The 72,089-nt window shown below is 38.8% G+C and overlaps 2 protein-coding genes across 2 annotated transcripts; both read left to right on the forward strand.

Moving 5' to 3' along the window:
- The first annotated feature begins 11,368 nt into the window (after positions 1-11,368).
- Positions 11,369-22,497, forward strand: Cd5l (CD5 molecule like). The gene is made up of 6 exons (XM_004858770.3): positions 11,369-11,526; positions 14,055-14,081; positions 16,632-16,955; positions 17,982-18,368; positions 19,224-19,544; positions 20,970-22,497. Exons 1-6 carry the CDS (start codon positions 11,499-11,501, stop codon positions 20,972-20,974), a joined length of 1,092 nt encoding a protein of 363 aa, XP_004858827.2. The 5' UTR covers positions 11,369-11,498; the 3' UTR covers positions 20,975-22,497.
- An 8,058-nt stretch (positions 22,498-30,555) lies between these two features.
- On the forward strand, positions 30,556-45,848 carry Fcrl1 (Fc receptor like 1). Its single transcript, XM_021239790.2, has 11 exons — positions 30,556-30,618; positions 35,079-35,099; positions 37,411-37,695; positions 38,555-38,842; positions 39,002-39,280; positions 40,005-40,124; positions 41,193-41,220; positions 42,203-42,285; positions 42,497-42,568; positions 43,202-43,233; positions 44,135-45,848. The coding sequence occupies exons 1-11, from the start codon at positions 30,588-30,590 to the stop codon at positions 44,204-44,206; spliced, it is 1,311 nt and encodes a 436-aa protein (XP_021095449.2). The 5' UTR covers positions 30,556-30,587; the 3' UTR covers positions 44,207-45,848.
- Positions 45,849-72,089: the final 26,241 nt, after the last annotated feature.

Genomic DNA, 72,089 nt, shown 5'->3' on the forward strand with positions numbered 1-72,089 from the left:
TAACATTATTACCCTTTATCAGCTTAAGGAATTTTTTCATTTCTAGTTTATTAAGAGTATTCTGTTTTGTTTTAAATCATGACTATAGGTTGCGTGGAGCTAGCAAGAGGATTCTACTCTCTGGGCTTTGTTCCCCTAGAGTTTGTTAGAATAAAGAATGCTTATGTTTGATGAGCCACATGTAAGCTACCTATGTGAGAGGTCTATTTTAGTGGCAGAGAGAAGTGAACAGATCTTAGCAAATGAACCTGTGTGAGTTTCATCTTTTCAATATACCAAGTTACTATTCAAATGAGAAAAGTTGTGGTTCATCGAGATTATCTAACTGTCCAAGGTAGAATAATAAAGTAGTATTTCCATATAATAGTTGCTAATATTTGATTTCATGTCTTTAGAGGAAGCTGTATAAAAGTAATAATGTAATACACAAAGAAGATTGTCAAAAGTAGAAATCGATACCAGTGCCCTCTGGCCCAGTGCCCATACCCTCTAGATTAGAATGTAGTTATTTTTTATGTGAGGAAATCAATACGAAACTGGGCAGACACATTTAGAGTTGTGTGTTGTGTATTCCTGTAGAAGGGTCAATACCACAATATGGTAGAAAGAATCAGGACCCAGGTCTCCAGAAACAGTTCTACAACTACCCCACTATATGACCTCTTCCAAATCATTACATATCTCTGGCCCTCAGTTCTACTTGAAGAGAAACGATCTAAATTAGACTAATAGTAGTCATTAATGAATGATTGAAAGGCTAGAAGCCACCATCATGCCTACCACCACCAAAAAGGTGAAGAATGGTTATGAATGAGACATGGACAGGGCTCTTTGCCTGAAAAACAATCTCTCTCACTCTTCCCTCTCTCGTCTTCCAAATACTAATAGTACTGTTATTCATTCAAAGCTGAGCACTGGTCTTCATATAGAGAGATAAATCCCAGAACAAGTTGTTTTCTAATTTTCCTTTAAGCTCCAAAATTCTGAATATATGACAGACTCTTTCCTTTAAACCCATTGAAAGGCTTGAATTTTTCCTGTCTTGTTAAGGTCTGTTGATAATTTCAGGAGCTTTGTTTACCTTATAGTAATAAAATCATTTCCATTATTGGGTAACAGGTTGAACATCACTGATCCAAAAATCTGGAATCTGAAATGTTCCAAAATCCAAAACTGAAGACTGACATGATGCCCCAAGTGGAAAATTCCACACCTGACCTCAAGTGACGAGTTGTAGTCAAAATGCAAGGACACTTAAAATATTGTAAAAATCACTTTCAGGCTATTTGTATAATGTGTCTATGAGACAATAAGTGAATTTTTATTTATACTTGGGTTTTCCCCCAAAATATCTTATTATGTGTATGTAAATATTCCAAAATCCAAGCAAATCCAAAATTTGAAACTCCTCTGGTCCCAAGCATTTTGAATAAGGGTCACACAACCTGAATTGTGATGTCTGAATGAGTTAATTTATGCAGAGCTCTTAGGATAGTGTCTGATGTCTAGCAATGGTTCAGCAAATATTTGGTGTTTCTATTACTGTTTGTTTGGAAATGTAATTATCAAGTTCAGCTTGTTTGAGATTTAGCATACAGGAGGACAGGAGCTCAGGATGAAATCTAGTGGAATTGGGGGGCTTAGTCATTCCCTGAGGACACAGAATTCTGTATCTGTGTCTCACAGCTGGAGCTTGCCCTGGGTATGTCTCCTACGTTGCTGTGTCTCAGTCTGAATGAGATTGAGGCCTCAAGTGTACACTGGCACCTCTAGCCATTATTTTCAGAGTCTCTAAGTTTGGACAAGACTTGGTCAGATATAAAGTCAAGGTGGCCTGCTAAGTCACCCCTGGGCAGGCAGGAGAGACCCTTGCAGTGCTCTCCATACAGACGGGGAAAAGGACTGCCCAGTTGCTACCAGCACCACAAAAGCATAAATGCTCTTTACTTTGTAGCTATAATTCAAATCATCTTGCCCTAATTAGATCAAAATGTTTCTTTTTTGGAAGGACACAAATTTTCACCAAATTTTCCTTAGTAGGTAGTTGCTTTGTTTAATTGCAGCAACAGGTCAATTGTCAACTTGAATGGAAACCCAAGCAGAATTGAGTCAGCACGCTGCTGGGCGTGGAAGACCCACTTTAGGGAGGATTGTTGTCAGAACGCTATAAAAAGAACAGGAGGGAAGGAGTTCAGCTGATCTTCCTTGAAGGAGCTTCATTGTGACTGCTTTTCTTCAGAGGCGTTTTGGTGGTTTTACTTCCAAAGAGCTTTGGCTGTTTTCTTTCTTTAGAGCTTCAATGCTGCTCATCACCTTGGATATCATTTCAAAGGAGATTCCTCAGCCTTTTGATACAGACATTTCAGTTTCCAGCACTGGCCCTCGGGGCCTTTTTGGCACAGATTAATTGTTCTCCCATTGAGGATCTTTCAGCCTCCTGATACGGACTTGCATGGGACATTGCCATGGGTTCCAGACCCTCGACTGGATCCTTTGGGTCTCCAGTGCACAGAGACGTTTTGCACTCTTCTACATCTGACTCTAGAAAGCACTGACTAATACAATAGGGTTGCTATTCTCAGTTACCTGATTGAAAAGACACTGTTCCCTGTTTCCTCATCCTTTGCCTTTCAGATCAGACATCTGTAGGAATGGCAAAGATGGTGAAACTTTGGAGAGTGAGTTTACCCCATACTTTTTTTTCTTGTTAATAAATAATATGCAGCATCCTGACTGCTAGATCTGACCTGGAAAAAATAAGTTTGCAGGCATTTTTTTTTTCTCCAGATTCCCACTGTTAGGAGGTATGTCTCCCAGAAAGATATATTAAAGTCTTGCCCCACAGTACCTGGTATTATGACTTAATTTAGAAACAGTCTTTGCAAAGGTGATGAATTTAACCTGAGATCATTAGAGCATTGCCTAGTTCAATATGAATGGTGTCTATAGAGAGAGGGAAACTTTGAAGTAGGTGACAGGAGAAAACCATGTGAAGATGGAGGAAAATGTTGGAGTGGTGCATTTGTAAGCCAAGATGTCCATGTGTTGTGGCAAAGGGAGTCAAAATGATCTTTCAGAGACAGGAGAGTTGAGTAAAATAAAAAAGAAGTTTATTGCCAGGCAATAGACAGCCTCAGGAAACAAGTCCTTCTAGGCTGATCATGATTTAAGACAGTTTCTCCTTTTTATACCTTTTACAGGGTAGCTTAAATTGTGGTTATACAGAATGTAGCAAGGACGTGGCAAAGCAACATTAGTCAATTTTCCATGGTTTCAAGGTTGGGGGCTTATATAAACAAATCTCAAGCCTGGTTTCTAATCTTTCCAGGAACAGGCTGCCTCATAAGAAGGGGAAGGCCTACCCAGAGTTTCTAAACAGGGACAAGTTGACACAGATGGGGTTTCAGCAGTAGCCCATACAAAGTACATAAACAATGTATTATTCCTATATTCAGCTGACAGGAGTTCATGGACAAATGTTTTATAGTAATTATTCATTCTAAGTTATGTTTGGCAGCTCTTTCTACCTCACCTAGAGGCTACCACGAGCTGGGAGAGTCAAGAAAGGATCCTCCCATAGAGATTTTAGAGAAAGAATGGCTCTTTCAACACCTTAATTTTGGACTTCTAATCACCAGAACTGAGACAATAAATTTCTGTTATTTTAAACCACCTATTTCTGTGTATATCTGTGTCTGAATCAGTCTAAAGTGATCCATATTTTGTAGAGATTTTATCCTGCATCTCTGGTTATAGATGGAACTTGTATTAGTAAATTTTATGCCACTATCTACAACTTATTGATATTCAAATAACAAAGTTTAGTATTAAAATACTAATAGTAATTAAAATATTAAATCAATTATATTTATGTTATTTATAATGCTTAATTTTTTTTTTGAGACAGGGTTTTGCTATGTACTTCAGGCTGTCCTCAAGCTTGTGGAAATCCTTCTGCTTCAGCATCTCAAGTGCTGAGATTACAGGTGTGCACCACCATGCCCAGAAATATAATGGTTAGTTATTAATGTTATGATTATTAATTAAGATCAATTGGCTAAAATATTGATATTAACTAATTGTATTAATAGTTATAAAATACAACAGGAACTATGAATAAAATCTTTTCTTAAAATTTTAAAATTTACACTACCGCATTCAAAATATACTCTGTTTAAACATGATACTTGTATATTGAAAGAAAAGCCTGTCATTAACCCATCTCTTAGCCTTATCCTCCTCCTTCCCCAAGCCAGGGACAGTGCCTGGCACACAAGAGATAAACAATAGATAGTTATGGTTAAATTAATAATACTTGATTAAAAAATTCATTACCAGCTTTCAGGTTGAGGGTGATAGGGAATATCCCCAGTCTGATCTTCCTCTTCTTCCTCCTCCACAGTTTAACTCTCCCTCATATCACTGTCATCTCTTTATCCCATTTCCAGCCTCTTTTCAGGGATGAGTGGAACTCTCTTGTTAATAAAAGAGAGAAAGAAATACATTGCTTCCCAGGCCACATTAAACAGGAATGGTGCAGACCCAAGGAGGAGGATCAAAACCCTAAAGAACAGGAATCGGGGCTGGGTAGAACAGAGATAGTTTATTTGTCACACATACTAAGGAAAGTCATTATCTCCTTGGTGAAGAAAAACTGAGATTTCACAGTACAATATTCCAAAGGTTAGGCAGGAAGCACCCAGGAGCGAATTGTGAACAGGGTTCCTTAGGAGCTCTGGTTTTGCTGTTAGTATAACATCCTCCATGCCAAGGCAGTGTAGTGCAGTGATGTCCAGTAACCCTTGGGACATTTCCGAATCGAGGCCAGATCCTCAGACAGTTCTTTTTCCTCTCTTCTCATGGCCCTGTAGTGAGCTGTTTATTTGGGCATTATCAGAATAAGGGCTTTTGATATGGGAAAGTATCCTTCATGAGGTCTGTTTGCATCCCGAGCTATCCTATAACTCTGGCTTGGGACATAGCAAGGGGGGCCTGGGTAAGGCTAACACCTTAGCAATGGAACTGCTCTCTCTTAGTGCTTCTGATATCATCAGGTAGCCTTGCTTTGCTGTCACTTTTGATTTCCCCTTGAAAAGAGGAACATGAATGTGGATTAGGCAAGATTAAATTAAATATTTATGTAATAAAAGGCAGAAATAAAAACTGATTATCCTAGCAAAAAGAATTATAAATCTAGTTAACAAAACTCTCAAGGAACGGGCAAGGAAAGTATCTTGCTCAAGGTCACGAGGTTAGTAAGTGACTGAGTTGGAATTGGGTCTGTCTGCCTCCAAAGCCCAGGCTCTTGGCCTCTGTGCTTTATGCCTCTCTTTAAGAATGGTTCTAGGAAAGTCCAGAAAAGCTCAGTGACCCTCCAGGACAGAGCACCCTGGAGACTTAAGGACAGTTAGGGCTACTTTTGGTTGCATCAGGACATAGACAACCAGTGGGATGCACACAGGACACCCAGATGACAGGGCTTCCTTGCTGTGACTCCACTCCTTTGGCTGCCATTACCCAACCTGACTCTTGGATCCCTCCTCCTGGAGAACAGGAGAACATTATGGCTTTGGTGTGCTTGTGAGTGAGGCCACAGCCCAGATGTGCTGTGTGCTCCTCAGCATCCACAGGGCTCCCATATTGACAGAGTGACTGCTGGAATTGATGTCCTTAGGACCTCTTTCCTGTGAGTGGTTTTATTTTCCTTCAATAAACAGAGCTGAGATTTGGTGATTACCATAATTACTGGGTTATCTATTAATGGCCCATGTGACCAAACACCTACAGACATAGGTGCCTCATGGTCACAGGGCTGTTAGGGACAGCTCATTCTTTGATTTTTTTTTTCTTATGATGAGTTAAAAATGTTTCCCTGTAGTTTGCATACGTAGGTGGTGCCTTCTCCTCTTCCACAGAACAAATTTATTCTAAATGCTTGAAGACTGTGTTCACAGGTCCTGAGTCCCAAGTCGTGAAGCTATTCCTTGTGTAATGTAATTTTGAGCTCCTTCCCTTCCAGATGGAGTTCTGAGAGACAAATGAGAAATAGAAAGGAATAAATGCTGTTGTTCACAGGCATTTACAGCTGTGCACAAAAAAGAACAATAAAACCCATCATAATCCTGTATTGCAGGTCAATTACTCATAGAAAATCAGCCCAGAAGAGGCCTGGTCATTTTGGTACATATCTCAGAATGGCATTCCCAGCCCAACCATAAAAGACAATGTCAGAAGGAGTAGAGCCAAGAGATGGTATTTCTGGAGAATCTAAAGGCTCAATGATATTGTTTGTCTGACAATACATTCACTCATTCATGCATTCATGGAGCCAACAATCATTTGTCAAGTACCAAGTACTAGGAATGGAAGGGCAAACAGCTCAGATGTTCTCAACTATTCTCATGGAGTCCACTGATAAGTGTCATATTCAACTATTTATCAGGGGGATTTCACCTTGATGCCAAGCCAGCAGGATGTAGAGATGGCCTTTTGTGACAATACCCAGACAGTGCATTCTAACTTCTGATGTGTTTCAAATGTTGGTGTCTTCTGGAAAATTACCTACATCTACATGGCTAAGGGCTTCCCCAATCTGTGCCTTCTCTCCTATCTCCTTCTTCCAGGTAAGTCTTTTACTGATAATGTCTTAATTCCCTAAACTTCTCTGCACCAGAAACTCCCCCCTCCCTCTCTTCTAGTCTCCTGGCTGGTCATCCTTTAAAACGCTGAATACTTTGTTCCATTCTCTGAGCAACTTCCCATACTTTGAACTTTCTAATATTGTCTCTTCCCCTAGCCTTTCTCCCATAAGGACTTTGTTCCCAAGACTTATTTCTCTTTCCATTTCTGGCAGCCCATTTCTTGGTCTTCTCCAAGCCTTCCAGCCACTTGAGTTGTTCTCTCTGCTGAAGCTCAGGATTCCTGAGCCTTGTACACTGGTTCTCTGTTGGCATCCTGAGAGGATCTCACAACTGGGCACAGTGATGCAGCTTACAAAAGCTGCATCCTAATGCTGTAAAGTACACAGTTTTACTTGCCTTTACTGAGAATTCTTTTGCCTCTCAGTGCCTATTTCAGACCTTTGCTACATTTTAGTAGACCCCAGGCCAATACAGCTTTCTGGGCAACTCCTTCCCATTTAAACCCCATCCTCAACACTGTGACTAACAGGTACAATCTTATACTTTCTGTTCAAGTCCTCCTTCGCCTCTCTAGACTGGTGGAGCGGTTTCCTAATGGGCCTCCATGATTCACTAATGGTCCCCTCCATTCTAATTTCTCCTCCAGCTGCAGTCGGATTACCTGCTCTCAAATACATAACACCTTTCATTGGTTTCTTGTGGCTTATGGGATAATGTCTTCCTTGATGGGAAGAGCTTCCTTTTCTTTTCTTTATATTCTTGATTCGTAATAAAATATTTTATAGGGGGAAATTTTTTGTGTTTTTTCCCTCTCCCCATTTCTTTCACTCAGTTTTCCATAAGAGATGAAGAGTATACTTCCAAATCACAAGGTCTGTGCTCTCCAATGGGTTGTCTGCCTGCAGGCCACATGAAGGCCTACAGTCTCCAAGCGTGAACTCAGGTGTGCATATCAGGACCGTAAAAGATGGAGGAAATTGCATAAGATTTTGGATCCCACTTGCAGTCTAATCTAGCTCCTTCAATAGCAAAGCTACTACTTTGGGCCTTTCCTAAATTCTGTGTCCATTAGGGCACTGCTGCAAAATCTAGAGAGGATGTCAGTCATTAGCATTTACAGACTCATTCATAGTATACTCTCCATAACTCCACTGGCCAGTAACTCATGACCCCTAACCACCAAGCAGAATGTGAATTAGTCATTTCATACTACCCCCAAGCAGCTTTCCTTCAGTGGAGAGTGCTGCTTTGTCTCTGCAGATAAATACCAAAGATCTCTTCCATTCTGATTCTCCGCTCTGCTCACCTTTAACCCCTGCTCAAGTGCCATCATCTCTGTGAAGTCTTCCCTAATTAGCCCCAAGTAGAGATGGCCATTTCCTCTATATAATGTCTGCAGAGCTTCTATTTCTAATTTTTAAAAAAAATTTGTTTTAATACAAGTAGATATTAATAAAGAAAATGTAAAAGCCATTTTATGAAAAAATAATTGTTCATAACAAAAATGATTAGAGAATAACAATAGTAAATGTACTGTGTATCATTATCTAAAATTCATTTTCTAATCTCTCAGCTCATTTCCTAATAATACTATACTTTTTTTTGCTTAAAACATTTTAAGTATTCACAAAGTATCTCATCTTCTGTATAATTTTGAACAATTTCTTCCTATTTCACAATAGTTTTTATTCTTTTTGGTCTTTATTTTCGGTTTCTCACACCAGAGAGACAATGTGATATTTACATGTGTGTTCAATTTATTTCACTTAAGAGTATGTTTTCAAGGTGCATCCATTTACCTAGAAATGTCTCAAGTTAATCCTTCTTTATGGCTTCATAGTACTCTATCATATAAAAAACCCACATCTTTTTTACCCATTTATCAGTTGATGGGCATTTGGGCTGTTTCCATGATTTAGCTATTACCAACTGTGCTGCTATAAATATGGGTGTGCATATATTGCTGTGATATGATGCCTTTAATTCTTTTGGGAAGATACTTAGAAGGGAAATATCTAGGTCAAATGTGACCTCTTATCCTAGTTTTTTTGAGGTATCTCCATGCTGATTTCCTCAGTGATTATACCAGTCTACACTCCCACCAGCAGTGGAGAAGGGTTCCTTTCTCCCCACAACCCTGCCAGCATTTGTTGTTGGTTGATTTCTTGATAATAGCCATTCTTTCTGGAGTGAGATGAAATTTCAGCATTGTTTTAATTTGCATCTCTTGAATGACCAGTGATGCTGAACAATTTTTCATGTATTTATTTGCTATTTCTACTTCTTCATCTGAGAAGTGTGTATTCATCTCAGATGTCCATTTTTGAATTGTATCTTTAAATTTGGGCTGACTAATTTTTTCATTTCTTGATATATTCTACATATTAGTCCTTTGTCTCAGGAACTGCTGGCTAAAATTTCTCCCACTCTGTGGGTTGTCTTTTCGCTCTGTTGGTGATTTCTTTGGTTGTGCAAAAGCTTTTCAATAAGATGAGGTCTCAGTTGTTGATTCTTTGTAGTACTTCCTGTGTTGTCTGGGTTTTGTTCATGAAGTCTTTGCCTACTCCTATGTCCTCAAACATTCTATCTATTCTATCTTCCAGCAGATTTAGTGTTTCTGTTTTAATATTTAGACCTTTGATCCACTTTGATTTTAGTTTTGTGCATGGGGAGTGACATGGGTCTAGTTTTAGTCTTTGGCATGTAAAAAGCCAGTTTTTCCAGCACCATTTATTAAAGGGGCTATCTTTCTTCCAATGAAGATGTTTGGCCCCTTGGCCAAAGATAAAGTGGCTGCATGTGTTTAAGGTGCTTTCTGCATCTTCTAGTCTGTTCTATTGATCTTCAGGTCTTTTTTTTTTTTTTTTTTTTTTTTGCCATTACCATGCTGTTTCTATCATAGAAGCTCTGTAGTATAATTTCAAGTCAGGGTTTATAATGGCTCCTGCCTTGCTTTTGTTGCCCAGAATTGTTTTTGCCATTTTAGGTCTCTTCTGATTCCAAATGAATTTTAAGAATGATTTCTCTAGTTATGTGAGGTATACTAATGATATTTTGATTGGACCTGCATTAAATTTTAAAAACAATTTTGGTAGTATGGCATTTTTACTATGTTGGTTCTTCCTACTCATGAGTAAGGGATATCTTTCCATTTTCTGATCTCCTCTTCCATCTCCTTTTTTCTGAGTACTGTAATTTTCAATGTAAAGATCTTTTACTTCCTTTGTGATATTGATTCCTAAGTATTTAATTTTTTGATATTATGAAAGATATTTTTTCACTAATTTCTCTCTCAGTGAGTTTATTTGTTACAGAAATGCTACTGATTTTTTGAGTGTTGACTTTGTATCCAGCTACGCTACTGAATTTGGTTATTAAATCTAGGAGTCTTTTGGTGGAATTCTGCAGAGTTTCTTATACTTTCCTTTCTGTAAAGCATCTTTCTTGTTGTGAAGCAGTTTTCACATGCTATTTGCATTATTAGACCATTTGCTTGGGTGTGTTTGTGTAGTACTGGAGATTGAACCCAGGGCCTTTGCACTGAGCTACATTACCAGCCTTTTTATTTTTAAAAAATATTTTGAAGGGCTGGGGATTTAGCTCAGTGGTTCCTCTGCCTGCCTTGCAAGCTCAAGGACCTGAGTTTGATACCTTGGTACCAAAAAAAAAAATTTTGTAACATGGTGTGGTGAAGTTTCCCACACTGGGCTCAAACTTTTGATCCTTCTGGCTCAGCCTCCTAAGGTGTAGATCATGTTCTTTCATTCATCCATGCACTTTCTCCATCCATCACATTGTTTTCCATTCACAGCTGCTAAAAACTTTTTCGAACATAATAATAAATGAAAGAAAGAGAGGATTAAAAACCAGTGCTTGCAGTGGACTAAGTGTGCTAAGTGACTGATTATTACTAAGAAGCTAAGCTATACCGATGCAGAGGAAAAATTACCCTGCTTGAAATAGCAGGGGTTGTAATTGCAAAGGAAGTTGAGTGCTTGGCTAATCTAGAGTTGAGAATCTTGTGAAACACAGCCTTACTCAATACAAGAGAGCAGTCTCTGTATAACTGAGGGTCTTGCTGCTCCATCTCTGTCCATTGTCCATTGGACCTGAAGACCACTTGAGTTCTGCAGTAAGGGCATCCAGCATCACAGGGACTCATTGCCACTCAGCTCTGAACGATGGGCTCACAGCAGCACAAACACAAAAGAAGAGAAGACCTATGATTGAGCCTTTGTGTAGCCCTGGAAAATCTGGCTTGAAGGTAATAAAGCAGCTCTATAAGCAGAGATGAATACCTTGCCCCTGAACTATGACCTATAGAATGGGTCTTCAAGGGTATCTCCACATTTATGATATGACCTGTGACTTCCTTATTCTCTAAGCACCTCTTTCTGAAGTAAAGGAATTCAAATTGGCTGACTTCTTCCACAGTCCCTTCTTGGAGGCTAAGCCTTGTCTAGTCTTCTAAGAGATGGCGACTTGCCTATTCCTGTGGGAGCTGTTTCCCTTTACATAGTGAAGAAGTGAAGCAGGGATGGATGGAGCTCAGCTCACAGCAGAAGCAAATCAGAATGGCCTGTTTACTTTTATTTTGTTTTGCTTTCAGGATCTCTCTGCCAGTTCCAACTAGTTCCCTTCCTCTAGATTCTAAACATGCTGAATTCAGTAAAGTCCAACTTTATAAGTTCTGTTTCTTAGGTCCATTGGTTACCGCCCATCTGATAATGCTTCTGCTGCACACAAGGGCCAGCCTCTCTTCCTCCTCTTACCCCACTTGTAGCCAAAGCTGAACACTTCTGCTCGGGGTCCACTTCCAGCTTTAAGTTTCAGCTGTCCCCTTCAGCTGTCCATATCATGTCTCTGCTACTCACCTTGATCCTTGGTGAGTATCTCTGCTCTTCTTGATGTAGATTTCAGGGTTTTCTGAAAACTTTAGAAAAATCTTTTCTCTACTCATATTCAGATATCTTTCAAGGATATCTTCCTCATTTCTACATCTGGCAAGTCTTCTAAGCTCTAAAATGTCCCTTTATTCAATCCAATTTATAATATACTTTGATTGTAAGCTTTTTCCTATTTTTCTGTATTTGCACCAAGAAACTTATGGCAGCTTACCCCATTCTCCTTTGAAATAATTACTCCTATATGTATATTAATAAGAAGATTAGTGAGCTAGGTATAGTTGTGGATGCCTGTAATCCCAGCACTTTGGGAAGCTGAGGCAGAAGGATTGCAAGTTTGAGCCCAGCCTGGGCATCTTAGTGACATCTTGTTTCAAAATAGAAAGAAATTAGAAAAGGGCTGGTGATGTAGATCAGTGTGAAGGCCCTGGGTTTAATCCCAAGTACTTAAAAAAAGATAAATAGATGCTGGTCATTAACATGTAGTGTAAGGCAAGGAAATAGAGCTGCAAAAGTATCAGCGTTCATTGGTCATTTTGTCTGTTTTCCTCTGAAAAGTCATCCGTAGAATGTTTCTCTAATTTTCCTCTGTTTCTTTTGATAGGTTAGTCTAGAAATTAACCTAGATAATATGCAGATTTTGGAGCCCAAGAGAGCTGTTTTAGTCCTGGCTCTTTGATTTATTAGCTGTCTGAATTTGTAGGTTACTATACTTCTCTGAAATCTTGCTTTCTAATTTATGAAGTGAAAATAATATTATGTTCTTCAGAAGTTTGTTAGGAACCTTTTCATAAGATAACTAATACAGGGCATCTAACAAAGTCTGCTAAACCTATACCTTAACCAATCACACCCATTTTTATTGCCTTGATGATTTAGAGCAGTGGTGATGAACCTATGACACACATGCTGCAGTGGGCTATTTTTATCACTGAAAGCTCTACAAGCTTTGCCATCACTGATGTAGTGCATTACCAGAGCCCACATGTGTCTATCAATTTATTCCCACTGTAGGGTGTTGGCTCTATTTTAAACACCACTACATCCCCAATAGCACCTGACAGCTAGTGCTGCCCTCACAGATGTTCAACTAAGTCTCCCAGGTTCCTTCAAAATCCCAGCTCCCTCATGAAGTCTTTCTGGTCTGTGCCACCTGCAGTTGTCCACCCTGTGAGCAGCTCCAAGTCACTTACTGGCTGTCTCACTTTTGCACCTGCATACCAAGCCTGGCACATTCACTTTCTGTCTCAGGTACACAGGTTTTATGTGGGAGGTTATGCAGTGATTCACGTGTGGATGATATAACCATCACTTTTAGACAGTTGCTGGTAAGATCTCAAGGACTCTGAGGGTGGCCACATATTGAAGAGTATGGCCATGGGGTTAATGAGAAGTTATCTGCAAACCAAGAGAAGGAAATATTCCAGGATTAACCACTGAAATATTTGGATCTGCCTGACAAGTTCCAAGGTGGAGGTCTAAAGATATTTGCTGTTTCAGAAAAATCCTATAAGATAGAGATGGGGTGAGTGATATAGTTGAAAATGCCTAGGCCTCAAGCACTACTGAAGGTCACAGGACTCAGGAGTCTTTAGCATTAGGAAAGAGTCTAGAGGAGTCCAACCATACAGAGATCTTATAGAAATAAACAAACAACCAAAAAACAAACAAACGAACAAAAAAACAATATTCCTAGGATGTGCTTAGCACTTAAATCTGGGGATTTCAAACTAAATATAGTCCTGACCTGTTCTGATCTGCTTTTGAGTTGATCCTCTAAATTAGGTGCCAGCAAACTATATTCCTCAAACTGAGAATGACTTCTACATTTTTTTAATTGTGGGGAGAACGTAAGAAGAAAAATAATATTTAATGAAATGTAAATTAAAATTTGCATGCATAAATAAAGGTTTATTGAAACGTGGCCATGTCTCTTTGTCCACAAATACATGGCGGCTCATGTTAAAAGGGCAGAGCTGAGTAGTTGCCAACAGTGACTGTGAAGCCCACAAAGCCTGAAATATTTACTTTCTGGCTTTTCAAAAGAAAGACTTTGCTGTTCCTGATCTAAATGCAGTGTCAGTGAACACTGGCAAACTCGGCACTGTCCTCTAGTCTCTGCACTGTCCTGATGGTACCCTTAGGTCTCCACCAGGGCACCTTTCCAGCAGCCCAGTGCTCTTTTCTAGTGAGCAAAGAAGCTGAATCACCACACTTCTACTTCAGGCAGTTACAACCCATCATCTCATTGATTGGAAAACCATGTCTACCTTTGCCTTAATGCATGTAAAGGGAACAGGCTAGATTAGTTAGCTGTAGTAGAATTGGTCTCCGAGGTTCCTGGCCAGGGTCCCCTGAGGATCGTCATCCCAGGAAAAGAAGGTCACAGTAGACTCTGTATTTACCACTCTAACTGGTTGACAAATGCCTTCTAGAGAATTGAGTTCTTTGAATAAAAAGCCTCAGAAATTTATTTCATGACCTGACTCACTTCCATTTTTTTCCCTAGCCATTTGCCCTGGACTTGGCCTCTTAGGTAAGATATGGGATTGGTGGGATGTGGGAGGGGGATGCCAAGGGAAAGACTTCCAGGATTGGGAGAGGGAAGCTTCCTGGGCCATGGAGAGAGACTATGGTTCAAAACAGTCCCCAAACCCTCCCTTTCTAACTTTCCATTCTTTTTTTTTTTTTGGTACTGGGGATCAAACTCGGGACCTTGGACTTGTGAGGCAGGCAGCGGAACCACTGAGCTAAATCCCTGGGGCCTAACTTTCCATTCTACCCAATCAGCCTTATGTGGGTAAATTTCCACTTCCAGAACCTGGAAGAGTTAGCTGTGGTTTAAGTTACCAAGGGACCTCTTCCCACTTTTCTCTGTGACCCAAGAAGCTTGGCCAGCATTGAAATGAGAGAGAGATTTGTTTCAGGTGCAGAAGGCACTTTACCCCTGTCTTACTGACTTTCTCATCACTAGGGCAAAATAACTGGATACCTACAACTTAAAGGAGGAGAGGTCTATTTTGGCTCATGTTTTCAGTTCATGATTGGCTAACTCCAGGGCAGATATGGCTGCTCTTCCTGTGGTTGCCAGAAAGCAGAGAGAAACAAAGAGAGGAGGAAACAGGGACAAAAATATACTCTTCCAGGTCACTACTCCATTCTTGCCTTCTTCATTAAAGGCAAAAATTTTACTTACTAAAATGAAATAATAGCCAGGAATGATCTGATATTAATTATTTACTGGAATACACGATAATGTCAACTTGAACTCTAATCTTAGGTCCAATGATCCAAAAGTTATTTCTGTGTGACTATTTTGAATTACATTTTATCCAGATATATAAATTTTAAGCTCAAATATGCAACAATGGAAATTTATCTTAGGTTTTGTGGTAAAATTTTCCTCTCCTCTTCATTCTTTATATTGCCCTGTGCCAAAAAAAATGAAGAAAAAGAAACAAAAACAAATAAGTCAACCAAACATAAACTTCTCAGGGCAGTTTAAAGTCAGCCAGATTAGAGTTTTCTCAGTCAACCACTGCTCCTGGGTTGATTCCAAGTTCTGGGAAATTTGTGCTGAGCTGAGACAAGGGAACAGTGGTAAGTTAGGAGTCACATTCCATCCATGCAGGCATCTGGGTCATCCCATGTGGCTCAGCATGGCCTCTATTAAGCTGCTCATGTCCCATTAAAACACAAACCACCAGTCCAAATGCAGCCTTTCCTGGTGTACCAGATCTTTCTCAGCTAGCTGTTCCACTATAAAAAGATGGGGCAAATTCAGCTTTCTGCTACACACACAGCTGCCAGGTTCCAGATTTGCTGAGATTGTCTTAAGCTACAAACTCTTAAGCTTTTTGAGGGGATAAGTCATGTGTTTGCTCAATCACTGTTCTCTGAGTTTATGACACAATATCTGAGACAAATTGGGTGTTCAACAAATATTTATTGTCTGATGGGCTTTTTGCTGGTCTACATAGCCATCTCCACCCCACTTCTATGTCTTGGCAGGAGAGAGAGAGAATTTCTGTTAGTCTTTTCCACACCTAGAATTCGAATCAGTAAATAGAACCAAGTCTTTGATTCTTCAAAATGTATCTGTAGGATCTGTGGTAACTTTTTGTTATCTCCTAGAATGCTCTAGTGAAATTTTTCGGCTCTGAGACTCTGAATCTCTGACTCTTCCCTTGCTTTGTGCTTTTCACATTTCTTCTGAGCCAGGTGGTTGGACAAGAGGGGATGCCGTGGGAAGAAACAAGAATGGGTAGTGTTGGGTCACTGACGGTGGAAGAGAGTGAGGTTGTTTAGCCTAAATTATGTAAATGATGCTTCAATCTGGATACTGTGTGAATTATTAGATGTGACCTTTACACCTATGTTTTGTCCTGGTGCTGCCATTATTAAATAGTACAACCGCAGGGCCATCATTTCCATGAGGATCTTTTTCCTCACCTATGAAATAGTGGGTAGTTGTGATTATGATTATCTCTACATAGCCTTCTAAATCTTTATTTTTGTTTGTTTCTTTTTTTGAGACAGGGTCTCACTCTGTAGCTCAGGCTGGCCTTTAACTCACTATGTATCAAACACTGGCCTCGAATTTGTGGTGATCTTCTTGCCTCAGCCTCCCAAGTGCTGGGATTAGAGGCATGCACCACTATGCCTAGCAGGTCCTTCTAGTTCTGACCATCAGAGTCTAATGATTCTACTGAATCAATCAATCTCTTTCCCTTAATCTGAAAAAGCCAGCAGTAACATCTAGATGGCTTGAAGTGGAATTTCTTTTTTTTTCGAACCGGGGATCAAACTCGGGTCCTTGTGCTTGCGCAGCAGGCTGCAAAACCACTGAGCTAAATCTCCAGCCCCAAGTGGAATTTCTTAATAGCATATAATTAAGTGTGTGGTAGAATCAGAGCTCAGAGATGGAGTCCTGAAGCTCCTTCCTTCTCTTTTAAACTCTCCTTTCTAGTTCCTTACCTTGGCACATCCTCTGTCTGTCTGGAGGCATCCAAGATTGAGTAAGTACATCTCTGAGCACCCACTGGGCTCCTCCTGGGTCTCCAGCTGATATCCCATCTCTTTGCAGAGTCTGCACCCAGAGTACGACTGGTGGGAGGTCCCCACCGCTGTGAAGGGCGAGTGGAGGTGGAGCAGAATGGCCAGTGGGGCACCGTGTGCGATGATGGCTGGGATCTGCAGGATGTGGCTGTGGTGTGCCGGGAGCTGGGCTGTGGAATAGCCAAGAAATCCCCTAGTGGTACTCAATACAAGCCTTTGGCAGAGAAAGATCAGAGTGTCCTCATCCAAAATGTCCGTTGCAGTGGGATGGAAGACACACTGGCTCAGTGTGAACAAGATGAAGATGTTTTTAATTGTCCACATGAAGAGGATGCCGGGGCATCATGTGAGAGTAAGTACTGTGGGGCTCAAGGACCATCTACTAGCTGCCTGGTCTTCATTCCCTGTCATGGGCTTCCACACAGTGGCTAGTTGGCTCTTTATCCCTCACAGCTCACACTTCCTCAGTTGTGAGCCCTGGAATTATTACTCCTACCACTGTTTTTCTTTTAGTTTTATCTATATAAGACCATGCCTCTCTCTCATTTACACACATGAAACCAAACATACACATCCACTAAACATTTGTTGAATGATGTATCCTGTGCCTGAGGTGGAGTTAGAGGAAAGAAATGAGCTCCCAGGCATAGTGTGTACTTTTTGGGTAGTTTCAGTTCTTATAGAGTCTGTCATCTTGTCAAGTAGGCAGGAGAAGCTGACAAGAAAGCAGTGCAATCTCATGGTTAGTTTGATAGATAGTAACAGATTGATATGTACATACACAGATCTGTATTCTTTTAGCTCCCTACACATATTTTCTTTCCAAATTTAATAATAATTTCTCACTCTGTGTACTTTTCCTCTTTCATTAGACTGTGATTTGACACAGGGGCTAACCTAAGTCTCCTCCCACAGAATTTATGAGAGAAACAGTTACTTTTGCCCTGATGCTGAAGTCTCATTCTTATTTCTTAGAAAGGTTGAGGATTGGAATAGTTAGTTAATGCCAACATTGAACCAAAAAGTTTTTGATCTTTTATGTTTACATAAAAGATAGATTTATGTGCATATATAGTGTAGATTATGTTGCCTCTAATTCTGTCTCATGAAGAACTGAGCAACAATGAGATGAATGTGAAAATAATTAGACAAATTAAAATGCTGCAGAAATGATAATAATTCAGCCTGACACAGAGAAACATTCACTTCATTGATTCACTCATTTATTCTCTCAACACGCATCTATTAGGCAGTGCTCAGCTCTCTAGGATACATTGTATTGAACACAAAGAAATGAGGCTTGTGTACCTGGGATGCCTTTTTCTGAGAAGACCTTGTTCTTGCAAGCAACAGACACTCTGGCTTTCTTTCTCCACAGAGCCAGAAAGTTCTTCCTCTACAGGCCCAGAGAGCTCTTTTTCTTTGGCCCCGGAGGTTCCTTTCTTCCTAGTTCCAGACAGCGTGCGGCTGGCCAGTGGCCCTGGGCACTGTGTGGGCCGAGTGGAGGTGGAGCACAAGGGCCAGTGGAGCACTGTTTGCAAAACAGGCTGGAACCTCCAGGCTGCGAAGGTGTTATGTCGGCAGCTGGGATGCGGGAGGGCCCTGGTGGCCCAAAGACAATGCAAGGAGACTACCCAGGGTCAAGGATCCATCTGGATGAGCAAGATGACATGCTTAGGAGAAGAGGCAATGCTTCAGGATTGTGATTCTGGGCCGTTGAAGAACAGCTGTACCCATCATGACGACGCATGGGTAGAATGTGAAGGTAATGGAAGGTGAAGCTTACTTATCCAGAGACTAGGCTCATTTATGGAAGTGATCATTAAGTGGAATCCCATTCAAAGAATACATACAGACAGCTACTCATGCACCAATGGGCCAACCAGCCAAACATTTAATTGTGTGGATTGTCTGTTGTCTTATTTTTAAAATGGGTATGATAATAACTGTTTTTGCATGTGAAAGTGTTTAAGCAATTTTGTGCACTATATTAAAATTAACTGCTATTATACTGAATTCTGTAGAGACAGGGCACACTACTCCAAACATCTGTTGAGTTCTTCAGTTTTTTTTGTTTTTTTTTTTTGGTACCAGGGATCGAACTCGGGTGCTTGCGCTTGCGCAGCAGGCGGCGAAACCACTGAGCTAAATCCCCAGCCCGAGTTCTTCAGTTTTTAAAAGCTACTAGAAAATCATTCATAAAAGGAGATAAAAAAGAATTAAGATGTGTTATCTACATGTATCAACTCCCCATAATAAATGTAATCATTAATTCCTCAAATATAAACTAGTAAAAAAGATTTATAGGACTGGGGATTTAGCTCAGTGGTTCCACTGCCTGCCTCCCAAGTGCAAGGTCCCAAGTTTGATCCCCAGTACCAAAAACAAACAAACAAACAAACAAAAAGATTTATAAAATAGATGGGAAAGTAAAACGATCCCAGGAAACAGACCTGAGCCACAGAGGTTGAAACCTGATGGAAACCTAGAGTTCATGCTTCAGTCACAGAAGCACAAGTGGAAAGTTTCAGTTGTGCTGTTGGGATTTGGGTGAGGGTGTATGTTTTTTTCTCCTTTCCCATTCTCTTTCCAACTTCCAACTTCCTTCTCCACCCTGCAGATGCCTTTGACCTGAGGCTGGTAGGAGGAGATAAGTTTTGCTCTGGGCGACTGGAGGTGCTGCACAAGAACGACTGGGGCACCGTCTGTGATGACAGTTGGGGAGAACAGGAAGACCAAGTGGTATGCAAGCAACTGGGCTGCGGGAAGCCCCTTTTTTCATCCTCCAAAACCCAGAAAAGATATGGTCCTGGAGTTGGCCGCATCTGGCTGGATGATGTTCGTTGCTCAGGGAAGGAGAAGTCTCTTGACCAGTGCAAGCACAGGTTTTGGGGCCATCATGACTGTGTCCACAAGGAAGATGTGTCTGTGACCTGCTCAGGTGAGTCCATAGGTGGCGTTCACAAGAGCTGGCATGGGGGACAATGGAGGAAGAAGGTTGGTGAGAGTGGATTCTGGGGATAAGGGTAGCTCTACCAGTGTCAGAGCCTCCCATGGCCATTCCCTGCTTCCTGTGTACTTCCAGGTGTAGGACTGAGGCGTTCTAGTAGTGGACTTTCTGTTTTCTGGAGGAATTTATAGGGATATAGTAAATGACATGCAATTAATGAGTATAAGAATAAATAGAGTTGTGATAATTATTTGATCAACATCCTTATATAAAACACAAAGGGAGTGAGAATCAGAGAAAACAAGCCATTTCCCAAAACTCTAAAGCTTGCCTTCAAATCATATACCAGAACTATAATGACCAGTCTTTATTTTCAATTCAGGATTAGTGTTCTTAGATAACTCAGTCTTCAAACCCTTAGTGTATTATTCCCCAGATTTTATTTTCAGCGTGTGTGGGGCTCTGGTAGGGAGAACTTTGAGAATGTTCATGGGAGTCTTATCAAAGAGAACAGGATATCAGCTCCAAAAGTTAGACCTCTTCAGGGGAATGGAGAAGAAGTGGGGCCCGGAAGTCTAAGTGTGGCTCCTGGGTGACTGACTCAGGGGAGCCACAGGTCTGAAGCCCAGGTGTAGAATTAGGGTGAGAGCTGTTCATGGAGGGCTCTTTGGTTAAACAACCAACCAATAAGCAACCAACTGGTAAAAACTGATGTTTAACCAAAAACATGGAAGCAGTTAATGTCTAGAAAAGGATAAATTTAGTGACGAAAGACCAGGTTTTGAATCCTGCCACTGCTTCTTTGAAGCTATAATTCTAGATCATCACTTAATGACTCTGAACCTCAGCATTTTCATCTGTTACTGAAATAGGAAAACATTCTCCCCATTTACCTTAACAATTTCTGTGAGTTTCTGAGGCTAGAACATGGGTTCGGCATCTGTGGATTCAACCAACTACTCATTGAAAATAAGTATTTGGGAAAAAACAATCACATTCTCATTCAATATGTACAGATCTTTCTCTTGTCATTTTTCTCTTAGAAATACAGTATAACTGCTATTTGCATAAAATTTACCTTGTATTAGAGTACATAGGAGGATGTTTGTTATATACCACACAATGTCGCTTTGTAATAGGAGATTTGGACATCTGTGCATTTTTTGGTGTCCAATTTTCTGTGGATACAGAAGAATGGCTGTAGTGTTTGTGACTCACACAGGAACTGGTTGAATAAGGTGCTAGCATGTTGAACAAGATTTTGATTTGACTCACATCCATGAAGGATATGTGTATCTCCTTAGCTCGCCCCTATTCTGCACACTAATCTGCTCCCTTTAGTCAATTTAGCTTGAATGAAATAATTCCTTCCAAGTCTACCCCAATCCTTAACTGATTTTTCTCTTCTTTTTACAGAATAGTATCCTGGCCATCTTGATGTTTTATCTGGCCTCTGTTGGCCCTGCTTGTCCCCTGGTTGTTCTCCTGAGACCTAATTATCCTAGTGGTCACACTGGGCCCCAGACTTCTGCCAACTCTTTCTCAGCCTCTCAGGAAATTGAACACTGTGCTTAGACCTTGATCTCAGGGACAAGAACCACCTCATTGTTGCCTGGAGATATGAGCTGTTGAATCCTTTTGGAGAAAATGAGCTTTCCATTGTGCTTTGCTCACTGCTGACCCCTTGGCATTGTTTCTGGTCTCTATTGCCTCTTCCCATCTGGCTATTATCCTCAGGCCTGCTGCCTGGACCAGATATGTGTGGCATTATTAAGACAATATCTATGTCTGTAAACAACATCAAAGGAAGGAAACCCCAAAAAGAACATTTTAAAGGAAATATGGGTAGACAATTTTGGGAACTTGAGAAAACAGAGTCTTTTAGAACTCTTGGTATCAAACTTTAGCTGACCACAGCAAATAATAACACTACTTTGCTATTTCTTGGGGAAGGTAGACTACACTTTCAGTATCACAGCAATTTCCTTTAGCCCTAGATGTTTGTGTGACACTTAGAAAAAGATGTTTTTTCTATTCTAGTAAAATATCTTTGTTGTCTCCTTCTGTGCCACCTGACAACATGGTTGGCATTTAACAAAAGGAATCCTACAAATGTATTTTACTTTATCCAAAGAAAAAGGCATTTGTTAATGAGAAAAGGTCAAGAGAGAGGCAGAAAGAAGTTAGAGAGAGCTACTGTTGTGTCTCATGCTACTCAGAAAGTATCATTTTCATTTTGTCAGCAGGGACTTTGCATCCTGTAAACTTGAGGCAAGGTAGAATGATACTGAAGAGAGAACTGAAATTTAATTATAAATCTCAGCAATTTTAGATTCCGAGGTTAAGCTGATACTAGGGCTGGATTTACACTATCTAATAAATTGGACCACGCAATCTCAACAGTTGCCTATATGATATGCTTTTTTTGCTCATTGGGAAGCAAGTATGTCAGCTTCTCAGTGAGAATATTTTGAACAGGATTATATAGAAGAGAACCTGGCAGCAAATACAACCATATGTATAGTACAGCTCTCCTCTGGATAGAGAATTTTCTTCTTATTTTCTGTTCCAGTGTGTGGGCCCAAAGTTAATTCTGCCACTCTTGCCCTTCTTTTTAAAAAATCATCTTATTTTGTTTTTGATTACCATGTATTAATTGTACTTATTAATGGGGCTCAGTGTGATACTTTAACACATGCATACAGTGTGCACTGACCAAATTCAACCTCTCTTTATCCACCCTGCCCTCCTCGTCCTCCCCAAACTCTAGTAATCACTATTGTACATTTAGGTGCACTTGTTCAGTGAGACATATGACAGAGAACACGTGATACTTATCTTTCTATGTTTGACTTATTTCACTCGACCTCATGTCCTCTACTTGCATCCACTTTGTTACAGGATTTTTCTTTATGGCTGAATAAAATTCCAATGTCTATGAATACCATATTTTCTCTATTCACTCATTTGTGGATGGTCACCTAGGTTGATTCCATATCTTAGTTGTTACAGTAGCTCAGGTGATTGCTAGCATTTTTTAGCAATAAAATCTTTTTATTAAGGCATGCACATTGTTTTTTAGACATAATGGCATTGTACGCTTAACAGGTCACAATGTAGTATAAACATAACTTTTATATGCACCAGGAAACCAAGAAAATTCATATGACTCTCTTTATTGTGATATTTGTTTTATTGCTGTGGTCTGAAACCAAACCCCCAGTGTCACTGAAGTATGTCTATAACCTCTCCTCTAACAGCTCCTTCAGCCACATGGGCTTTCTGTCTCTTCCAAGACACGCTGAGTTTACTGGTGAGTTTTCCAGAGGTGTAGGTTTTGAGGAGAGAAACTGTCAGCAGCTCCGTCTGAGCCTGTTGAGTCTGATATATATTAAACTCCTTCATAGAGATGTTCATTAAAACTTTAGGGGAGATCTCTGGCCCTGAAGATATAACCTGAAAATTACTGCATATGTGTACTATTCAAAGCCATGAGACTGGGGTTGAATAAGAGAAGAGATCCAAGGACTGGGCCTCAGGGTGCCACAACATTTAGCTTGGACTCCCCTGGACAAGGACTCAGGTGCAAATTATTTATTGGGTGCTAAAACCAGGAAACACTTGTGAGGGACTCAAAAAGTGAGTTAGAAAGGGAGAAAATCCAATGAAGTAAGAATTAATGAGCTGATTACTGCTATGGGTTTCCTTCCCACTGGGAGTTTTCTGATGTGTTGTGTACAAATCATTTCAAAATGAATATGCCACTGGCTTTCTGGGTTTCCAGCTTGCAGACAGCAGGTCCTGGGGCTTTCCAACCTCCATAATTATGTGAGCAATTTCAGTATAATAAAATTACAACACATTAAGGTCAATGGAAAAGTACAACTATTTACTCTAGGTGGGACCACTAAAGGGCTAGACCCTTCAGGAATGAAGGTTTGGGTTATCTTACCAGGTAAAGAACCATGACTAGTTGAAGTGCTTGCTGAAGCAAAGAGAATACAAGATGGGTAATAAAAGAGAGTAATTGTAAATACCAACTATGACCACTTGACAGGTTATAGAAATGGTGATCAACTGTTATGAGCATTTTCCCTTATTTTGCCATGAATATATTTGTGTATATACATATATATTTGTATACATATATGGAGGAAAATAAAATATTTGATATATATACAGTATATGTTTTCCTCCCTCTCTTATTCCTTTATCCTGTAACATAAACTATATTGACTTATTTAAGTCAATCTTTAAGTACTGTTAATTTTATGCCATAGTATTTAAATTAATGACATATAAAAGAGAAGAGTAATAATATCACTCAATGGCTTTTCATCCACTTCTGGATTAGAAGTGAGAGAGTTTTCAGTTGTTTTTCAGATAGTTTCATCATGTTAGGTGGAACGAGGACCTCATTATTGCCTTCATATAGAGATTAAATATAGTTTAAGGAGATGGGTTGCCAGGTTGACAAAAGGGTAGCCTTGTAATGGTTACTTTTATGTGACAACTTGCTCAGTCATGGAGTGTCCAGGTATTAGATTAAATATTATTTCTAGATGTGTCTGTAATTCTCCTCTGGATGAGATTAGCATTTTAGTTGGTTGGTTGGGTAAAGGAAACAGGGACCAAGTCTCCTTAAAACTTCCCTGATTCCTAAAGTCCTTCCCTAAATTTTTCAAATGTTTATCTAAAGAGACGTTCCCCTTCTCTCATCAGATAATCAGGGGTTAGCTCTGATATTTTCCTATCAGTTATTCTGGCCTTGCTAGGGCTCATCTTCTGTGTCTTATTTGAATCATCACTTCTCGTTGATAATTTTCTTCCTGAGGGATAGAGAGAAAAATATCTCCCTTTTATGGAAATATGAGTAGAAAATGTATACCCCTAACAGTACATAGCAGGGATCCAATAAATAAGTATACAGAACTATTTTGAAAATGAAATCAAAGTGATAGTGGATGTTAATGCCCAATTGTGAATCTATTGTGTTATTTGTGTAGCTTTTGTGAGGAAAAAAACCATGCCGATAGCTCATGGTTTACACTGCAGACTTTTATTTATTGTCCTGGTTCATTAAAGGGCTACAGTTGAAGTTTTCCTGGCTCATCTGGCCTAAACTGGGCATGGGTCTAGGCTGTAGGTTCAGTCAAATTTCCTCCTACTATTCTCTCATTCTGGGATTCTGATTGCAACAGCCGTCAAGCTAAATCATGCAACTGCAATTAAATGTCAGGTGGGATGTATCAAATCCCTTGGACATTTATATCTGTATAGCCAAGATATAATACACAGCCACATCAAAAACCAGTGGATCAGGGACATACATTTCTGCCAAAGGATATTTAAGAGAGTCATCTGCCAATGGGAAAGCACATATAAATCTCTTATAGGAAGAGAGCCAAACAGTCAAAAGCAGTTGTCCAATCTATTACAATGACATGAAAGAAATTTCTTCTTCATGGACCACATTTTCTTCTTCCATGAAATAGGGGAGCAAAGATTGCTCCCCAAAATGTTCACTAGTTTCTGTATTAGAGGCCTTAGGAGAATCAGAACCAATAGAATGAGTATGTAGAGTAGCCCCTGGATTCTGCATGCACATATTGAACCAACCCCCAATCTGCAATACTGAGAAAAAAAAGAAAATACAGACCAAGATATTTTTTATAAAAACATGCAAAGACTTTTGTTTCTTATCATTATTCCTTAAACAAATACAACTGCTATTTACATAGCACTTACATTGCATTAGGTATTATAAGTAATCTAGGTATAATTTAAGGTATAAGGGAAGATGTACAAAGATTGTATGCAAATACTATGGATTTGAGCATTGGTGGATTTTGGTATCCATGGGGATCCTGGAACCAATCCTCTATGGATATGGAAGAACAGCTGTTCCTTTTTATAAAAAGAGGTTTATTTCAAGGAATTGGCTTACGTGATTATGGAGATGATAACAAAATCTGCATGATGGGTCAGCAGCTGGAAATTATGGACGAGCTGACATGCAGTTCAAGTCCAGAGGAAGTCTGAAGCAGAATTCACTGTCACTTGAGCCATATCAGTCTTTTATTCTCTTCAGGCTTTCCACTAACTGGATAAAGCCTACCCACGTTATGGAGGTCAGTCTACTCTATTTGCCAACCACCAGTGGAAATGTTAATATCATCTGAGAACCCCTCACAGAAATATCCAAGATAAAGTTTTCTCACCTATCTGGACACCATGGCTCAGCCAAGCTGCCACAGAAATTCACCATCACAGCTCCCCTTACAACAGACCCAGCTTGTTGGGTAAGGCGAGAGGTACTTCATTCTCTTGCCTCTTGCACCCGAGCTCAAATCTCTTCTGTGTTTTCATCACTGCTTTGTGGAGCACAAGCTACTGCTGTCCCATGGAGGCTCCAACTCCATCCCCTGTTGAGAATCCTTATCCTGACTCTGGGCTCCAGTTATAAGCTCCTCTCACATTTCTCTCTCCCCTTGGGACACTCTTGTATTCATCTCCAGAATCAGATTTTACCTCATTAGAATTTTGAACATTATGTTTCTTCTGTATAATTTATTTCATTTTCATTAGAAACCTCCCATCTTGTCTGAAAGCCAGGATGGGCACACTATCCACCTTTTTTCTAGTAGGATAGTCCTACTGTGGTGTACCATGCTTGGCCAATTCATGCGTCTGGCATGCTCCTTACTGGGTCAGTAGTTCTATATCTTTTCATAGCAGAATTATTAGGAGAAATATGGTCCCTTCTTGACACTTTCTTGTTTAACTGCCTATATTTTTGGATATATTTTTGGCATGTTCCAATCTTATTATACCAAATCCTAGCTCTCTAAACTATTTCTTTAAGCTCTATATCAATGCCAAATCCAGAAAAGATATTATAAGAAAATATAGACCAGCATATTTTCTTTCTTTTTTTTTTAGTACCGGGGATTGAACTCAGGTCCTTGCACTGGCGGGGCAGGCAGCGGAACCACTGAGCTAAATCCCTGGCTCAACCAGCATATTTTTAATAAAAAGGTATTTTAATATTCCGAACATAATGCTATGGTTTGATTATGGTTTGTTCCCTTCAAAATTAATGTTGAATTTGACTCCCCCTTGTGAAGTATTAAATGAGAGGAAATTTGGCTATGGTGTAGAGATGGGGCTCTTGGGAGGTGACTGAGATTAGATAAAGTCACTGTGGGTGAGTCCCTATGATTGAATACTGGTGAGTTTATAAGAGGGAGAGAGAACAACACATGCGTGCGTGTGAATGTGCGCGCGCACACACACACACACACACTCCCTTTTTCTTACTGTGTGATGTCTTAGTGTCTGGGGAGTCCACCAGCAAGAAAGCATTCCCCAGATGCAGCTCCTTGATCTTGGATTTCCAAACCATGGGCCAAAATTTACCTCTTTTTAAAAAATAACTTGCATAGTCTGTGGTATTGTGTTAATAGTAACAGAAAATAGGCAAAGACATACAGTATTAACCATTCAAATCTAGAATTATGTAAACAAGAGAATGAATCACGTTCTAATTACATTTAATCCAGAATGCAAGGTTTGGATGATATTCAAACATCAATATAATTCACTCAATTATAATGGGGCTGCCAATGTATCTCAATAGAGTGCTTGCCTTGAATGTACCCCAGCCTGGGGTTTGAACTTCAGCACTGCAGTCAATCAATCAATCAATAGAATTCACTCTACTATATCAATAAAATAGGTAATCAATATGATAGTCTCAACAGATGCATCTAAATATTTGCCAAAATTAAAAATTCATTCATGATAAATGAACTTTCTTAATTTGATATTTGAGGTATCTAAGAAAAGCCTACAGCCAATATCATATTTAGTGGTGAAAGATGAATTAATTCTGCCTATGATTGGAAAAAGACAAACGTGTTTATTCTTATCTCTCCAATTCAACATTGTGCTGAAGTCTTAACCAGTGCAGCAAGGTTAAAAAAATTATTAAACATATACAAAGTAGAAAAGAACAGTTAAAAACTGCCTTTATTCACAGATAAAATGTCCACATATATAAAAATCCTGATGGAATTTACCAAGAAGCTACTGGGAGTTAGCAAGATTGAAAGATTAAAAAAAATCAATATACAAAAACGCATTGTTTATACATCAACAACAATTAGAAATCGAACTTCACAGAGCATTATCATGTAGAATTAAATTTGAAAGATCTAGGGATATTTGACAAAAGATATAAAACATCTGTACATTGAAAACTGCAAAATATTGCTAAGAGATGTTAAAGTACACTTAATAAATGGAGAATTATACGTTTTTTGTGGGTTAAAAACTGCAATTTTTTGTTTGTTTGTTTGTTTTGAGACAGGGTCTCATCATGTAGTTCAGGCTGGCCTTGAGCTTACTAGGTAGCCCAGTCTGGCCTCGATCTCATGAAGATCTTCCTGTCTCAGCCTCCAGAGTGCCGGGATTACAGAAGTGTGCCAGCATGCTTGGCAAAAAAAGCACAATATTGTTAAGATGCTAATTCTCTTCATTTTTTTCTTTTTTCTTTTTTTGCCTGAGGGTGGCAAAGATTTCCCAGACAGAGAAAAAACAGCATTAATCATAAAAGAAAAAATTAATAAAATGGACTTCATCAAAATAAAAAAATTTCTACTCTTTAAAAGGCATTCTTGGGAAAATAGGAGGTAAAATTACAGACTAGCCTAAAATATCAATGACACACATATTGTACAAAAGACTCTTTCTTGGTCAGGCTTTATAACAACTCAATCATTGGACAAACAACCCTCCTAATAAGTAGGAAAATGATTTAAAGACAGTTTAAGAAAGAAAATATATAAAGGACTAATAAACATACGAAAAATACTCAACTTCATTAGGCACCAGAAAAATGCTAACTAAACTCATGACATATCTCTACCTAGGCTGATACAAGGCTAAAAATTAGTTGAACAGGGCTGGACCTCAGACTGCTAGTGGGAATGTAAAGTAGTAAAAACTCTTGGGGAAATAATTTGACAGTTTCTTAAAAAATTAAATATATTCTTACTTAAAATTCCACTCAAATATTTACCCCAAGATTGTATGTGAATATTTCTATCAGCTTTATTTATGTGCATGAGTCTCAAAAATATTATGATGTGAGGAAAATATCTTAGAAACAAAAGAGTGAGAGCTGTATATTTCCATTTGTAGGAAACCCTAGAAAAGACAGATCTAATCTATAGTAACAAAGCAGATCAATAGTTACATAGTTTTGGGAAGCTTTGAGTGACTGGCAAGAGGCACAAAAAACATACTGAGATGACAGAAATGCTCTAGATTATGATTATGGCTGTATTTGCACAAGTGTATGCTTATAATGGATTTAGTTCAATGTACGTTAATTTTATGTCAACAAGCTGAGTTTAAAAAAATTAGCTGAGTTTTTAAGAAGTGTTTTGATGCATGAAGAAGGAAGAAAAGCATACTTTTATCTGAAGAAATGTGAGGGCACTGGAGCAAGACACACACAAGCACAGGAAAAGGGGTGTGAAACAGCCCGATGTATGCAAAAACACTATATGCTCTGCTGTACAGGGTTCCCCATTCTCAAGGACCGGAATTTTCTATGTTGGTATTGAAATTTTGAACTTTGAATATGCATATCCCTGTATAGGATTCCCCAAGCCAATAAGCAAAGGTGAGGGCACACTTACCTGATTTTCAGCAATTCTCCTGGGGCCATTAGCCTGGTTTCCAGCTTTGCTCTCTTCTCCCTCCTGTATTGCAAACAACAACCACTCTTCTCTTTTCTCAATCTTTCTTTTTGGACTTGCTTCCTGGACTTCAATATTATTTCTGGACAGCACCTTTCCATGTCCCCTAACACCTTGGTTTCCATGGATTATCTGGCTTAATTTGAGATAGTCAAAGATTCAAGAAACGTTGAAAATTGAGGTAGCTCATTCTCTTTTAATCCATAGTCTGAATTACGTACAGGTTTCAGTTGTGAAGAACAGAAAGCCCTGGTGTGCTAAAGAAAGCAAAAGGATACATCTAAAAATATTAATGATAACAATAATAATGAAAATAGGGAAATGGTTGTAGAAATGGAGGGAGATGAGTGGGGAGGCAAAGGGGATTCAAAAAGAATCAAGATGCGTTATGGACATGTACCTACTCCCTAAGATGAATGTAAACCTCATGTATTGCAAACACATACAGTACTAATAAAATCTAAAAAAGAAAGCAATGGGGGAGGTTATAGATATCCTGATTTTGAGTAAGGGAGAGAACAATGTCATAGATAGCAGAGTTAATGCTAATGGCGAAGTCTTCCCGAGTGCTCAGAGGGTAATATGTATATGTTTATTGGCTGTATTTTATTTTCAAATATCCTTCAGATTGCAATTTCCTATGATTTTTTTTTATGCTCATTTACTAATACACTGAATGTTTAAATATGGAAGCTTTTATCTGTCTGAACAGCTTACCCCTGTACAAATCATCATATATGTCAACTGTCAGACACTACACAGTATGTGGGCGAACATCCCGTCAATCTCTGGCTTAACAAGTCTGCATAGAGTGACTACAGTAAAGACTGCATAGAATGAAGGATGTGTGTGTTAGACTGTGGAGAAGACATCCTTATCAAAGATGAAATATACATTTGAATTTCAGCAGGACTATAGCCTGCTGAAAGTTTGATTAGACTCATCAAAGTCAGAAAATGTCTTTGGGAAACCTCTTCCTACATGCCTGAATTCTTGAAGAGGGTCCTCATATTTTGATATGAATCACATCTAAATTGTGAAATTGAATCACAGTATGAAAAGTTTTAATTTTCTCACCCTCCACTGGAGGGAAAATAGAAGCTGGCTTCTCTGAGGGTTCTTCTTTCTTCTATTTCTGTCAGTGTTTGCAGGAGGGAACTTCCGATCCTGACTTCCTCAAACCTCTGACAAACTGTCACCTCTTGACCTAGAGGTGAATTACACTGTCGGTGAGAGACATCTTCATTCACCATCCTGACTTTCCCTCATGCTTCTGAGGCTCTTGCTGCTGCTCTGTGGTGAGTTCGACATCTGTGAGTGGGCAGTGGGATATCATCACCCTGGGCCCACTTCCTGAAGAGCGAGGGGCACTTCTCAGGACTAAGTTTCAGCCTGGCAGTGCTCAGGGATGCTCAGGATTGCTCAGACCTCTACTTCCAGCTGAGTCAGGCAGAAAGTGGTAGACAGACTAACAGAAAGCCAAATTTTTAAAGAAAACAGTCACTTCGGTTTTTATCTCCTAGGAACTGCTCCCTGACTCTTTCTTTTCACTGTCAATTCTGTATTTGTGCTTGGTATTTTTCACAGCCCCTATCATACAAAAAATTGGACTTTCATTTCCTTGTTCTTCTTTTCTATCAACATTATGTCCCTTTATCCTTCTTTGAGTCCCCACTCCTGTTGTCAGACCTTAGAACTTACCAATCATTTGTTTTCAGCGTTCCTCCCCACTCCATTATACCTCTAGCTCACTTTCTCTAGCGCTGTATTTCTAACATGTCGTCAACTCTCCAGAACTCATGTTCCATGATTAAGTGTTATACTTTATGTGCTCACTCCTTACAATACTCAGCTTAGATTCTGCAATCCATCATCACAACATTCCTTTCATTTCTCTTCCCTCATTGCACTGTCCTGACCAACACATTTTTTCTGCCTGTTTTTACCTGTGATGGAGCAGCTGGATGGGATTTTAAATAAAAGGCACATCTTTGTTGATTAGTCTCCATTTAACGTGGAGTCTCAAAGCACAGGTGGCCATCTGCACTGTCAGGCAAGCCTCCTATGCTTTTATAGTCCTGTTTTCCCACTCATGATGACTACTATTTCACACCTTTTCCTTTCCCCTCAAGCATATTCCTTTTTACTTTCAATTTATCACCTTGTTTCATATTTCACTGAAAATATGAAAGCAACCAGAAGAAAGCATTTTCATATTTCTACTGCCATATCTACCAACTCACCTATGTTTGAACTCATCCTCAGCCCTTTTTCCCAGTACCATGAATGCATTGTCCCTCATCCTGTAGAAGATAGGACTCTCTGCTTATGTATTGCCTCCAAAACCCTCTTTTCTCCAAAAATTGTTCCATCATTAAAATGTTTCTCCATTCTAGATTATTCCCATAAAGATACAATGATGCTGTGATTTTCTTTTCAGTACTGGGGATTGAAGCCAGGGCCTTCACACTGAGCTACAACCCCAGCCCTTCTTTAATTTTGACACAATGTCTTGCTAAGGCACTAAGTTGCCCAGTCTGGGCTCAGACTTTCGATCTTCCTCCTGCCTCAGCCTCCCATAGTCTTGGGATTACAGGCATGTGCCACCAGCTTCCTATAGTATCTTTAATTTAAAAATAATAGAAACATGGCCTGATGGTCACTCTGTTCACTGCACTATTGCTCTGTCTCCTTCTACAAAGTTTTCGGTGACTTACTGCCCCTTGTTTCACTTCCTTCCATCCTTTATTTAAACTTCATTTTAAATTACATTAAAATTCACTGTTTTGAAACACTGATTTTTGCAGAGGTTTAGAGTCATGTGACCATCAGCACACTCAAAATACAGAACATTTCTATCACTTCAAACATCCCTTCATTGTTCTCCATCCCTATGGCCAAATCTTCTCTCATTCCTAATGCCTGGCAGCTGCTAAATTGCTCTGGGTCCCTGTCCTTCTCCTTTATTCTTTCTCAATCTCTCTTCAGTCCACTTTTGTCTACACTATGCTGAACCCGCTCTTTTGCATACCACCCACCACTTTGACATGGCATCATCCACAGGTCACTTTCCGCTTCCTATTTATTAACACTCTTGGGGGCACTCAATGCAGTTGGCCACTCCTGGAGCCACAATTTCACATGGCTCTCAGAATACCAGATCCTGCTTTCCAACTTAGTGCTGTACCTGGTGCACTTCAGTGTCTTTACTAGATCGTTTACTGACTTCAAAATGTTGGCAATTCCAAGGTTGACACTTACACTTCTCTTCTTCCTGCATACTCCCTTCCCCAAGTCACATCATTTTGTCACCTGATGTGCCACTTTAAACTTAAACTCAAGCTTATTTCTCCAGCTTTGATCTCTTCTTAGAACACTTTTCATATATTCAGTGGTCATTTAAGTGTTTAATAGGCATCTTAAACCCAAACAGAGATCTTGATTTTCCACCTCTAACTCTACAAAACTTAATCTATTTTTCTCTACAATTTCCACATTTCACTACTAAATGTTCTGTATTTTGATCACTAACATTTTTCTGGTAGTTATGGCCAAAACTTATAGGTAATACTTAATTTCTTTCTCTCCTCTCTCTCTCTCACTGTCTCCCTCTCTCTCCCCTCTCCTTTTTTACTTTCTATCTAACCCATAAGAAATTTCTATTGATTCTGCTTTAAAAATTTATGTTAAAATCTGGCCACTTCTTATTATCAGTACTGCTTAATCTGAGCCATTATTTCTTCTTTCCTAAACTCCCACTAATGTTAACCCTGTTTCTCTTGAACTACTGTAGCTTGTTTTCTCTAGTGTCAGAGGGATTTTTTAAATGTAAATTAAGCCAGAACTGTCCATAGCCCTGCATTACATCTAGAATGAAATCCAAAACTCTTACCAAGTCCACAAAGATGACCACGGCTGGCTCGTGTCTCCCTCTGCACACCAGTGTCTACCTCTGTCTCCAACTTTCCAGCTTTCTCCTTAGATGAACTCATGCCCTCTTAGAGTCTCTGAATTTGCTATTCTCTCTGCCAGAGATGCTCTTTCTCCAATATTCAGAAAGCATTCTATCTGATTTAATCCAGGTAGCAATTCCAATTTCTACTATATTGGAATTTATCTAAACAGTCAAAACTATCTAAGACCCTGTAACTTAATTTTCTGCTTTAGCTGGGCTCAGTGGCATACATCTATAATCTCAGCACTGAGGGAGGCTGAAGAAGGAGGATCACAAGTTTGAGACCCTCCAGGACAACTTAGTGGGAACTTATCTCAAAATAAAAAATAAAATAAAAAGGACAAAGGATATAGCTTAGTGGTAGAGGACCTCTAGGTTCGATCTCCAGCTCAGTACTGAAAAAAAAGTACTGTGCTTTATTTTTCTTATAGCCCTAATCATTCTCTGAAATCATAGTATATGTTTGTTTGTTTGTTTGTTTGTTTATTTATTTATTTTTGGTACGGGGGATCAGACTCAGGACCTTGAGTTTGTGAGGCAGGTGCGGTGTCACTGAGCTAAATCTTTGGCCCTATATGTTTATTTTTAAATTGGCTCTCTCTCATTGTAGTGTAAATTCCTTGATGCCAAAGACTAATGTCCCTATTCACTTGTGTAACACTGTACCACGCACAATGTCTGGCATATGGTAAGCACTCAAAACTATTTGCATATGGATGAACAAATAAAACACCATTTTTATGTCTGCTCCATTGATTCCCTCCTCCTACTTGAGAAAACAATTATTAATAGCATTTATCTTAAAAAAGTGGGCATCATGGGCCAGGGATTTAGCTCAGTGCTTCTGTCGCCTGCCTTGCAAGTGCAATGACTTGAGTTTGATCCCCAGTACCAAAAAAAAAGTGGGCATTAGACTGTACATAGTAAAGATAATAATAATAATACAATATTTTTTGGATGCTAAGCAAATCTTGGGCATAATTCTAAGCACTTTATGGACATCAACTGAATTAATCCTCACAAAAGCTTTGTAAGTGGATACTAATATTGTCTCCATTTTACAGAAAAAGAAATTAAAGCAGAGAGGAAGAGTATTTTTTTCAAGGTCACACAGTTTGCAAGAGGAAGATTAGAGGCACAACTCTCTGACACTTAGTAGCAGAGCCTGCATTTTCTCCAGAATTTTCCCTTCTTGACCATAATGGTCAAATCTTTGGGCTAGGAGAGAGTTTCTGGAGAAACGTGCATTCCTTCTCTGGACCTAAACTTCCTCTGACCTAAAGCTGGTAAACCAAAGACCTCATGCCTTGAGCATGAGACCCTTACACGCTTAGGCTGACTCTGTTTCTGTGTGTGAGGCTGTAAATTCAGAGCTGGGTCCTCAAGACTTTTGAGAAGAGCAAATGGAATGGAAGCAAGGGTTTTGAGAGACTGGCTGAGTCACTAAGAACAAAGGCACCGGCTCCTTGTCACGGATGACTAAAGTTATTGGAAATTCCTTCATGATCATGGAAATAACCATATATTTTTGGTAGATGTTCTATGGATGATATGAAATGTGGGAAAAGGAACAGAGGAAAAAGGGAGGAAGGAAGGAAGGAAGGGGAAGAGGGTAACAAAGGAGGGAAGAAGAGGGAAAGGAGGGAAGAAGAGGGAAAGCAAAAGAGGGAAGAAGGTGGTAGCATGGGGAAGGCATAGAGGAAGGACAGCATATTTCTGGGAAAGCCTTCTGGGGAGCAGTTAAACTTTGTGTGACTGTGGGGCTCACTGCTCTGCCCTGATGTCTGTTGATCTCTCTTCCAGCTCCACCCTGTGAACCTGCTGGTGAGTTTCACTTCCCTTTCTTCCTCAATCTGTGGGTACTTGTCACTCAGGTTGGCACGGGAAGCCTGTGGACGACTAAGCAGCCCCCTCCCCATCCAGGACACACCCAGTGACTGTTGCTAAGGTGTACAAACGTCAGTGGCTCCCCTGGGCCCTGGTTGCGTTGACTCGTGTCTGCTCACTGAGTCTTACCCTGACTTCCAATAGTCTTATTTCTAGACTCATTGTAGGGAGGGAGATGCCATTTGGACAAGGAAGGCAGAGGATGCTAAAGAGTCATGCTAGAAGAGCCTCTGTCCTTCCTGCCTCAGGGGCCCCAAGTCCCTTGTGTGCCCTTCAACTGGGTCCTCCACCGTGGGAGGAAGCGTAGAGCTCACAGTGGTGGAGAACAACCTGAAGTCACTCTGCTCACGTGAGGCACAAAGTACTGCTGCCTCCTGCCTGTTTTCACTCCACTGTATTACCTCAGTGCGTTTTCTCCTGTCACACTCTGGTTTATGTAAACTTACTTCACTTTTCTGATCTTGATTCAAAGTCTCACCTTCCCCAGAGGAAGGAGACTGGGACATTTTCCCACCATAAGGGATTTTCACCAAAGCAAGCTCAAATCTAATATATATGAGAATTGCTCTCTTGTGCACAAAATATTAATGACAGGGTTAATATTGCCACCCCAAGAGCACAAGATCAGCAATTCCTAGAGCCAGAGAGGTCAGAAACAACCTAGCCTTCTGCGCTCTTCATCTGATATTTGTGTAACAGCCTTCTATTCATGTCCTGCCTCCCCTGTCCTTCTTCTCTTGTTTACTCCTAAGCCCGGATGCCCAATTCTAGCCCGAGCAGAAACTCAAAGCCACATAAAGTAAATGAAATTTTCAAGTAATCTCTGCTGCTTGAGAATTATCTGAAACAAACCCTGAACTGTAGGACTGAGCACCAGACTCTTAAAGTTACTACTACTCTACTCTATCCCTTCCCCTGCCCTATCAGAAGACTCCATGACAAGCGCCTGAGTGCATTTAAAGAAAAAGATATTTCTCTGCTCAGCTTCAAAGCTGTGCTTCTCATCAGTCCTTTAGGGATCACAATTTTCCAAGGACAGAAAGTATGCAGTATGTGATGTCCTGGGACAAAGAGAACAATTTAGCAACCATGGATAGAACTGATACTTAAAATGACGCAGGGAATGGAAACAAAGTCTTTGTAAATAGGGAAGGGTGGAGGGGAAAAGGGAGGGCAGGAAATGGGAAAAAAGAAGAACCAAAATATATTATGTAAAGGTACAAATTCCCAATGATGAATGTTAGCATATTGCATACCTGAAATCTGCCCATAAAATTAATAATATAATAATAATAATAATAAAAAGATCCAGGGAAAAGCCTTCCAGGAGTAAGGTTTGGAGATTACAGATGCTGCCCCAGGATTTGCCCCCAGTGATCTAGTGCACTTGGTAGTTTATCTGGTGAAAGGAAGAAAGAGGTTACTTCTAGGAAAATTGCTAAAATTTTCCAATGTCAGAGGCTCTAAATTTTGGCTAAACAAATACCCAAGAAGCCAGTGCTATCAGGGTTTGTAACATTTCATGGGCTGCTGCAACTATAAAGAGAGCTAGGCCCCAAAGCACACATTTCTGAGGCTTAAGATAAAAATTAAATTTGCTTCACATATAGTGGTCCCTACAGAAGTCTGTATAGATGTTTCACATCAAGACCAGGCTCTGCAGACTGTGGGTCCTGGGCATTTTCAGGCAAGTGCACTCTGTTTCTTCGAATATAAACAGCAATAGAGGAGACAGGATGGTCAGCAAAGAGAGGATGAAGTCTCTCCATGCTATCCCACACTGACTGACCCTCCAGGCCCCATGTTCTCTCTTTGAAAGAGATAGAATGGGTCTGAGATATCAGGGGGAAAGGCAACTGAAGAAATTAAGCTATATGGTTTACAACAAAGCAAAAAAAAAATGTATTGACTTTTACAAAATTTCAAGTTTCACCATTGCTAATGCAACTCCGAGACCTCCTTTGATATCCCTGTACTGGGTTTAAGAAAGGGTCTTTTAGCTCAAGGATAGAAATGTCAAACTATTTAATAAGGCCAAGTCCCAGGTAAAGGTTGCCTTCTAAAGTCAGTGCTGCTGCACAGAGGCAGGATGTGCCAGGATGAGCAGGTTCATGGCAAAGGGAAGCCCATGGGCCACTTAGGAGGATGGATGGGTATTCAGTGTGTCCAGCTACCAGAAAACACAAAATGCTTATCATCATGAATTTGGACCCTCACTGGCCTGCACTTTGTGTTTAATCTTCTCTAGAGCCATTTCCACGTCCTGTGCTGACAGCCCGCCCCTTCCAGCCCATGGAGGGGGGCCCGATGATCTTGACCTGTGAGATGTGGCTCCCTCCTCGGAAGCCAGATGTCCAGATCCAATTCTGCTTCTTCAGAGATGTGCAGATGCTGGGCTCAGGCTGCAAGTCCTCCCCAGAGCTCCGGATCACAACTGTATGGAACAAAGACTCAGGGTCCTACTGGTGCCAGGCACAGATAGTAACTCTCAGCCTCACAAAAACCAGCCTGATGTCTCAGATACATGTACAGAGTGAGTGTCCAAGGGGCTGCTTTTCCAGAGTCAGAGCTGGGGAGAGGAGAGTAAATATTACATCTACTGGCCCTCCTGGATGATAGATGTAGAGAGGGAATTCTAGTTTTAAGGACAGCATTGCATGAAAGGCTGTGTAGAAAACAGCATGGAACAAAGTATTGGAGAAGGGCTTATGGAATGGCTTGATATTGAAAGATAGAATGCAGAAGGTGTTTTATCCTGTTCCATGACAGAGCTGACACTTCTGACATCTTCTCCTGTAAAGACCCAATATTTAGGACCGCCAGACGGCCAGATAATCTCACATTTGTTTAACACTCAACACTGGCAAAACTGAACTCCTTGTCCACCAGTTTAAAAGCCTTGAACAGCTCCTACACACCAGGTGCTGTTATAGTGCTTCACAATGTGTTTCCTCAAAACCCTTGACTATAGGAAATGACTATCATTACCTTCCCCATTTATAGATGGAAGAGTAATTTGATCAAGCACGTACAGCAAGTATGAGTTGGAATCAATATTCACACCCAAGCATTTTGATTTACAATTTAGACTTTAATCACTATAATACTGTACCTTGAAAAAAGGAAGTTTGAGAGTCAGGGGAATGGGAGTTATATTGTCTTAGGGAAGAGGGTGATGCCATATTCTCCATATTATTATGATGTTGTCTTTCTTATCCTGAGATCATCAGTTCAACCAAACCTGATTCCAACTCAGCAGAACCACACTCCCAATTTAGATTATATAAATCATCGACTTTTGAGCAGCTTTAGCTTTCAGGACATGATGCTTACTCCTTGTCTGTGAAAATCTCCCTACCCATGGGACTCCATGTTATCTCGCATTCCTGCAGGAGTCCCTGTCTCTGATGTGAGCTTGGAGACCCAGCCCCCAGGAGGACAGGTGATGGAGGGAGACAAGCTGGTCCTAATCTGTTCAGTTGCTAGTGGCACTGGAGACATCACCTTCTTTTGGTACAGAGGTGCTCTGGGTTCAAACCTGGAAACAAAGACCCAGCGTTCACTGACAGCAGAATTTGAGATCGCTTTGGTGCAGCAGAAGGATGCTGAACAATACTACTGTGCAGCAGACAATGGCCACGGCCCCAGCCTCAGTGGGCTGATAAGCATCACTGTCAGAAGTAAGTTCCACTGCCCACAGTGTGGGCAGCACACTTCTTCCACATTGCCCAGAGATAGCTTGAGGATGTTCAGTGTGGCTGAGCCTCTGAGGACAGGCAGGGACTGAAGGTCTATTGCATCCTCAGAGACTCCTTTCTGATAGCCTACTGTCTCCCCAGGTCCAGTGTCCCGTCCTGTCCTTACCTTCAGGACCCCCAGGGCCCAGACTGTGGTGGGGGATGTGGTAGAACTTCACTGTGAGGCCCCGAGAGGCTCTCCTCCGATCCTGTACCAGCTTTATCAAGAGGATGTCATCCTGGGGAACAGCTTGGCCCCCTCTGGAGGAGGAGTGTCTTTCAACCTCTCCCTGACTACAGAACATTCTGGAAACTACTCCTGTGAGGCTGACAATGGCCGCCCTGCCCAGCGCAGTGAGGTTGTAACACTCAACGTCACAGGTATAGGTCAGGCTATGTGACTGTCTTGGTGTCTTTCTCAGCTTCCTGTAAGAGGCTCTGTGACACTACAGTGCTTCTGGTGGGGTGCTACCAAAGATGGGGCTTCTATACATGTTGCGTTTATGGGCAATATTTGTGAGGGGCGTGGAAGATGGGGGGTTCAGTATCTTTCTTCATCATTGGTGTAATGAAGCTCTAGGTTCCTAGATAAATAAGTAAATTCCAACACTAGAGTAAATGTTCTGACCTAAACAGAAAATTGTCCACCCTCTTCCATTGCTCTTTTTATATGTCCAAGTATCTCTCTAAACACTCATTATTTCTAATTTCAAATACAAGACATAGTGTTTCTAAATCCTGATTTTAATAAAGTCAGAGGATAGCAAAATTTGTCACCAATGCCTCTACTCCAGCTATAATTTTCTCATTATTATATTATAAAATGATTCCAGGATTAGAAGCAACTTTTCTGGCATTTTAACTAGGTTTGGTAATGGGTAGTCCTGCTGCTATTCTTGCTTGTCACATTTTAGTATTTTGTATGGTTATTTAGTGTGAATCCATAGTAAATATTCTTGACAAAGAATTTTTCCCAGGTCAAAGCAAAAACGTACTGTAAATCCCTCCCAGAAAGGGCACAGTCTGGGCATAATTCAGACTCAAGATGTCCGCTCTCCAGAGCCCAATCCCTTCCTCATGACTCACACACAGGTCTCTCTCTCAGTGCCTATTGGGGAAGCGAGCAATCATCTTACTTCAGGCATCAATGGACGGCTCCTTGGAGGCCTCGGTCCCGTCATTTTTATGGCCCTGCCATTTGGTTATTGGCTCAAGAGAAAAATAGGTCAGTATTGACAGAGATTGGTATTTTGCTATTGTGCCCTTTGGTTTCACTGAAATCGGCTGGCTTCGGGGTGTTGGTACTACAAAGGATAACTGTATGCTTTTAGCCACCTTATCTTTGGATCTGCTCTCTACCTCCTCCCCCAGATACTACAGTAGGGAAATATTTTAGTAAAATTCTTTGTCTTTCTTGTGTCATCAGTTCAAGTTCAGATGATAGCTTATTCTTCTGTGATTTCATTTTGGTTTAAAAACATAACTATTTAAAGCAGTTATGAGAAAAGTGTTTAGCAGTTCATCCCTACTACCTTCTAGTTCTGAAGTCAATCCATCAAGTCTTACTCACCTTAGGGCAGTGGTGGCTACCACAGTGGGCTCTTTTTCTCACTGAAAGCTCTAAAATGTTCATCATCACTGCCTTAGGGTATTGTCATGTCCCTTTCCTTCTCCCTGAAATGCTCATTCACACATGCACAGATTTTAATCATTGCTTTTCACTTTTCAGCTGAAATGTCATTTTCTCTGGGCAGTTTCACCTGATCACACAACTTGAAGCTGTTCTCTTATTATGAATTCCAATGATTTTGCTTCCTACTTTATCCCAAATGGTAGTTCCATATTGACTTGTATATTTAACCTCGGTTTTCTGATTGCCACTGAACAAATTGGAGATGGGGCAAGAAAGGACAATATGAAATTCTTATTTAAATTCCAAGCTTTACCAGCACCGCTGGGCACTTCTCCCATGTATAACACATCTACGGCACCACCTGCTTTGAAGAACTTTTGGCAGGTGTGGTTGCAAAACCCAAAACAAGTGTTCAGTGACTTGGCTCAAGTCCTAGCTCTGGTACTTACCGTATGTGGGAAGGTCTTTTTAACCAAGCCCTGTGTCTCCTCATTTGTGAGTTGGAGGCTCTGTCACTGATGGCTGGGATGTCCTCTGGGCACACATTGATACCCACAGTGGACATGCTGGGCTAGGCGCATCCCTGGGCAAGGGTGGTGTGGAAGCACTGAGAAGGAGAGCTTCCTCACTAATATGCACATTCATTTGTTTGACTTATAGGAAGACGCTCAGCTGGGGATCCACTCAGGTGAGCTCTCTGCTTTCTCCATCTGGGCCAATAATGCAGAAAAATCTATTTTTTAAAATTTGAATTGTCCCCTGTCATGAGCTTTTGTCCTATCTCATCACACCTAAAACTCACTTCTGAGTTCTCCTATTGGCAACTTTGAAAATTCACTTGTTATTTTTCTTCTTTTAGATTTCATGTAATAACTAATTATTTAAAAGCATTTCACTGTTTTCCCTATGAGTCCCCCTTAACACGTATGCAGAATGAGAAAGTTTCAGTGCTTTGCAAGGATCATTCATTCATTCAAGCAGTCAGCCAATATCTGGCAGTTTTAAGTTACTCTTTTGACTGCTGAGAGGTGTGAATATTTGGAAAGATCCTGAGAGTCTTAAAGTATATTGGGAAAAGTAAGATATATATATATATTTCTGTTATGCAAGACAGAATAATAAACATGCCAAAAATTGTTAATGAAATTCTTTAGAAGCTTACAGGAATAAAATATTTAAAAATATTTCCATCTAGGGATGGCACTGTTTAGTTGATGTATTTTTTGGTGTTATTGTTTATACCAACAATAAACAGATATTGTTTCCAAATCACTCTTAGTGATTGCATGCGTGACCATATTTTCTTCTACCTCTTTTTCAAGTTGCTTGCTCTGGCCAGCCACCTGTTTTCCGTATGTCTTTATTTAGTATTTACTGAGCCCTTATGATGTGAATAGCCAATGGTATAAACAATGTTACAGTGAACCAGCTGCTAAGGACTTATACTTGTGGGAGAAATGCAGTACAGTAACTATGAAGTGTCCCACAAAGCCCATATATAGGGCCATGGCTTCTACCATATAGCTGTGCTTTCCAGTTCCCATGAATTAATATTCTGCCCAGAATACTTTCTAACAAGTTTTTCTCAACTGTTTTACAGTCTCACATGGTTGCATCTGGGACATCCAGATGCTGTTCCAGACAGATAGGATCTGTTTCTGTATTTGCAGGAGCCCTGCTAGCCCTGTACCCCAACAATCTAACTACCGCAACTCACCTGATTCAGCGCAGCTACAGACTTTTTATGAAAATGGTAAGTCTCCCCAGTGACCCCGGAAAGAGTGAATACAATGAGCTGGACAGTGGGCTGACATCTTGTAGCCAAACTTGATTCTGCTGTGGCTCAACTTCCTCTACCCAGCAATGATTCACCTGCTCCATGGTTATGATAGGTGGTGGATACGGAATAAGTGGAATGACAGGAAGAGGAGACTATGCCATGATATCTCCTTCTTCTCTTGCAGTGAATGCTGTAAGTGGGGATAAGGTTTATTCACTGGTATACCACAACCAGCAGGAGCGGGACCCGGTAGCAGGTGAGACATGGAGTGGTATAAATGTGTCTCTGACTTTTGCCTTTCCTGGATCCAAGAGAACCATCAGGAGCTGTGCATGACTGTCTAGCAGTGCTACTCAAAGCAGCTGCTTCTGCTTTTGGAGCTGCTGTCAGCAACTCTGTGCCTCCTTGAGGATTGATCTTGGTCTGAAAGTGCCTCATGGCCTCAAGTATAGCTCAGTGCTGATGCTAGCTTAACCTACTTTGTGCTCCAGTCCCCAGGCAGATGGGAGCCCTAGAGATGGTGGCCTCTGCTTGTCCTGTTTGAGTAGCCCTATGTACTCCTCTAGCATCCCATCACAGCTGCCTAGTTGCTGCTATTGTTGCCTTACCCATGGCAGGCCCAGAAAAGCTGAGAGATAAAAAGGCGTTGTCTATGCTGGGGGTAGAGAGGGGAGGGTGAGGGGAGTGGCTATTTACCAATCCACCCCAGGCTACTGCTTTTTTCCTGAATATTAAAGTAATCATATTTGTGATAGCAAAGCAACACAGGTTATAATGTTGGAAATCAATCCTTGCGAAATAGATAGGAGAGGAAGAAGCTTGTATCAATGGAGTTTAATGAAAGACCATTATAAGTGGACTCTCACAACACTTGATTTTTCCTCTTCAGTTGAACGCATGGAGACACATGTGGAGAATAAGGTGAGCAGGGCCCCCATTGTTCTTTTCTCCGGGCACTCTCTCTGCTTCCTCTAAGGGTTGGTTCTCAAACTTCTTAAATTATAATCACGTAGGAAAAGAAAAAATCTCAGGTTCCCTTATCTACCAATGCAATGGAGGTAGAAACATTTAATCATAACAATAAGGAATCACTATACAAGAGGATTTTGGAGGTTTACATGTACCTTTACTTGAGCAGTGGACGTATAGATGATTTGTATTTCAATCACAGTGTATGCCTAGTTTAAAAGTTCTGCTTATTTGAAAACCTTTATCACAAAATACCATTGAACCATAGATCCATCACTTAATATTGTAAGGTTAACATAACAATCCATAGCAAACTAAATTAATATTGAACAAAGCTAAATTAATAATGTTTGGCTTATGAAAAATTGGTAGTGTGTAAACTTTGAAAAACTCAAGATATCGCTAATGATTCAAAAATACTGTCTGAAAAATTGCAGACATTACAACTCTGTGCATATGTACCATGACAGTAGGTGATTTGTAGTCTTGTCTAATATAGTGTAGCAGGCAGATGTCTCTGGATACAATTCAAGTCCTTGAGAAATTTCAGGCTTGCTAAATTTAGTTTATGAGTTCTCACATCCTTACATCCCATGGGACTGCCCAACAATGGCCCATAACAAAAAGGGAGGCCTTGTTATGTCAGCTTGCAGCTATCAGGAGCACCTCTGTGACCTTCAGTGAATTGTAGACCCCCTGGAAATGCAGGTGGAAAGCTACAGCCCTTTCCAAGAGGGCCTTCTTTGTGTAGTGTGCCATAATGAGGTGCACGCAGGCTAACTGGAAGAGCACAGGTGGAGGGTATGCTCTCCTTGTCTTCTGCTCTGGTCCTATCCATTACTTTTGCTTCCAGGTCTCCTCAGACATCTATTCCAGGCTGAGAAGGGCAGATATCACAGATGTGGACTATGAGGATGCTATGTGAAGTTACTGAAGGTTTTCTTTGAAAACCATTTTGACCGTGAGCCTCAGCCCCAACACAGTCTTCAGAGATCCTGGGATTCAGCTTTGCAGTACCCTTCACCCAGGTGCTTTTCTCCATGAGATGATTCCTTCATCTACTGAGAAATGGCACACAAGTTCCAAAGTGAACACCTGGAGAATCAACTTAGACCAAGGAGTGGAAAGGACTTGGCTGCCAGAACCAGATTCCTGCTGGCTCTTTTAGGAACAGGTTGAATATGTGCACTTACTTCTTTTCACAAAAGGAAACAGTGGAATAAAATAAAAAGTCTTGGAGTAGAGGGACAGTGAGGTTCAGAGTGCATAAACCCAAGGGTATAGTGATTTTGCAGGATTATTCTGGAGAGAGCTATAACTGTCATGTGTGGAAGTGTTTCCTGTGCACATTGACCAGAACCCCTGCCCTGCCCCTTACCTGAATCGTGCTATTTCCCCCTAAAAAATTTGATTCAGTCTATTTTTAGTTGCTGCTACAAAATTAGAATTAAAACATAGTTACAAAAACAGGTTACTGTGGCTACAGTTTTACTGGATGATTTTGTCTGCACAGGCCAATCTAAACACCTCTATATAAAAATCTTTATAAGTTTCACCACATCCTAAATTCTGTATATTGTTGCAGCCTCTAGAAGCCTTATGAATGCAATATTCCTTCTTTTATTCTCAGACTTTTTGAAAACATGGTGATATGATTTAAAGTCTGTATTCTAATTTTAAATTGATCATAATCTCAGTCTTACAAGTTGAAACAATTCAGTGATATATAAAGTAAAAAGTTAAAGTTTTTTCTGTAAACTAACACAAATGGTAATCATTAGGGCCGGGGATTTAGCTCAATGGCATTGTGCCTGCCTTGCAAGTGCAAGGTCCTGAGTTCAATCACTGGTACCACCCCCCACCAAAAAAACAAAAAACAAACAAACAAACAAAAACCCCAAACAACAACAACAGCAACAAAATGGTAATCATTGATGCAACTTAGCATGTCTCACAATGGAATTTTTCTATTTTTGTACAGTTATACATACATGTAAATACATATATATTTAAAAGTATACCTATTTAATAAAGTAAAATATTTTTAAATCCACATACACATCTATCATACTATTTCAAGAGTCTGCATAGTAATCCATTGTATAGATAATGCATATATTTTATTGTGGTAAATATATATAAAACATAAAATTAATGCTCTTAACAATATTTAGTTGTATAATCCAGTGACATCAATTGCCATCATATTATATTTTAATCCTTTTCATCACTGACAGATATTAAAATGGTCTCCAGAAAATTTATATTACAAAATATGCTCCAGGAAATGTCCTTGAACAAGCATATTTATGCACTGCTTCTAGATTACCTGAAATTTATACCTATGTGTCTGGGATGATTACATTGTAGGTTATGCATATTAAATATTTTTGTCAAATACTCCTAAATTTCTCCCAGATAAGGCTATACCAATGTACATATTCATCAACAATAAATGAGACAATTTGTGGAGGAAAGGTATAATTTTAAAAAATTATTGATACAGTTAAGCATCTGTCCATAAATTCATTATTATTAGTAATTCTAATAAAAGCTTGTTGTGTCTAGTCTCTGCCAATTTCCTATGTGTTTGTTTTTCTCATATGGTAACTAAATATAGAGACATAATTTACATACACTGAAATCCACACAGTGTGCCCAGTCTGAGAGATGCATGCATCTGAGAAATGGAAACCCCTATCATATATAATATGTTCATCGGTTTAGAAAGTTTCCTAATACCTAACCCCCTAGTTTCTGCCCATCTTATAATAACTAGTGAATAATATGCCTTGTAGCAATTTCTTCATTGTATATGAAGCAAATGTTTTCACCTAATCTTTCACTTCATTTTTTGTTTATAATGAATTTTGAAATATGGAGGTGTTGTGGTCAGGGTTTGGAAGGAAATAGACTTAATACAGGACACATAATTTATAGGATTATTTCATAATAGTTATCCAAAAACTCAAATGCAGAGGGGTGCAAGAGATTAGCCACACACTGGAGACCCAAAGAATCCAGCCAAGGGCCTGGATCCACAGCAATGTTCTGAACAAGTCCAGATGAAGGCCTAGAGTCCAAGACAATGTCCTGCATCAATCCAACCAGTGACCTAGAGCCCACAGCAATGTCTCATGCTTGTATGTATTGAGGATCTGTGCCTGGAAGGCCTAAATGCCAGTGGTGGAAGCGAGAAAACCTGCACTGGTGGGTTGAAGGATTTGTGCCACCAGGCTGAGGGATCTGCACAGGAGCCAGGAAGTGATGCTCATGGTGAAGATCAGAGTCGCCCTGAGGAGAACAGCAGCCATTCCCAGCAATAGTGAGGACCTGAGCTTCTCCTCCAATGAGAACAGCTAAGTTTGAATCAGGAAAACCAACCATAGCAAGCTTCTCCTAGAAAATCAGCAGCCCATGATCTTCCCCTCTAGTTCTCTTTTTATGCCATTGGCAACAATCCTCAGATGGATCTTCCACTTCCAAACCACACTGATTCAGTTCAGCTGGGCATTCCAAGTTGACCATTAGTTAATCCACCACAGGAGGATTACTTTTTTTGTGTGCAGCTAAACACATTTTTTCCCCCATCTTGACATATGACTTTCCTTTCTTTCTGATATCTTCTGTCAGATCACATGGCCATTTAATAAAAAATCTCTTATATTTTCTTATAATGTTTCATTTTTTTCTATTCACCGACTATTTTGATGTACACATTTGGTGTGTTCCAACTTTTACAGTTTTTGCTCTTATATTTATGTATTTATTCTTTGATAAGGATCAAGCCCTATTTTTTCAAGTAGACATAATTTTTCCACCATTATTTATTAAATACTTTGTTCTTTCCTCTTCCATTTTCATACTGCCTTATCTTACCCAAATTAAACATAAATCTGGGTTTGGACTCTTTAACACTATAGAGCTTCCTGCCACTTTTTGCATAAAGTAGGTCAACCACATTAGCCTCAATGGTTTCTCATGCACATCACATATAGTCCCGATTCTGGAACTATACTTTCTTTTTTTTTAATTACTGGTACTTCAATAGTCGCAAGATTTGACACACCAAAAAATACCACTAATAACAAAAATGGAACGTTTATGAAAGTTACAGCAGACATAGTGTTCAGCTGAGAATCACTTCAACAGAGTAAGGCTCTAAAGATAGCAGAGAAACCAATACTTGCTGGACTGTCCTGTGCAGCTATCTTCCTGTGTGGGTTGGTTATACAGGAGGCTCTGGCTTTCCGTGGTCAGGATTATCATCGTAAAACCAGTTTTCACATAACAGTGTTTCAAACCAAATTTTCACAGGTTGGGGTAGTGTGCACCAGATGTTGAGGAATGTCCTGGAAAAGTTAAAACTTGAAGATTTTCAGAATTTCTAGTAGCCAATACATTCTTTAAAGAGAGCAAGATAGAATGGGTATCACCAGATAACATTTGATGCACTGGGTTTACTTTATGACAGGCAAGTCAGCGTGTCTCAATTTTGAAGACCACAGGCAGCAGAATAATCTGTTCAAGTAGAATATGGGGAAAGTTAGGATCAAACTTTTGTGTTTGAATTTTAACTAGGACAGCAAATGAATTTAAATATAGTGTTGTTTTGATAATCAAATAAATTTGTTTTTGTGTACAATGCTTAAAATAGTGTCTGAAGCACATTGAGTACTTGAAAATAATTATCACTTCCTTTCTAATTTCCTTTTTATTATTTATAGTGTTTTACCATTATAAGTTTTAACACAAATTTTAACAGCTTTAAATATACTTATTTTTTGTTAATTTTTAGATAATTCTACTAGCTGAGGTTTAAGGTATTTAATCTGATGTTTATAACTTATTTTGAGTTCTGTTCATGGTGGTTTGTTAGGTTTTGTGATTCCATGTGACCTGGGCTCCATTTTTCCTCAGGTTTATTAAGATTACAAAGATATAACTAACAGGAAGGAAGATAGTGGTATAAGATTCAGCAGCATAACACAAGTCTCTACAGGACCTAGACTCATGACACCTAGAAAACAACTTGGTGAAGAGAAAAGGAAGAAAAGCATCAGGAATTAAGAAAGAGCCAACAGGAAAGCTAGAAATCACAGAGAAACTGGAGATAATGCAGGGAAAAGATAGAAGTAGTCTGGAATGCTAAACCTAGTTCCTAGAATGCTAAACCTAGTTCCTAAGGAGGTGGGCGGGGCGGGGGGTGACTCTGCTAACACAGCCTGGCAGAGGATTGGCAGGATGGGGTTTTTGAAAGTACAATAACGCCTTCCTTATGGTAGGCTAGAGTTGGGGAAGAAATCCATTGCCCACGATATTTGAGAGTGATTAATCAAGAGCCATTTTGGGAAGGGGTTAATTGTTTAAGAGTGAGCTGCTCCAGGAATCAAAAGCTACACAACAATTGCACTTCAGGGTTTCTGGGTGTCACCTACCACAGTGATTGGATGGGAGACAGTCACAAGGGATAGCATGGAGAAGACTCAGGCTAGACATAGATTCCCCGAAAAGTTTAAGCAGTATTGAGCTCAGGCTGGAAGGAACATAGTGGTTTCACCCTGTGTGGCAGGAAGTCAGGCAGGTCACATATAGTTTTTGGAGAGGACTGGGCCCAAAAGTGCTAGCATTAAGTCCAGCACACTGCTTGACCCCTTTGCTCTCTATCTAATCCAGGACAGAGCTCTGTGATCTGTTTGCTTTCACCATCTGCCAGTGTAATCAGAGATATACCTCTGCTTGGACTGTTGCCACAGCCTGAGGTGTGCAGAGAGAGGGGCCTCTGGAATGGTTTGGTGGAGAGCTCACAAATCCTCAGGCCATAAGACTAGCTAGAGAAAGCAGTGACTTGACTAAGAAAAGCCCAGGACTAGATGCATTCCACTGAATTCTACAAGAACCTCTGGGAAGATCCAATGCCAATACTCCTCAAATTCTTCAATGGAATCAAAAGGGAAGGAGTACTACCAAATTCATTCCTAGAAGCTAGCATTATCTTGGTTCCAGAATGAGGCAAACACTCAAATAAAAAGGAAAACTGTGGACCAGTTTCTTCAGTGAACATAAACACAAAAATTCTCAACAAGATAATAGCAAACATTGCAGCAAATCATTAAAAAGATCTTACACCATGAGCAAGTAGGCTTTATCCCAGGGATGCAAGGATGGTTAAGTATACACAAATCAATGGTGTGGTACATTACAAAAACAGAAGCAAGTACAAAATCACATGATCATCTCAATGGATGGAGAAAAATCCTTTGGCAAAATCTAATCCCTTTCATAATAAAAACCCTGGAGAAAACAGGTATAGAAGGATCATATCTCAATTTGACAAAAGGTATTTGTGACAAACAAATGGTCAACATCATAATAAATGGGGAAGAACTAAAAGAATTCCCTCTAAGATTAGGAACAAGACAAAGATATCCACTATCACCACTGCTAGTCAATACAGTACTTGAAATTTTAGCCAGACCATTCAAGTAAGAGAAAGAAACAAACAGGATTATTTACAGAAAAGAAAGAAGTCTAACTATTTGTATTCACAGATGACATGCTCCTTTACATACAAGACCCAAAACATTCCACCAAAAAACCTCCCAGAATTAATAACCCAAATCAGCAAGGTAGCAGGATTCAAAATCAACCATCAATGGTGTTTTGGTGCACTAATAGTGAACTCACTGAGAAAGAAATCAGAAACAATATCATTCACAATAGTACCAAGCAAAATGAAATAATTAGGAATTAACCCAACCAAGGAAGTGAAAGACCTCTATAACCAAAACTACAGTACTATGAGAGTATAGCAAAGGATATCAGAAAATAGAGACATCCCCTGTTCCTGGGTTGGCAAAACCAATAATGTCAATGTGATCACACTACTAAAACTTATATGTAGATTGAATGTAATTGCAATCAAAATACCAAGAGCATTTCTCACAGAACTAGAGAAAACTATCCTAAAATTCATGTGGAACCAGATGAGATCCAGAGTAGCAAAAGCAGTCTTGGGCAACAAGAGCAAAGATGGAGACATCACAATCCCAGACTTCAAATTATGTAACAAATTATAGGGGTAAGACAATATAGTACTGGCCCAAAAACAGACATGATGATCAGAATAGAGGACACAGAAACAACCCCAGGCAATTTGGCCATCTGATCTTTGACAAAGAGTCAAATATGTACACTGGAGGAAAGACAGCCTCTTTACCAAATGATGCTGGAATAACTTGTTAAATACATGCAGAAGACTGAATCTAAACCTGTATCTCTCACCATGTAAAAAAATTAAAACAAAATATTAAATATTAAAATAGAAACTATCTGCAAGAAGATAAAATACATAAAACTCTTGAAGACATAAGCACAGGCAAGGAATTTCTAAACAGAGTGCTGATTGCACAAGAAATAGCACCAAGAATCAACAAATGGGATTAGATAAAGTTAAAAATTTTATCTACAAAGGAAAGAAAGGAAAGAACCAAGAACCAACAAAGGAAAGAACCAAGAGAGTGAAGATGTGTTATGTATGAATGCACCATGGTGAATGTAATCATTATGTACTGCAAACATATACTAATACATTAAGATATTTAAGATATTTTAATATCTTAAGATATTAAGAAATATCTAACAAAGAAAAATATATTTTATGGTGCACAATGTGATATTTGATACATGCATACATTGTGATATGATTAAATTGAGCTTGTTATCATATACAGCATTTCACATACTTAAATTTTTTTGCGGAGACGTGTTTAAGATCTATCATCTTTGCAATATTCAAGTACACAGTACATTATTATTAACTATAGTCAACATACTATACAATAAATCTCCAGAATTTATTTACCCTTTTTAACTGAAACTTCATACCTTCTGACCAATATCTCGCCACTGTTCCTCCTGTCCTACCCCTGGCAACCCCATTCTACTCTCTACTTTGAGTTTGAATGTTTTAGATTTTACAAATAAGTGAGATCATGTGGTATTTGTCTTTCTATGTGTGGCTTTCTTTATTTAATGTCCTCTAGTGTTATACATATTGTCACAAATGACAGAATTTTCCTCCTTTTTAGGCTGAATAATATTCCATTATATATACCTATATTTCATTTTTATCCATTCTCTCCATCAATGGCTATTGTGAAGAATGAACATGCAATATTTTATATACCAATTTCATTTTCTTTGGAAATATATTTAGTAGTAAGATTACTGCATATTGGTAATTTTGTATTTAATTTTTTGAGAAATTTCCTGCTGTTTTTCATAATGGGTATTTTAGTGTACATTTCCATCAGTATTACACAAGGCTTCCCTTTTCTCCACATTCTCATTAACATTTATTATGTTTCAGCTACTAGAGAATAGCCATCCTAACAGGTGTGAATGATCTCTCATTGCAATTTTAATTTGCATTTCCTTGATGATTAGTGATTTGAATATACAATATACCTTTATAGTACACTTGTTGGCCATTTGTATGTCTTCTGTTGAGAGGTCCACTCAAATTCTTTGCCTATGTTTTATTAGATTGCTTGTTTTATTGCTGTTGAGTTGAATTCCTTATATATGTTGGTATCAGACACATGATTTGCAAATATTTTCTCCACTTCTCTTTGTTGTCTCTTTGCTCTCTTAACTGTTTCCTTAGCTATGGAGAAGCTTTTTAATTTGATGTAACCTCATTTTCTATTTTTGGCTTTGTTGCCTAAGATTTTGGAGTCACATAAAAAATAATTTCCAACACCAATATTAAGTTTTCCTTCACTAATTTTATAATCACATTTCTTAACATTTGAATATGGTTTAGGATAAAGGTACAATTTTATTCTTTTAATGCAGATATACAGCCTTACCAAAATGAATTTTTAAAGACCCTCCCTTTTCCCTGTTGTATTTTTGGAGCTTTTATAAATGATCAATTGACTGAAAATTTATGACATTATTTCTGGACTCTCCATGTTGTTCTATTAGCTTGTGTGTTTGTTTTCACACTCTTACTGTTCTGGTTTGATTACTGTAGCTTGTAGTAAATTTTGAAGTCAGGTAGTGTGTTGCTTTGAGCTTTGTTCTTTTTGCTTAGAAACAAATTTTACCAAACCAAGTTCAACAAAATTGAATTCTAGCAGAATTGCTTTGCTAAAATTGCTTTGACTGCTCAGAGTATTTTGTGGTTCCATACGATTTTTAGGATTTTTTTTTTTTATATTTCTGTGAAAATTATCATTGGAATTTTGGGAGGTATTGTACTGAATCTGTAAATCACTTTGGGCAGTGCAAACATTTTGACAACATTAATTCTTCTAATCCATTAATATAGTATATCTTTTCATGTATTTGTATTTACTTGAGTTTCTTTCATCAATGTTTTCAGTTTTCGACATACAGATCTTTCACCTCCTTGATAAATTTAGTCCTAAGTATTTTATTTTTCAGGGTATGCGATTATTTTTGTAGGGATTACAGCCATTTTGGTTGCAACCATGATCTTGCTCTCTAGTTTACCCTGATATGCATCCCAAACCTTAAACAAGGTCATTAACAGTCAAATGTTTCATAATGGGCACTGATGCCTAGACTATCTCTACTGATAGTTGAAATGTTAATTGTCTTCCAGAAGGCCCGGGTACATTCTAGTTGTTCACAGGTTTCCCTCATCTAAGTTAGCACATAAATCTCTTCTGTCTTGCTACCACCCATGATACACTTCTGTTCATAAGTCTCCAAGTAATTGCATTTTGTGCAATACTGGATTCACCTGCTGCTTCCTTTGGTCTCTTGGCATCTTCCACCGTTGATTACCTAAGCTTATATACTGGGGTTTTCTGAAACAGTTTTTAAAAATTTCTTTTTCAGACAGCTCATCATGTGCTGATTCACATCCTTCAACTTTATGGCATTTGATTATTATGTATTGTCTTACAGGTTGCTTTTGGTGGAGTTCCTATGGTCTTCTAAATATAAGAACATGTCATTTCCTAGTGGAAACAATTTTGCTTCCTCTTTTCCCACTTGGATGCCTTTGATTTCTTTTTCATGCTTAATTGTTCTGGCTAGGACCTCAGTATTACATTGAAAACACCTGAGACAGAAAAAAAAAGGGTGTGGGGAAGATTATATGGGAGGTGGCCAGGAAAACACCTTAAACAAAGGTAAATTTTGTTATATATATTTAAGATATTTTCTGTTTCTTAAGAATTTCTAGTGATTTAGACCCTTATTTTCCTTGTAAAGACAGAAGGTCTCCTTGAAAGTGGAGATGTCTCTTATAGAGGCAAGTTTCTCTTACAAATGGAACTTCTACTTTGCTTTTAGGGTCTCAGGTGGCTACTATTTCTCAGAATAACCAGCTCAAAATAATCCTATCCCAAAGAGGCATATTTTGAGGTAGTATGTTCCAGTGTTCTGTAGCCACAACATCAGTTGTGGAGGGGACAACCACATTCAAACTATAAAATTGTTTTCATTGGTGGATGGGGATGATGGCCGATTCCTGTTAGTCTATCATCTTGCTGATGTACGTACTCTTGGCTTATCTACTGTATACTTCAAAAACTATTTCACATTTGTTTCTTCTAAGCCCTTAGAATATCAGTGACACAGGATCAATTTTTATGCTAATTCCTTATTTGGGGCTTCCCAGAGCACGCTCTTGAATTTGGTACAGTTCTGGTGTTTTATCTATTTTCTGGGGAAACTTTCTATTTTCCCAGAGCTCTTTCAAGAGAAAAGTTGTGTTGTTATCCGTCTGTGCTGGTTGGTAGATTTTTCTCTCTACCAACCACTCATTTAGTAAAAGAAAACTCTTTCAAGAGTCTAGACTTTATGCAGGTGCTTTAGTTTTAAGTTTCTGACTTTTGCAGGCCTGAAGTTCTACACAGACCTTTAGCACTAAGCTCATAAAAATTACCTAGTGCAAAACTTCCTCCTTCATACCTCCCAAGGGAGCAGTAATGTTAATTTATATATTGAGCATTCTGCTTTTAGTTACCTTAAAAACCCTGTATAGGAGTCTTTTTTTCTTTCTTACACATTTTGTTATACATTTTAAATTGTATAATATGTATTTATTACTTACAAAGCATTTAAAGTGGGAGTTTAGAAATTTTGGCCTACTGAAGTTTTCCAGGACCAATATTTCCCACATCTTGTTTTCCCAGTGGGGATGTTGTTTTAATTTTTTTTCCCCATTAACTTTATTGATACATTTTAGGTATAAAATACAGTTACATTCATCATTGGGATCTTGTAACATTACATGAGTCTCTTGGTTCTTATTTTTTTTCCCCTTCCCTTGCCCACCCTTCCCTATTTGCAAAGACCTTGTTTCCATTATTTTCCTCTTTTCATATTTTTTCCTTTCCCCTACTCCTCCCAAGTCCCCTGCTTTTTTAGACTTTTTCTTCCTGTTACACAATATCAGTTATACATTTTTTAAATTACAATTTTAAGATGTAGGAGATATTACCATAGATTTTACAGAATTTAAAAGGATATAGGAAGCATATTACAAAAATCTTTTTTGAAATAAATTTGACAACTTCTAAGAAGTAACTTGGAAGACAAATTAATGAGACTAACTCTGGAGGAAATATAAAATTTGAATAGCACCTATTAAAGAAAGTATATTCCTAGCTTGAAAACCTACCTATATGACAACAGCAGGCTCATAAACATTTTAACTGACAAATTATATCAAACAATTAAATCAGAAAAAAGAAGGAACACTTCTCCCCTCATTTTAGGAACTCAACATTGTGCTAATCCTAAAACTGGATAAAGATAATAGAAGAAAAAAGTATGAACATAGATAGAAATTTGTTTAACAAAACAAAGTATTAGAAGTCAGATCTGGCAGGATGTAGAAAGTGGTTTTATTATAGGGATGGCAGTGTTGGCTCAGCATTGGAAGATCCCCCCCCAAAAGTCATCATTTTAACAGAGGAAAGGCAAAAGCCATATGATCCTGTTACTAGTTGGAGAAAAAGTATTGGACTAAATTCTACAGCTGTTCATGGTAAAAGCTATCAGGAGCCTAGGAGTAGAACAGAACCTTCTCAACAGATTAAAGACATGTACTCCGTACTTCCAGTGAGAATGCCTTCTATGAATGTTGAAGATACAATGCTTTCTCCTTAAGGTGGGGAACAAGGGCAGATATACTTACTCTTTATCTGTTGATTAAACTTTGAAACCTAGTCCCCACCAAAATAGTCTGGCAATAAAATGACATAACTAGGATAGGATTGGCATGGCAGAAGCAAAATCTTTATATGTAGATGAGATGATCATCTACAGAGAAAATACTAAGAAATCTCTAGGAGCCCCTAGAACTTGTACTTGAATTTAGCAGGATTAGAAAACACAAGATATATATAAAAATTCAGGTCTGTGTATACTTGCTATAAATGAAGAATTGGATATTGAAATTTAAAAGTTATGTAGGAGTACAAAGGACCTAGAAATGTAAAAAACAAAAACAAAAATAGTGTTGGAAGACGTTTAGTATCTAATTTTAAGACTTCTTCTAAAGCTACAGTAATCAAGGCAGTGTTGGTGTAAGGAAAGACATATATATCATTTGAATAAAACAGAGAATCTAGAAATAGAACCACACATATATAGTCCACTGAGTTTTGAAAGATCATTTAAAATTAACATTTTATAGAATATAAACTCAATTCAAGAGCCAAGGAAGAGATAGTGTTTTCAGCAAACGGCACTAAAACTCCTGGTATCCGTATACAAAAAATTAACCTCAACCCTTTTTTTCCACACATGAAAATAACTTGAAGGGATCTATGAACCTAAATAAGAAAGCCTAAAAGTATAAAACTTTAAGAAGAAATTATAAGGGAAAATATTTATGAATTCAGGGTAGGCAAGAACTACGTAGGATACAAAAAACATGATGTATAAAAGAAAAAAATTGATAAATGAGATTCCACCAAAATTTAGAACTTTAAATGACATCATTAAAATGAAAAGTAATCCTTAAACAAACCATATTTACAATGCTTATAACCTATGACTAGAATATATAAAGAATTCTTAGAGCTCATTAATAGACAACCCAATTAAAATGTAGACATAAGAAGATGATAAATAGCCAGTATAGCACAAGGAATGGTGTGCAATTCTAGAATCAGAAAAATACTAATCAGTACAATAATGAGATTGAATTATACACTCATTAGGGAGATGAAGTTAAAAGTTTTAAAAGCCTTGTCATGACTTTTTCTTTTCGTTGGATTCTCCCCCTTTGCGTTTAATTTGTCACACCCAATGGATTTATCCTGCTGGGTTTCCTGGGGTTGTGATCCTCATTGTCTTTTCCTAGGGTATTGTCTAAAATTTTTTGGAGTGCCAGTTTGGTATTCATGAAGTTCCTGAGGTGCTCTTTATCATGAAAACATCTTATTTCTCCATCAATTTTGAAAGATAGTTTTGCAGGGTACATCAATCTGGGTTGGAGGCTGTTTTCCTTTAGGGTTTGAAATACATCACTCCAAGCTCTTCTTGCCTTTGAGGGTTTGCATTGAGAAGTCTGCTGTGATTCTGATGGGCTTTCCTCTGTATGTGGTTTGTTTCTTTTCTCTCACTGCTTGTAGAATTTTGTTCTTCTGTTGGATTTCTGGAATCCTAACTATTATATGCCTATGTTTAGTTTTTTTTTTGATTAAGGCTAGCTGGAGTCCTATATGCCTCGCTTATCTGTATGTCAAGTTCTTTTCCCCTCCTTGGGAAGTTTTCTGCCATCACTTCTGTGAAGAGTTTTTTTTATGTCATCTGTACTCTCTCCTCTTTCTTCATTGACTCCAATCAGTCTTATGTTATTCTTCTTTCCATTGTCTAGCAGCTGCTGGATTGATTTCTCATGTTCCCTTACAATTTTAAAGCAATTTTTCTTTTCCTCCTCACTAATTGCAATCTTATCTTCTATATGTGAAATTCTATCTTCACATTGGTTCATTCTGCTGCACAGACTTTCGATGGAGTTTTTTTTTTTTTTGGATTAAATTCTTTTATTGGTACTTTGTAGGTATACAACACAATTGCATTTCTCATTGGGAATTGTACCTTTATATAATGCATCTTGGTTCTTATATTTTCCCCATTCCTAGCCCTCCCTTCACGCCTTCCACTCTTCCCTATTTACAAAGACTTTATTTCCATTTTTTCCATTTCTCATCATTTTTCCTTTCCCTTCTTTCCTTTCCCCTGCCCCTCCCACTACCCCTACCCCTTCAGACCTTTTATTCCTATTTTACATTATCGATTATTCATTCTAATAATTGGTACATTTTAAGTATACAATATAACGACATTCATCATTGGAAATTTGCACCTTTACATAGTCTCTCTTGGTTCTTATTTTTCACGCTTGCCTGGCCCTCCCTTCAACCCCTCCAGTCCTCCCTATTTACAAAGATTTTGTTCCTATTTTTCCATTTTCTCATATTAATCCCATTCCCTTCTATGCTTTCCTCTAGCCCTCCCACTTCCTTCCCCTTTGCCCCTTTTCTTCCTATTTCACATGACCTATTATACATTTAGTCCTTATTTACACTTTCAGTTTCTCACACTAGAGAAACTATTTGGTATTTACACATGTGTGTCCTATTTATTTCACTTAAGAGTATTGCCTCAATGTGCATCCACTTAGCTATAAATGTCTCTAATTTCTCATTTTTTATGGCTGAGTAGTACTCCATTTTATTAAAAAACCCCACATTTTCTTTATCCAGTCTCCAGTTGATGGGCATTTGGGCTGTTTCCAAGTTTTAGCTATTACAAACTGTGCTGCTATGAACATGGGTAAGCATATATCACTGTGGTATGATTGTTTTAATTGTTTGGGGAAGATCCCCAGCAGTGGAATAGTGGGGTCAAATGGGACTTCCAGTCCTAGTTCTTTGAGGTACCTCCATACTGATTTCCACAGTGGTTGCATCAGTCTACACTCCCAGCAGCAGTGGAGCAGGGTTCCTTTTTCCCCACAACCCTGCCAGCATTTGTTATTGGTTGATTTCATGATAGCAGCCATTCTTTCTGGAGTGAAGTGGAATCTCAGTGTTGTTTTCATTTCCATCTCTCGAATGACCAGTGACATTGAACATTTTTTCATGTATTTATTTGCCATTTCTACTTCTTTGTGTGAGAAATGTCTGTTCATTTCAGATGCCCATTTTCGGACTGGGTCTTTAAATTTGGGAGGTCTGATCTTTTTAAGTCCTTTATAGATTCGAGATAGTAGACCTTTGTCTGAGGAAGAGCAGGTGAAGATTTTTTCCCACATTGTGGGTTGTCTCTTCACACTGCTGGTGGTTTCTCTTGTTGTGCAGAAGCCTTTTAATAAGAAGAGATCCCATTTGTTGATGGTTTATGCTAGTTCACGGGCAACTGAGGTTTTGTTCATAAAATCTTTTCCTACACTGATATCTTCAAGGGTTCTACCTAACCTCTGTTCCAACTGGTTCAGAGTTTCTATTTTAATATTTAGATCTTTAATCCGTTTCGATTTTAGTTTAGTGCACGGTGAGAGATACAGGTCTAGTTTTAATCTTTGGCAAGTTGAAGCCCAATTTTTCCAGCACCATTTATTAAAGAGGCTATCTTTCCTCCAGTGAAGGTGTTTGGCTCCTTTATTGAAGATGAGATGGCTGAGTGTGTCTGGCATTGTTTCTGCATCTTCTAATCTGTTCCACTGGTCCTCAAGTCTGTTTCTTTGCCAGTACCATGCTGTTTTTATCACAGTAGCTTTGTAGTATAGTTGCAGGTTGGGGATTGTGATACCCCCTGCCATGTCTCTGTTACCAAGAATTGCTTTTGCTATTCTGGGTCTCTTCTTGTTCCAAATGAATTTTTGGATTGTTTTCTCAAGGTCCATGAAGTGTGCTGCTGCGATTTCAATTGGGATTGCATTGAATTGAATTACATTCAATTGGGAATTATGGCCATTTTCACTATATTAATCCTTCCTACCCAGGAGCAGGGGATGTCTGTCCATTTTCTGATATCATCTTCAATCTCTCTTTTCAGAGTGCCATAGTTTTCAGAGAGGAGGTCTTTGATTTCTTTCGTTAGGATGATTCCTAGGTATTTCAGTTTTTTGGATGCTATTGTGAAAGGAATTATTTGCCCTATTTCTCTCTCAGTGAGTCTTTCATTTGTGTAGAGGAAAGCTATTGATTTTTGTGTGTTGACCTTGTAATCAGCTACTTGACTGAATTTGGTTATTAAATCTAGAAGACTTTTGGTGGAGTTCTTGGGGTCTTCTATATAGAGTATCATGTCATCTGCAAATAATGACAATTTGACTTCTTCATTACCTATCTTTCTTCCTTTTATTTCTTTCTCTTGTCTAATTGCCGTGGCTAATGTTTCCAGAACTATATTGAACAAGAGTGGTGATAGTGGGGATCCTTGTCTTGTTCCTGATTTTAGTGTGAAGGATTTCAGTTTTTGACCATTTAGTATGATATTGGCTGTTGGTTTTTCATAGATGACTTCTATCAGTTTGAGGTAGAGACCATCTATTCCAATTTTTGGTAGGGTTTTTATCATAAATGCATGTTGGATTTTGTCAAATGCTTTTTCTGCATCTATGGAGATAATCATTTGGTTTTTGTCCTTGGGTCTATTGATATAGTGTATTACATTGATTGATTTTCGTATATTGAACCATCCCTGCATCCCTGGGATGAATCCCACTTGATCAGGGTGTATGATCTTCTTGATGATCTTCTGCATTGTTTGCCCTTATCTTATTAAGGATTTTTGCATCTATGTTCATTAGTGAGATTGGCCTATAGTTCTCTTTTTCAGTTGGGTCCTTCTCCGCTTTGGAGATCAAGGAGATACTTGCTTCCGGGAATGACTTGGGAGTATTGCTTCCCTTTCAATTTCATTGAAGAGTTTAAACAGTAGTGGCAGCAGTTCCTCTCTAAATGTCTTGTAGAATTCAGCAGTGAAGCCATCAGGGCCTGGGCTTTTCTTAGTTGATAAGTTTTTAATTACATTTTCAATTTCATTGGTTGATATTGGGTTGTTCAGAGTTTTTAGGTCTTCTTCTTTCAGCTTTGGTAATTCATATGTATCTAGGAATCTGTCCATTTCTTCTGTGTTGTCCATCTTATTGGCATATAGGTTCTGGAAGTAGGTATTGATGATCCTCTGGATTTCTGCTGGGTCTGTTGTAGTTTCACCCTTTTCATTCCGAATTGCATGGATTTGGGCCTTTTCTTTCCTTTTTCTGACAAGGTTGGCTAGAGGTTTGTCAATTTTGTTGATTCTTTCAAAGAACCAACTCCTGGCTTCATTGATTGTTTGTATCGTTCTCTTAGTCTCCATCGCATTGATTTCTCCTCTGATCTTTTTACTTTCCTCCCTTGAATGAGCTTTGGGGTTGTCTTGCTCTTCTTTTTCTAGAAGCTTGAGGTTCAGCATCAGGTTGTTTAATTGGGCTCATTCTGTTTTCCTAATATGTGTATTCACTGCTATGAATTTCCCTCGTAAGACTGCTTTCATTGTGTCCCATAGATTCCGATATGTTGTATTGTCATTGTCATTTAATTGAAGGAATTGTCTGATTTCTTCTTTAATTTCCTCTGTGACCCATTGGTTATTCAGAAGTGTGTTGTTCAATTTCCAACTGTTTATGAAATATTTTGAGTTTCTTTTGCTATGGATCTCCAATTTCATTGCACTGTGGTCTGATAATATACAGGGGATAACTTCAATTCCTTTGCACTTACTTAAACATGTTCTATGTGTGAGTATGTGGTCTATTTTGGACAGTGACCCATGTGCAGCTGAGAAGAATGTGTATTGTGATTTTGTGGGGTGGAAGACTCTGTAAACATCTGTTAAGTTCATTTGTTCAAGAGTTCGATTGAGTTCTAGTATTTCATTACTTATTTTTTGTCTAGTTGATCTATCTATTTGTGACAGTGGGGTGTTGAGGTCCCCCACTACAATTGTATTAGTGCATATATGACTTTTCATGTCCATTAGCATTTGTTTTATATAGTTGAGTGCACTAGTGTTTGGTGCATAGATATTTCTGATTGTCATCTCTTCCTCTTGGATTCTTCCCTTTACAAAGATGTATTGTCCATCTCCATCTCTCTTAATCAGTGTTGGTTTGAAATCTACTTGATCTGCAAAAAGGATAGCTACTCCTGCTTTTTTTGGGTTCCTGTTGCATGGAGTATTGTTTTCCACCCTTTAACTTTCAGTCTATGAGTTTCCTTTTAAATTAAGTGTGTTTCTTGTACTCAGCATATTGTTGGATTTTGCTTCTTGACCCATTCTGCCAGTCTATTTCTTTTGATTGGTGAATCGAGACCATTAACTTTGATGGTTATAACTGAAATGTATTGACTTGTCATTGCCATGACTTTTTCTTGTTGTTGGGTTCTCCCCCTTTACATTTAATTTCTTGTCATGCCAGATGGGTTCATTCTGCTTTGCTTCCTGGGGTTGTGATCCTCAATGTCTGTTCCTAGGATATCGTGTAAAATTCTTTGGAGTGCTGGTTTGGTACTCACGAAGTTCCTAAGGTGCTCTTTGTCATGAAAGTATCTTATTTCTCCATCCATTTTGAAAGATAGTTTTGCAGGGTCCATCAATCTGGGTTGGAGGCTGTTTTCTTTTAGGGCTTGGAATATGTCACTCCAAGCTCTTCTTGCCTTGATGGTTTGTGTTGAGAAGTCTGCTGTGATTCTGATGGAATTTCCTTTGTATATGATTTGTTTCTTTTCTCTGACTGCTTGGAGAACTTTGTTCTTCTGTTGTGTTTCTGGAATCTTAACAATTATATGCCTATGTGTAGATTTATTTTTATCAAGGCTATATGGAGTCCTATATCCCTCACTTATCTGTATCTCAAGTTCTTTTCCCCTGCTTGGGAAGTTTTCTGCCATTATTTCTGTGAAGAGATTTTTTATGTCATCTCCACTCTCTCGTGTTTCTTCATTGAGCCCAATCAGTCTTATGTTATTCTTCTTTGCATCATCTAGCTGCTGCTGGATTGATTTCTCATGTTCCCTTATAATTTTGAAGCAATTTTTCTTTTCCTGGTCACTAATTGCAATCTTATCTTCTGTATGTGAAATTCTGTCCTCACATTGGCTCATTCTGCTGTGTAGACTTTCAATGGAGTTTTTCATGTCCTGGAAATCTATTTGTATCAGTTTTATGGATTCCATTTGTTTCTTATGTTGGGATTCCATCATGTTCCTGAGCTCCTCTCTGGATTTGTTAATCATGTCTTGCACTAGGGGCACAATTTCTCCTGTTATCTGAGCAATCATTTCTGATGTCATTTTTTCCAGATCCCCTTTTGTTGCCAGTTCAGTGGGTCCAGGTGGTTGAGTATCAGAGTGTTCCATCTCATTTCCCTTTGGGGTTGCTGTAGGTGATCTGGAAGTCTGGTTTTGAGATTTATTTACATGTTTTCTCATTTCAACTGGGGTGGGGGGCTGTTAGCACCTGCACAGATTACCTCCTCTGAGCTGGGAGAGGTGGGACAGGGGCCGGGAGCAGTAATAGGGATGGTGACCCAAAAGCCCTTTCCTGAGGGCTGGGAGCAGCGGCAGGGAGGGTGGCCCAGAAGCCCCTTCCTGTGGGCCAGGAGCAGCAGGACAGAAGGTGGCCCAAAAGCCCTTTCCTCTGGGCTGGGAGCAGCAGGAGGGATGGTGACTGGGAAGCCCCTTCCTCTGGACCAGGAGCAGTGGGACGATGGCTCAGAAGCCCCTACCTCTGGGCCAGGAGCAGCCGGACTCAGTACCTTGGTCTGGTGTTCTGGTGCCCTCTGCGTCTTTGTAGTGTGGAACCAAGTGGCTGCCTGTCTGCAGCGGGGCGATTTGATGTCTTCCGCCTGACTCAGGACCTCGGTAGGGCCTGCACAGACCTGCCTGTCTGCAGCGGGGTGATTTGGCGTCTTCCGCGTGACCTGTTGAACCATCCTTATATCTTTGAGATGAAGCCGACTTGGTCACGATGTATGATCTTCTTGATGATTTGTTGCATTCTTTTTGCAATGATCTTGTTGAGGATTTTTGCATCTAAATTGATTAAAGACATTGGCCACAGTTGAGCCTTTGTCTGATTTTGGAATCAGTATAACACTAGCTTCCAGATTGAGTTTGGCAGTACTCCTTTTCTTTTGATTTCATTAAAGAATTTGAGGAGTACTGGCATTAGATTTTTCCCTGAAGTTCTTGTAGAGTTCAGTGATAAATCTATTGGTTTTTACTTTTTTTAGTTGGTAGGGCTTTTAAAAAAAAAATTACTACTTCAATTTCTTTGCCTGTTTTTGAACTGTTCAAGTTTTTGTATCATCTTGTTTCAGTTTTGGTAATTCATAAGTATCTACAAATCTATTCATTTCTTCTGGATTCTCCAATTCAGGTAATGGACTTAATAAACAAATGGTCCATGAATTTAATGAAGACACACAAAAAAAGCTAGCTGAGCTAAACAAAATGTTCTGAAAAATGAGTGATCAGTGTTATAAAGAATTAGAGTACATGAAAAGGTACCAAATAGAAATTTAGAAGAAAAAAAATTTATTGAATTATGGGCAACAGATATGGTCAATGTTTCAGAGCTAGGAGACAGGCTGATACAGGTGATCATATAATCAGAGATACCCTAAAAATGAGAGATAATGGAAAATGGTTCCAACAGACACTAGATGATGCATGGAAGACTTACCTAAGATTAATTGGCATTAGTGAAAAATCAGAAGAGAATATGAAGGCTGTAAGAAGCTGCTTACAAAATCATGTCAGAAAACTTCCAAGTTCAGGGAAAGAATTTAATGTACAGGTAAGCTAGGCATATAAAACCCCAAATAGCCACAACCAGAAAAGACTGTCTCCATGGCACATCTTAGTCAAAGTCCCAGAAGTCCAGCACAAGGACAGAATCTTAAAAGTTGTCAGAGAAAAGCAACAAATCACAAATAAATATAAACTCTTTAGAATCACAGTAGACTTCTCAGTATACACCTTAAAGATCAGGATAACTTGGTGGGGAGGGAGTCAGTAGCAGAAAAATAATGTAATGCCAGGAATAAGTCAATACTTTTCAATAACAATTCTTAATATGAATGGTCTCAACTCCCCAATCAAAAGACATAGATTGGCATATTAGATAAAAAACACAGTAGTATCTCACTAACAGGAAACACACTTAATCCAAAAAGAAAGTCAGACTAAAAATCAGGATAGTAAACAATATTCCATGCAACAGGAGCCTGAAAGCAAGCAAATGTAGCTATCCTATTTTCAGTAAAAGTGGTCCAGAATGGTGACATACTTCTGTCATCCCAGCACTATTGAGGCTGAGGCGGAAGGATGGCCTGAATTTGAGGTCAGTCTGGGCTACATAGGGAGTTCAAGGCTAGCCTACATCATGAGATCCTGTCTCAGAGAGGGAGAGAGAGAGAGAGAGAAGGAGAAAGAGAGACCACTTCATGCCAAAACTTATCAGAAAAGGCAAAGAAGGTCCCTACATATTGGTTAAGGGTGAGATTCAGCAGGAAAAGATAACAATTGTAAATACATATTTATTAAAGGCTGATTCACTAAACTTCACAAAACAAGCACTAGTGGACATAAAAGATCAGGTAAACATCAGAACAATTATAGAAGGGGACCTCAATACCCCACTATTGCAAATAGACAAATGAACTAGATAAAAAAATCAACCAAGAAATATCAGAGTTGAATAAATTGACTTTTGAATAAATTGACTTACTAGATATCTACAGAATGTTCCACCCAACAACTACATAATACATATTCTTCTCAGCACCACAACTTTTTCTCCAAAAGAAGCCATATAATAGCCCATAAGGCGTGTTTAAATGAATTAAAAAGAATCAAAATTATCCTATGCATATTTTCAGATCATAGTGCAATGAAATTAGAAATCAATAGCAAAAGAAACAGCAGAAATTATGGAAACACATAAAGATTAAACAATATACTCTTGAGTAATCAGTGGGTCACAGAAAATAATCATGGAAGAAATTAATCTGTTCCTAGAATCAAACAATAATGCCAGCACAACATACCAGAACCTGAGACACAATGAAACTAGTTCTGAGACAGAAGTTTACAGCTGTGAATTCCCACATCAGAAAAAGAGAGAGCCCAAATAAATAACCTAAAGATGGACCTCAAGGTCCTAGAAAAATATAAATCATCCAAATTCAAAGCTACTATAAGGAAGAAAATTATAATGATCAGAGTAGAAATTAATAAAATTGACCATAAAAACAATACATAGAATTAACTAAAGAGATAGCTCTTTGAAAGAATAAACAAAATAGACAAACTTTTAGCCAAACTTACCACAAGAAAGAAAGAAAAGGCCATCATCAATGCAGCTGAAAATATAAAATGTGAAATCAGAATGGATACCACCAAAATCCAGGAGATCATCAATAACTACTTCAAATACTAGTCTTTCTTCATAGTAGTTTGTGTGGCTCATCTTTACCTTTGAGTTCTTGTTTTAGAACTTTGTCACCAAAACAATAGAGCAACTTCTATGCAATATAAAAAGGGTTTTGGTTGTTCCTCAATCTCATTACAAAATACTGTAAAGATTTTGAGTGCTCATGAGTTCCATTCCCAGTACTACTAATCATCATCATCACCACCTCCACCACCATCACCATCATAAAATGATCTGTAAAAGTACCCAAGTAGTCAATAATTTGACTACATGATTCAATATGCTAAGAATGAACAAACAAGTGAATCCCTTGGTATCCACCTTTTTGTATCTGGAGTATTTCTTACCTTCATGGGATCTCCTAGGCCTTCTTAACACTAGAAATGACAGATGGCCTGAGGAAGACTGCCAATGTGAATATTAGAAAACTTGAACGTTTTTCTTATATTCAAGTTCAAAACTAAACACTCTAAATACAGTGGTACTTCTGTTCATGAATGTTTTTATTTGAACAATTTGGCTCACAAACAGAAGCATTTGGGAAAATTTTGTTTTTGTTTGCAAACTCTGCATTGTGTGACAAACACAACTGTGGCCATCTTTTCCACATGAACACAAACATGGCCATCTTTTCCAGAATTGTGGAATAAATTAACTTCATGAACCAAGGTACCACTGTATTCTCATATTTTATCTCATCTCCCAGTGGGGCATATTGCACCTTGCCACTGAACTCGATGATAACCATTGTCTCTTTTATTTTTTATTTTTGGCTAAACTTCTTTTATTGGTACATTGTAGGTATACAACACAATTACATTTCTCATTGGGAATTGTACCTTTACATGATGCATCTTGGTTCTTATTTTTTCCCCATTCCTAGCCCTCCCTTCATCCCCTCCACCCTTCCCTATTTACAAAGACTTTGTTTCTATTTTTTCCATTTCTCATCATTTTTCCTTTCCCTTCTTTCCTTTCTCCTGCCCCTCCCACTACCCCTACCCCTTTGGACCTTTTCTTCCTATTTTGCATTATCAATTATTCATTCTAATCATTGGTACATTTTAGGTATACAATATAATGACATTCATCATTGGAAATTTGCACCTTTACATAATCTCTCTTGGTTCTTATTTGTCCCCCTTTCCCTGCCCTCCCTTCAACCCCTCCATCCCTCCCTATTTACAAAGACTTTGTTTCCATTTTTCCATTTTCTCATATTAATTCCATTCCCTTCTTTCCTTTCCCCTATCCTTCCCATTTCCCCTTCCCATTGCCTCTTTTCTTCCTATTTCACATTATCTATTATACCTTTTAGTCCTTATTTACACTTTCAGTTTCTCACACTAGAGAAACTATTCAGTATTTATACATGTGTGTCCTATTTATTTTACTTAAGAGTATTGCTTCAATGTACCATAGTCTCTTTTAGTCATAGACTTCTCTGATTTCAGAGGACCGTGCATACGGAACCAGAGGTTCAGTGAACTCTTGTGGAAAGTGTGCAATGGAAGTAGCTGGCACTGTCTGCTTCTAAAATATAGAAGTCCAGAGATTTGGGTAGAAACACACTGAAATTCACAAAATACCAAATAAAGACATCTCTAAGGCCCTATGCATCCACACAGTCTGTTTAGTAACAGCGTATTTCAGAGGGTTCACACAAGAACCAAACTCAAGCTATATTTTTAGATTTAGCAGCAACTCTACACTTGCAGTACCACAACTTGGCATCTCTACTGTGATGAGGTAGCAGGTACAGTCTTTCTTGCAGCTCAGATGAGGCTCATTACCAAATCTAATCATTGCTTTTCAATGAGTGAGCCCACATTCATGATCTGTCTCTGTAGCCAGTTCCAATGCAAAGCAGAGCTTAAGATCTTACCCGGTCTCCCATGCCAATAAAGCATAGCTCTGAGTATAGACTGGCTCATTGAGTTTCTTCACAACTTAGCAGAAGCTGCAATCTTACAGTTCTCATTCCACATTAATGGTATTCTATTCTTTAAAAAGTATTTTTATTAGTACATGATTGCAATATATAATGATTACATTCATTGTGAAGAGTTGGTATACGTACATAACACATCTTAATGCTTTTATGTTCCTTCAAGCTGCATCTTTTTTTCTCTCTACCCTCTCTCCTCTCTCCCTCCATTTCTTGATACTCTTCCCATTTACTTACTGGCTGTCCTATTTCTATAATCATGAATAAAAGTGGAAATCATTGCTGCTAGTACTGCATATAGGTATTTTTGTGCCAATCTGGATCAAATTAGTCATCCCATATGGCCACCAAGTATTGGGCAATTATTGCATTTTACCCAAAGTCTCAGCAGCTGGAAATACAGCAAAGAACATATAAATCCCTATTCTTAGGGAATTTACATTCTATTGAGGTAATCAGATATACAGAATGATGGAAGAATGAATATGGGTGGATAAATGGATGAATGGATAGATGTTAGGTACTGCTAAATACTATGTTGAAAAATAAAGCAAAGTAATCAGATAGTAATAAATCCCTAATTTAGGCATATGTGGAAGTCTTGAGCTAGGATTCAGAAGTAGCATTGTTCAGAAATGACCCTTGATTTTAGTTATTTCTGTTAATAATGATAGCATAACTTTGTATATATGGTTTTCACAATAATGGCTTGTCATCTATTATATCCATTTTACAAAAGAATAAACTGAGAGTTAGGTAAATTAAATTTTTAAAAAATAAAAATTACGGTCAGGTATGGTGGTGCAAGCCTGTACTCCAAGCTACTTGAGAGACTGAGGCAGGTTGGCAAGTTCAAGGCCAACCTGGGTAACTTAGAAAGACCCTATCTCAAAACTGAAAAATAACGTGGGCTGGATATGTAGTTCAGTTGTAGAGTGCTTATCTGACATGGAAAAAGCCTTGTGTTCAATCCCCAGTACCATAATATAAGAATTAAGATTTCAAAGCTAATAAAGGGAAGAGACAGGATTCAAATCCAGGTTTTCCTGAATCCATGTCCATGTTAGTGCAATAAACTACGCCGTGTATCCTTTCATTAAGTTTTTTTGTATATAAGTTTTCATGTGTATATACTTATACAGAACTGTCAATCTTTCTTCCTTCAGTTCCAGTATCCTGCCCTATCTTCACTCTCAGGTCCCCTGAAGCCCAGGTTGTGGTTGGGGACATAGTGGAGCTTCACTGTGAGGCCCCAAGAGGCTCTCCTCCAATCCTGTACCGGTTTTACCATGAAAATGTCACTCTGGGGAGCAGTTCAGCTCCACTGGCAGGAGGAGCATCCTTCAAACTCTTATTGAACACAGAGCATGCTGGAAACTACTCCTGTGAGGCTGACAATGGCTTGGGAGCCCAGCACAGTGAAGTGATGGCACTCATAGTCATAGGTGAGTTAATGAGCTCTACCTAGACTAAACCCATCGTTATGGTCAATAAAATATTTCTCCAAAAGACAACATAAATTCTACCAAAGTCAAAGAATTTTTGAACATGTTCTCAAGGTTTGGGGAGTTCTGAGATTGGTACTGATTTCCTAAGGGAAGGGAAAGGAAATTTTTTTTTTTTTTGGTACTGGGGATCGAACTCAGGACCTTACACTTGCAAGGCAGGTGCCAGAACCACTGAGCTAAATCCTGGGCCCCAGGAAATAAATTTTAATCTAAGGCACTGGTAACCATTCCTCATGTGTCATTGTTTTTAAAATTGCAAGTGATATAGAAGGTAATTAAAATGAAATTGGAACCTGGAAAATACCTGCTTTGATAGATTTCTAGACATCATTTGCATGATTTTTGTCTAGATCCAAAGTCTTTATCATTGGAACTCAAGTATAGATCTTCCCATTCAGGAATTTCCAGAAGCAGAACTGGTCCTGCCACTGCAGGAGTCATTGGGGGGTTGCTTGGCCTTGTGGTTACTGCTGCTTTGCTGTATCACTTCAGGACCCGGAGGAAATCAGGTGGGTGTCTATGTATTTTGTGCCTGTTATAAGAACTTGGAGTTGGGCATTGCATCCTATAAAAGTCAGTTATTCCTTTCCAAGTAGTAGGCCCTTGATTTTACTACTCATTTCCCATAGGCAATAGTAACAAAGAGGTAGAATAAAGTTCTCAGTGAGAGTTTTGTTTCCAATTCCACCTCCATTCCAAAGCCTACTGAAAACAAAACGGACAAAAAATGAAGTTTTTCATTTGTAACAAAAAGTACATAATGGCCATAGAATCAGACCATAAACTGTGATATATTTGAACAGCAATCAAATATAGTGAAATTAGGATAAAATACTGAGAATAAGATTAAAACTTCAATTTCAGATTGTTTGTTGCTAGTATAAAGATTTATAATTGCTTTTTGAATATTAATCACATATGTTAAAATCTCGCTAAACTCACTTCTTAGTTCTAGTAACTGTTTTGTAAATTTTGTCATTTTCTACCTGATCACATTGTCTGCTAATAAAGACAGTTTTACTCCTTCCTTTCTGATCTTCTTTTTCTTATATTATTGCACTGCTAGAACCTTCTGCAAAATGTTGAATAGAAGTTCTGAGAACAAATATCCTTTTCTTCCTCCAGATCTCAGGGTGAAAGTATTCAGTCTCTCACTGTTAAGTATTACAGTAACTATGGAGTTTTTTTTTTGGTACCAGGGATCAAACTCCAGTCCTTGCACGTGTGAAGCATGCGGTGGAACCACTGAGCTAAATCCCTGGCCCAACTGTGGAGTTTTAATAGATATTCTTCATCTGGCTAAGGATGTCCCTATTTCTCATTTGCTGAGAGGTTTAATAGAAATACATGTTTGTCAAATGATTTTTCTATATTGATTGAGATAATCATGTGGCTTTCTTTCTTAGTCTATTGTAGGGTGAATTTTGATGGTTAAAATCACCTTGATTGCTTTCTTTGCTGTGCAGAAGTTTCTCAGTTTGATATAATCCCATTTGTCTAGCTTTGTTTTCCATGTTTGTATTTTGGGTCTTATCAAAAAATATATGTCTATTCCAATGTCTTGGAGTATTTCTCCCAAGTTTTCTTCTAGTATTTTCATAGTTCTAGGTTTTATATTTAGATACTTGATTCATTTTGAGTAGGTTTTTTAATATGGTGAGAGATAGGGGTTTCATTTTTTTGCATATGTATACCCATTTTCTCCAGCATGATTTATTGAAAAGACTGTTCACTATTCATTATATACTCTTGCTACTTTAGTAAAAAAATATTTGGCTATAAAACATAGATTTATTTCTGTGTTCTCTGTTCTCTTCTATTGGTCTGGTTTTATGCCAGTACTGTGCTGTTTTGACTATTATAGCTTTGTAGTATTTTTTGAAGACAGGTGTTATGATGTCTTCAGCTTTGTTCTTTTTTTTGCTCAATAATGCTTTGGCAGGGCCAGGGATTTAGCTCAGTGGTTCTGCCACCTGCCTCGCAGGTGCAAGGATCTGAGTTCGATACCTGGTACCAAAAAAAAAAATGCTTTGGCAATTCTGGATCTTTTGTGGTTCCATATTAATTTTGTGACTTTTTTCTAGTTTTGTGAAAAATATCATTGGCATTTTAATGAAGATTGAATTGAATCTGCAAATTGTTTTAAGTATTATGGACATGTTAACAATATTAATTCTATCAATTCATGAGCATGAGTTGTCTTTCTAGTGTGTGTCTCTCATAATTTCTTTCATTAGTATCTTACAATTTTCATTGTAGAGATCTTTTACTTTCTTGGTTAAATTTATTCCTAGCTTTTATTTTTGTGGCAATTGGAAATGGGATTTCTTTTTAAATTTCCTTTTATAGGTATTTCACTATTGGTGTATGAATTGCTACTGCTTTTTTGTACATTGACTGATATTGTACTTTCTTTCACCAGCATTTAAAAATTTTCAGCAAACATATCCTGTACAGTTAAGTTTTTAAGTTTTTACCTAAATGTTTCATTTTCCTGGTATAATTTAAATGTTGTGCATTAACCATGTGTTCATTTATAATCTTCAGAAATGAGATGATTTGTGTAAGTATCTTGCATTCTATAAGCGTGCTGAACTCATTTATTAGCGTTAATCTTGTTAATCACCACAGGGGTGATTGCCATTGGTGATGAGAACCTGTAGGAGTGGCAGCATTGGCACCAGGTGTTGGACTAGGAGGCATGCATCCATTGATGGTGGGACCTCAGGCAATGGCCCCAGAAACACTAGACAGAGAAGGGGATGTCTGAAACTCCCAGAGGGCAAGCACTTTGGCTCCTAGGGTCTTGAGGCAGCACTCTCTTCTGTGATAGACCACCTTTCTCCCACAGTACAAGGCAC

Source organism: Heterocephalus glaber, unplaced genomic scaffold (assembly GCF_053883595.1).
Source record: "Heterocephalus glaber isolate CG9 unplaced genomic scaffold, H.glaber_assembly_v1.0 deba00001561, whole genome shotgun sequence".
Taxonomy (NCBI): Eukaryota; Metazoa; Chordata; class Mammalia; order Rodentia; family Bathyergidae; genus Heterocephalus; species Heterocephalus glaber.

Coding starts and splice junctions, on each gene's coding strand:
- Fcrl1 (XM_021239790.2), top strand. CDS start 30,588: ATGCTTCTGAGGCTCTTGCTGCTGCTCTGTG. Junction 37,696..38,554: donor GTCTCAGATACATGTACAGA/GTGAGTGTCCAA, acceptor GCATTCCTGCAG/GAGTCCCTGTCTCTGATGTG. Junction 42,286..42,496: donor ACAGACTTTTTATGAAAATG/GTAAGTCTCCCC, acceptor CTTCTCTTGCAG/TGAATGCTGTAAGTGGGGAT.
- Cd5l (XM_004858770.3), top strand. CDS start 11,499: ATGTCTCTGCTACTCACCTTGATCCTTG. Junction 14,082..16,631: donor CCCTGGACTTGGCCTCTTAG/GTAAGATATGGG, acceptor ATCTCTTTGCAG/AGTCTGCACCCAGAGTACGA. Junction 18,369..19,223: donor CGCATGGGTAGAATGTGAAG/GTAATGGAAGGT, acceptor TCCACCCTGCAG/ATGCCTTTGACCTGAGGCTG.